Source organism: Vidua macroura, chromosome 8 (assembly GCF_024509145.1).
Source record: "Vidua macroura isolate BioBank_ID:100142 chromosome 8, ASM2450914v1, whole genome shotgun sequence".
Classification (NCBI taxonomy): domain Eukaryota; kingdom Metazoa; phylum Chordata; class Aves; order Passeriformes; family Viduidae; genus Vidua; species Vidua macroura.
In genome coordinates this window covers 35,002,868-35,064,058 of record NC_071578.1, presented here as the reverse complement: position 1 = coordinate 35,064,058, position 61,191 = coordinate 35,002,868, and the positions used below count along the sequence as shown (strand labels likewise).

The window sequence follows — 61,191 nt, the reverse complement described above, 5'->3', positions numbered from 1 at the left end:
TTTCACAGTGCAAAGGAAAATATTTCAAATAACTGGATCTTGTCAACATTACAGGAGCTTTTAAATTGATAAGGTATGGCTCTGTGATATTATTTACAAACCTGGCATGAGAGGTGAAGGTGATTTTAAGGTGCTAACTTATCACACCATTATTAAATGCTGTATTACTTTTACATAATGTTTGTATTTCAGCTTCTCCCGTTTTGTGTGCCTGCACGTAGTGCTTCAGGTTGGGAAGATGACATATTTCAGCCTTTATTTTCATATCTGGGAAGAGCAGTGAGGATAAATACGGGGTAAGTCTGGAAAGGGAAGGTGAAGGGACTATCTGGGAAAAGACAGTGATGGACCACTGCTGTTAGGACTAAAAGGATGTAAAGAAGGTGGATTCTGATTGGATCCATGAGCCCTGACCAAGCCAGGGGCCATCCCTGGCTACTGACTCTTCTGAGAGCCTCGCTCTCTAAATTAGGCACCACAATTAATGTGAAGGAGAAATCACTTGAGCATGGTTTAATAGGAAAACAACATCATATTTTGGGACAAGGTTATAGAAATCCATGTCATGACAACATCTTAAGGAACTGTTTCTGCTGGTGAAATTGCAGGCATGAAAATCCCAGAATGCAGAAATTTTTGAGGGCAGGCTGGATTTTTCAGTTTGGATGTGTTAGTGTTTGCCTTTGTTTGTAAACAGGCTTTGGTCCACAGTGCCTTGGGGCTGCTGAGCCGTGGGACTTGGCTGCCCACACAGCCCTGGGGGTCCATCCCAGCCCCAGCCTTTCTGCTCCATCGCCTCTTTCCTGACTTGAAGTGTCTTGGTGGAACAGAAATCAGGAGATCGCAATGTCGAAGAGAATAATCTCTATTCTCCTGATTGGCACTGCCTCAGATCTGCTTTGCTGATTTTTTTTACCTCCTGGGCCTGATGTCTGTTCTGTATTGCAGTTGTTGATGGAAGGGAGGGCTAAACTCGTACCCGTAGCTGGGTGATATTTGGACCTACATGGATATAAATGTTATCAGCACGCTGCCTTCAATGCTGATGGCATCTAAAGAAGTCCTGTAAGAAACACTTGCTCCAGAGAAAAAGATTTGCTTTTCAGGCTTCTTCAGATCTGCTGCCTTGGCATGGTGTGTGGGGATACAGAACCAGGAGCAGGAAATCAGAGTGTTAATGGGGTGAGGGTAAATGATGTCTTCTCTTTCTCATTCAGCTGGGTTTCTGTGTTGAAACTTGTTGTTCTGGACTTCCTGTGGGTTGTCTGGTAGAGAGATGGGGACATAAGTTTAAGTTTGTCTTTTTCTGTTGCTTTTATGCAGGGACACCACCGGAAGGCTAGCTTGAAGCCAGAGCGAAACCTGTAAAAGTGAGAAAAGCAATTAAATGGTGAAATGATCTTTCTAATTGCGCAGAGAATGAACAAACTCGTGACTTGGTTCTACCTGTGAATGACTATGGAGATAAATATTTCTTCTGAAATCAAAGGAATGAGGTGAAAAGCTAAATGCATGAAAGCATGGAGGGAGGTGCACTAGGAGTTTATGATCAGATTTCCTTGTATTTTAAGTTAACATACATGATCAGTGAAATGGCAGGGTGTTCGATGGGCTCAGTAGATGGTGCTGACCATGCTGGTAGCTGCATTTGTGAGACACAGAAAATCTGAGGAAAATACATGCGTTTACCTACTGGGAGCTTTTAAAAAGAATAGTTAAATGAGGAGGCTGTCTGCTTTCTGAGAGAGGAGGGGGAGGACATGTTTGTGTGTTTCATGCTAAATGCAATTTGGGTGAATGGGCTGTAAAACTCTGCCTTTGCCAGCTCACAGGCAGGATGGTGTTTGAAACGCTCCCAGGAGCGAGCCTCGCAGCATCACTCTGGAATTAAACACTCGGCTGCTGCAGACCCAGTGAAACTGCACAGGATCTGTGCTGATAACCAACCTTTGAGACTCACAGCGAGCCTGAAGAGGCGTGGGGGGGGTTATGGATGCAGGATTTGGCACGGGGATCCGCGGGCAGCCAGAGCAGCTCCCTGCGCCCTGCGTCGCGCAGCCCTCCCAGCGCAGAGCAAGAGGGACATCTCTTGGCTGCTCCCTCGTGGTGACACATCCCCATGGCACCTTCACAGTCACCCGTGGGCTGCTCCCGCTTCCCAGGACTGTGCTGGGCTCACTGGACTCACCCCCACTGCTGGGGGGTGGCCTGGGAAGAGCAGGTGGCTGAGCCAGCCCAGCATTAGCTCAGCAGATGCAGTGCAGGGATTACAGATGCCTCCCGTGGAAACAGGATGGTCTGCATGTGGAAATGGGTGCAAATGTGGCTGTGCTGATGCTGTGCCTGCTGCTTGCACTTTGTTCAGAGACAGAAAATACTATGGGCTGAGTTAAAAGCTCAGAGTGTATCCCATCTTGCATTATCAGCACAGTTAAGTTGTCTCATTGGCCTAAGGACTACAGTTGAAAATCACAGCTGTTCTCACCTCCAGAGATTTAAGCTTTTTTCAGTCTGAGATTTGAGTTTTCTCTGTGCACACATGCTCACACTGCCTCACCTCTGGTTCAGGCAGCAGTAGATGATGGGGTTGCACATTGTCGAGCTCATGGCAAGGAGGAAGACTGCGAGATACACCTGCTGAATGTACTTCTGCTGGTAGATGTCTTCCTTGAAGCTCCCCAGGATGAAGTATATGTGATAGGGCAGCCAGCAGACAGCAAAAATGATCACCACTACCACCATCGTCTTCACAAACTAGGAAAACAAAACCAAGGGTTATTCCTGGGCTTGCTGGGGCAGTGGGAAGTGCTGGTGTCACTGTGAGGCTGGTTTGCCCTCCCGAAGTGCAGAGTATGGAATGTAGACCTGGACTGCTGTGGCAAAGAAACCAGCCCTGGTGATGAAAACTGGGAACAGGGAGGGAGTGCCCTGGCCATGGAAACTGGAACAGGGAGGGAGTGCCCTATCATGGGAACAGGGCGGGGGTTAAAGCAAACTTTTCCCAGGGCGCTGAGAGGACTCTGCAGAGGAGCTGCTTGTAGCTGCACCAGGGAGACGTGCAGGGAAAGGAGATCACTGCTGCTACACTGCGACTGCTCCACTCTGTCCAGAGTTTTACCCTGGTTTATCCTGCAACGTGTGGATTCTCTTCACTCTCTAAGGGCTGCTGGCAGCTGGCCTGCTGCTGTGAGCTTTCTTCCTTGAAGGCTGGCTGGTGCACGCAATCACCATTTTTTTCAAACTTGCAGGCTGATGCCTTTTACCCCGGACCCGAAATATTTTGTTAACCTTTCAAGCCATTCCCACAAGATTTTGTGTGGAACACCAGCTCCATTTTGGAACTGGACCCAGCAGGGCTGGTGTGCTTGGGGTAACGATACTTAAGTTTCACTTCTGACCTTTTTTTTGGCATTAACTTGGTGTTCGTAGTGGACTCTGTTGAGGTGGTTGCCTGGAGCCGTGCTGCTCCACAGAGTAACTCCTATAATGCTGTATGCAACAAACATCACCATTAAAGGCAGCAAATAAATCAACACAATCACGGCAATGTGGTACCTGAAAGAGAAGAACAAGCAGTTTTTCACAGTCAGTATGGCTCTTGGAGAGCTCTTCCAGAAACTGGCTTTTGGATATATATGCTGGCTCCTATTAGCAAAACCACAAAGAAGAATTTTTGCCTGTAATTATTGTTACAGGGACTTCTGTAAACAAAAGGGCAAAAATGAGCAAAATCTCATCTCTCTGGTGGTGTGATGAGTGGTCCTTGGGCTGGATTCCCTGGTCTTTCAAGACAGAGTAACATCACTGATCTTTTAGCAGAGGGTCCAGGGCCACCTGCATTGAGCTTTGCTATCCCTCTGCAGCCAGGAGAGAGGGAGAGAGAGATGGTGGTAAAAGTACAAGCCCTTAAATCACAGGTATGGGAAAGGAATAGTCCAGAAACTGTAGAGTAACTTGATGAATGCAGCAGCGGCAACAGTGGAAAAAAGCCAGATCAGGGCTGGCTGCAAAAGGCATCTGGCTGCTAGCAGGGTGCACAAAGGTGCAGATAGTGAGGAAGGGATGTTGCCTGTGTTTGTGTAGCTGGCTGTTTTCATTTGTATGAGCACACAGAGTCAATATATCACCAACAGGCCACTCAGTTACTGCTCCAGCTGAAAGCACTGGCATCCCCTTAGCTGTATTTTAACCTCAGCCCTTTCTAGTTTTCTGTGTCACCCCACAAACTTCTGCTGGTTCCCTCATGCTGGGGGCTGATTAGTTTAAGCAACTACCATTTATGGGAAGGGAACAACCTGCTCAGTCCCTTACAGCAGCTGTCAAATTAACATAAACAGTGTGAAAAGTAGGATTAGGCAGGAGGGCTCTGGCACACGCTGCTGGCAGTGACCCCAAAAGGCTGGGGGGGTACAAATGGTCTTTCTCAGTCTGACAAGGCTCTGGGGTTACTCCTCACATTAGAGCACTGTTGAAATGGGTGTTGGGGCCTGCAGTGGTGTTTTGGGGTGGCTGCAAATACCAGCCTGGTGGCTGCATAAAGAAAAATTCTATATTTGTGAGATGTGGCACGTTTGTCCCTGCCTGTCTTACACTTTTTCCTATTGTGCTCAGAGCAGTTCCTCTTTTGAAGATCCAGCGCTGTGTGTGGAGTGCAGCGAAGCCCTTTCAGGGTTCCAGTCCTGGGAGGAGGAAGGGAGGATGGGAGCCTGAGTTTGAGCACACGTAAAAAGAAACTTTTAGTCTCGTAGCTTTACTACTTTGCTGCAAAGTTAACCTGTCACCAGAAGAAAAATCCTCTGTGGTTAAGGTTCTTTACTCTGGTTAAACTTCTTATATCCTTTATATCTAATATTTTTCAGGCTCTGGCAGTCAGTAGTGCATTGTTTGGAGGTTTTTAATTTTTTTTTTTTTTTACTTCTTTCTATCATAATTATACACATCTTTCCTGCAAAAAAGGATTTTCCTATGTTCTGAAGTCTAGAAATCTTGAAAGATGGGTTATTCAACTGCAAAGAATTCAGAGGACACACAGGTTAACACAGGAACCCGCCTCTCAATTTTTTTTGTTTTTCCTTGGGTTCCTTAGCGTTTCTTTTCCTTGTTATTTGTACTAGTATATGAATGGCTGCACGTGGCTTTTTCTCCATGGTCTGTGTTGCAGGCATCTGTCCCAACAAGCCCATCACTCAGTATGATTCCTGGGGAGCAATGTTTCCAACTTCCTTTCTAAGAGAGATACCAAAACCTGCAGATCTGAGGCTGTTCAGGGAGAGAGAGCTGGTGAGTGATGGACTGTGGTCAGGAGCTGCTGCTCTTCAGCTGGAGATCCCAGAAAGGATCTGCTCTGCTATTTGCCACGTTCAGAACCAGCCTTTCCAGCCCACAGGGCCTTTATCAGCATGCTGGGGAACTCATTTGAATCCTTTCCATGCCATGGATGTGGGAGAGATAAGCCTCACGCTTTTCATCTGAATGGAATAGTCACCAGTGACTCATGTATTAGTGGTTATCTATTTTCCCTCCTCCTCAGTCCACAGGAGCCTGGCACCCTGTTCCCCAAAAAGTACCAATGGGTACCAAAAAGGAGCCCTCAAGAAGAGGAGCATCACCCAGCATGAGAGGTTTGAGCCTGATTTTACTCTTTTCTCAACTGGGAACAGCTGGCAACCACTGCCTGAATATGCTGCAGCTTGGCCAAAATGACACAAAGGTCGTGGAACTTGGCACATATTAGTGTGGAAATCAGTTTGTTTGGTAATAGCTAAGTTGAGGAGGCATCCAGCTGCCTGCCAGAGATGAAGACTGAGCAGGGAAAATGTCCCACGTGCATGGAGCCGGGCAAAACCCTTCACGGTGGGTTTTGGTTTGAAAAATTGTTTGCACTTTGTTAATTGATTGGTTCCTTTTCCTCGTGTCTTCCATTGCTGCTTTGTAAAAATATGTTTTGTTTGATAAATTTGTCATTGCGTGCTCTGAATGATGAGTAATCCCAGCAGATCCCCTAAATGCAGGGTTTGGCTTGTTTCATCTGTTTGAACAATCTTGCTTTCAAGCAGGAGGAAAGCGCTGTGAGGCTCAGGAACCTCCAGGAGCGCAGATGTGTGCCCAGATAAATATGTCTATAAAACCTTAGGATGTTTGAAACATGCTGCTCTCAGGTTTTATTTTCCTTTTACCCCCACAAAGAGCAGCATCATTTTTAACTAATTACGTGGCTTCTCAGCATTAAAGATACCCAGTTTCCTCCTGCCTGACAGAGGAAGAAAATCCAGAACCTTTGAAACCAGGATTTACTGATTGTTTAGGGACTTTCTGCACTGGTTTACCTTAGATTCCCCAAGCTCTATGTGTAGGGTTTCTGGACATTATAACCAGTTTTCAAAGTGGCAGGTTCAGGATTACCCTGAACCACGATCCCCTGGCATCTTTTGCCACAGCTGGCTTAAATTGAGTTTAGATGGGCACATTCTCCTGCTCTCTCTCCCAGCACTCTCCATAGCCTGCGGTTTGGAGATGAAATTATTTTCCTGGTTAACTTTAGCCTGAATTGGGAGTTTGGTCGTGTCTCTTACGCCAGCTGGTGCTTGGATCCAACGTCATCAGGCCAGACCACGATGCATTTCATGGTGCCATTGTCCACGGTGATCTCGGCGTAGAAGCACTGCGGGAAGGCAAGCCCGAATGCCACCAGCCAGATGATCCCAATGATGACTCTGGTGCTTCCAGCAGAGAGCCTGGGCTTGAAGGGGTGAATGATGGCCACATACCTGCAAGAAACAGGTGTGGTGCTTTTACAGTGAGACTGGCAAGCTGTACAACAAATGCAGCAAGTGTAAAAACTCACCAGGAGTGAGTGGGATTTATTAATATAGATATTTTGACAGGTTCCAGGCTGTAAATAATAAGGAACTAAATCCTTTCTGAAAAGAATTATTGCAAGTCTTAGGAAAGGATTCATTAAACCCACGTGGATGGATGCTTCTAGTGTGAAGAGGAAGCAGTCCTTTATGTGTTCTGCATACAGGTTTTGCAAGCATTCCCCTTATGGAATTTTTCATAGAATCCCAGAATGGTTTGGGTTGGAAGGCACCCTAAAGATTACCTAGTTCCAATCCCCAGCCATGGGCAGGACACCTTCCACTGTCTCAGGTTGTTCCAAGCCCTGTCCAGCCTGGCCTTGAACACTTCCAGGGATGGGGCAGCCACAGGTCCTCTGGGCAACCTGTGCCAGGGCTCACCTCCCTCACAGGGGAAGAATTTCCTCCCAACATCCCATCTAACCCTTCATCAGCGTGAAGCCATTCCCCCCATCCTGTCACTCCAGGTCCTTGTAAAAAGTATTCTTGCTCTTTTACTTATTTTTGCAAGTGCCTTTCCAAAAAAAGCCCAGCCAAGCTTTTCTAATGCATAATTCTTAATTCATAATTCTTCCTAATTATGTCAATCTCTGATGCTTCATATTAGCACAAGAGCAGACTGAGGTCTTGAGTATCATTTACCCCAATTTGCTCCCCACTGATTTTGAGCTGTGGAAAACTCGTGCTGTCTGCACTGCTGCTTGCAGAGGAGGGAAGGGCTGACCCTTTCATCCCACACCTGCTCGGAGCCCTCAGGCACATCTGACTATTGGATTACTCACGAGCCCTCTGGTTTTAAGTTCCCTGTGTGGAAATGCACGGTGTTGTAACGAGTACGTAATCAATTATGCATTTCTTGTCATGCTGCCCCTATTCTTTGTCATGGTTGTAACAAAGTAGAGTGGAAAATGCCCACTGCCTCCTGGTTTTCATAGAAAAAAGTCTGACAAATGGTGCTGTCTCTTGGCCAGGCTGCTGGCAGGGAGCTCTGCCCAGCTGCTGCTGCAGGACAGGCAGCACAGTGAGCAGTGCAGGGCTGCACAGCAGCAGGGCCTTATTTAGCTATAAAATTTTCATGTCACCTCGCTTTTCTTTAGCTCACCATAGGCAGTGTTACACAGTGTTCGAGTCTGCTCAGGGAGGAATCCACTGGTGAATATTCTCCAGAGTGTTTGCCCACACAAGTGCCTGAAACGATGGTCTGTGACCCTCAGTGAATGGCAAGTCCTCATGAAGAAATGATGCCAGCCACTGTGCTGTCACTGCAGCCTGTGCTGCAGACATCAAAGGGGTTACAGGGCTGGGTGCAGGCTTTCCCACAATACCAGGGATGCACCCCTGAGGCAAGCTGTGATTTGAGGTGAGCTCCTGCAAGTTGGGAGATTTATCAAACCTGCTGAGATCTCCTGGCCCCTCTTGCTGTGTGGCAGCACGGCCTTTGCCCCGCTGATGCTCGCGCTCCTTGTGCCCCCTCTCAATGCCCCTGTGACATCCCAGGATGCTGGGACTACAATCTTTCTCTGCTCCTCATACATGTAGACAGAACAAGCTGAATTTTGGACCCTCTTGTGCACTTTCCAAACAGGTCATAGGAGACTTTGCTAAGCGGAGTGTGAAAGTCGAGCTGATCGATAAGGCCGCGTTTCTGCCTCGGGCGCTGGGCTGGGAACAGCTGCTCTGGGAATGGGGAAATGGAGTGATCCTAAACCCAAGGGCGAGCAATATCACCAGGGGCTTTTCCGTGGCAGATAAAAGTGACTTAGATCACTTCTCAGCCTCCTTCCTTAAAATAAACCACTTCAGAAGATATTGTTTGTATAGAAGTTAAACACTGGAGCTGGAGTGGACACAAGTTCTCTTAACAATAAATGGAAGCGTCGAGTTTCCAGGAGACAGCGTCAGGCTAACCAAAGAATACCTAAATATGGTTTGCAGTGAGGTGCTAAGTTCTCTTTCTGATCTGTGCTACGTGGCTAAAGAGATCTTGGCTATATAGGTGCTTTCACCAAAAATCCCCAAGGAGCAAGAGCAGGAAGACATGACAACAGGCTGAAACAGCTTTTTAAAAATATTCTTTGTCAGACCACATGTATAAAATAGCAGCTAACAACAACCCTTGATTTACAGCCAGGAGCAGCAAAGACTATTTGAGGCTAAAACCGAGCTGCCGTTGATTCTAAATAGGGATTTGCTTTCATCTGGAAACTGCGGACTGACAAACACGTCCCTCAGCCCCGTCCTCGCGAGCTGTCCCGTACTGTGCCCTGTCCCCAGCTCCTGCCCAGGTTTCAGCGGGCATTACACGTGAGAAAAGCCCTTTTCCCTCTCCTAGCCTGTTTATCTGGTGCGATTGGTCTGTGATTGCCTCCTGGGGCTGGGTGTGCCGGGCTGATCCGAGTTGCGAGCCCGGTGGCTCCCGAGGGAGGCTGGCTCCCCTCCCGAGGGAGCTGCAAGGGCCCTTGTGGATACGGGAACGCAGGAAACCTGAAGGAAACTGCAAAGTCAACAGCAGGGCTTTGCTAAAGGAGTGCCCGTGTTTCACTCCTTTGCTAGAGGAGTGCTGGTATTTCACCAGCTCAGGCTGCCCCAGGGAAATGCCCCAGGGAGAGGGGAAGTACCGCAGGGAAGACAGGAAGGATGCAAGGAAGGAGGGTAGAGAGCAGAGCCTAAAGGGAAATAACCTCCTCTCCTTCTTGCACACGGCATTGCCTTTAAGGGGGGAGACTCCCACAGGCTTTTGGCCACTTTCTAGTAAAAAGGAAAAACAGCTTCATGCTATTTAACAATGAGCTGTAAACACAGTCAGACTCCAGAAATTAAAGCTTCAAGTAAAAGTGACTTGGCAGTTGGAAGTGAATTTTATGAAAATACCAAGTTGCCCCAGAAGTCAAACAGAATCACTGTAATTACTTCCCTCCCTCTCAGAATAAGTCGTTCCAATGAACCAGGGGAGCAGACTCTGCCATTTCTAGTCTAGTTCCCATTATTTGTGGTGGTTTGCTGGATTCACAGCAGGATTAGGACTGCTGATAGTTTCAGAAATCTGCAGCATATTCTCATTTTTATGGATATATCAGTCTCATGGTTTAAAAAAAAAACAAAAACCAACAAAGCCGCAGTAGAGTTTTCAGGATGATTGGGAAACAATTTATGATCAATAATGTGAGAACAACAAAAATACCAGCCACTTCCACTCGTTCCAGATTCAGGTGTGATTCAGACCAGAGATAAAAAAACAGAAGATCATGCCATAATTAGCATCAAACCCCACAGTCTGGCAGTCCTTCCACTTTGCTGATAAGGCACGTGACAGAGTGGGGGCCAACTGCACAAACTATTGCAACGATTTATTTTTTGACTTACAGGGGTTCTTTTTGGACCTCATCTTCTCCATTCACCTCTTACCTCTCTGCAGCCACGGCTGTCATGGAGTAAATGCTCACAAACACTGCAGTGATGGGGAACCAGTTCTGAAACCTGCAGAATTCCTCACCAAAATACCAGACATTGTGGCTGGCATAGATGAAGTTGAAGATGGTGTTGAAAGCGGACATCAGCAGGTCCGAAAGAGCCAAGTTAACGATGAAGTAATTGGTAGCGGTCCTCATTCTCCTGTGTGCCAGAATAATCCAGATGATGGTGGCGTTGCCAAGGATGGATGTGACGACGATGAAGGAGTAGGTGATGGCCCAGAGAGCAATTCTCCAGCCCGGCTGGCTGAACTGGGTTGCCGCCGTCCAGTTGCCGCCGTCCTCGAGGGAGCCAGCCTGAGAAACGTTGCTCGAGTTAAAAACAGAAAACACACCCATGGCTTTTCACTTCTTGTAAGTGTAAAAGAAAATCTTCTGGCATCTGCTCATTTCCTTGCAGTAGATGCTGGTGTATGAATTTCCATGCATTTAACCAAGTGCTGTTAAAAGGACATCGGGATGAGCTGTCTCATGTGTTCTCGTCCTGTTTTCCAAGTGATGCAAAGCAGTTTCAGGAGGAGATGAGCGATGCCAAGGGCCTCCTCCTTCTTCCCTGGCATTTTAACCTATGCTTGAAGAGCAAAAAAATGAAAGAACAACTCTCTTCTTCAAGTTTCTTTTTCCTCTAAAAAAGGAAGAAAAAAAAAAAAAGGAAGAAAAATATGTTTTCCAGGCCAGCGGCACGTGATGTCTTCCTTTAGATTACTTTTAGGGACAAGAGAACATAAATGGAAGCCAAAAACCACTTCTTTGTCAGGGCAGCAGTTTTCTAAAGCACCAGGTGTCTGAATCCCCTGCAGTGGGACTGAGGACATTTGCTGTTCTTTCCCTGTGCAACTATTAAGCGTGAGGCAGGAGTTGCACTGGGATAAAATCTCAACAGGTTTTAAGGGGGCTTTGAAAGGAGGCGGAGTCTCTTGCAGGGAAAAACTAAACAACCACTTTGACATCAAATGAAATGTGGCAAGGTGGTACGTGAAGCTTCCCCCGCCTTGCTGTGCTCAGTTAGTTTTGAATAACCTCTGCAATGGCCATGCTGCTCTGTCAGGAATTTACAGGCTTACATGCAAGGGTGGTTACTTCACCAAGTTTCCCAGTCCTGAAATCCCCAAGTTTCCAGGACCCTGCCTGTCTTGCTGTGAGTTCTCACAGCAAGAGAGAAACTATATTTGATGTAGTTCAGCAAGATCCTTCCTTTTGGATGGCTGCATCCCCTTTCCCAGTGTGTGCTGTAAGAACTTGGTGACCCCATGCACGCAGAAATTTTGGGTTCTCGTAGGAAAGAGGAACCCCTGAGTCTGCTCGGAGCACAGCGCTCCTGCTCGCTGGCAGCTTAAAGCAAAACAGAAGTGACACGCTGAGGCTGAGATTTCCAAGAGTACTTGGCACTGACTCATGCCTGCTCCACTGGGAGCTGAAGGGGTTTCAGGTATGAAAAGCTGCCTTCCGGATTCAGAGCGCCTGTAGTGCTGGCATGGCAGTAATTTTCCAGCTCCTGGAGCTGCAGTTGTGCCAGGCTGTCCTGTAACAGGGCAGTGTTTATCAGCTCAGGATCCTTTGCACCAGCTCAGCCTGGAATCTTTCCTTGCTTCATTAATTTCTGGAGGCAGCCTTGAGTTAACCCATCACCTAACCAACTCTCTCATGCAGGTTTCCTCTGTTACAAAATTGCCCAAGTGTTGCTTTTAAAGAAATCGATACCTGTAGTCCTGCATGTAATGTCTCCTCCTCTTCCCTGCAGGTAATCCCTCACACTTCCCTGCCCAGAAACTGAAAAGGGACACTTGTACCTATCTTCCAGAGTGCATTGCAAAGCTCTTGCAGGTGCTTCTTCAAAGTCTTACACCTCATTAAACAGCTTAGGGACCTTCCACAGTTCAGGAGGACTGTTCATGACTTGCAATATCAATTCAACAGCTAATAGTGTTATTCAATTTTTTTTTTTTTTAATATGCTGTCTAAAATCCCTGCAAATTTGAAGGAGAATAGGAACAAAAGCCTCCATACATTTCGCTGGGAGTGCACTAAAGTGCTTTATCACTTACAGAAAGTAGAACGGAAGCAAGTGCTCAGAAAAAGGGCTGCGCTTATTGACCCTTCAGTGGGGAAGCTGCAACCTCTCTCGGCTGACTTTGAAGACATTCAAGGTGCTCAGGTTTCTTAGGAACCTTCTTGTGAACCATCTGCCCTGGTCCACGATCTGTTACTCAGGTGATAATCGAAGAGCAGCCACCCTTTGGTCAACATTTCATCGTATGAGTCGGGAGGGATTTGCCTTCCTGTATCCACACCCACTGCTTTTATTCCTTTGCTGGTTGTGCATTGACAAGGTTATCATCCTGGAGCCCAGCCAGCGATTTAGTGTGTGCTACCAGCCTTTTGACTTGAAAACTGGAGCAATTTTTGACACAGGCCGGCTCCAGATTTCTCAGGGAAGTCACATTTGCCTGAGACAGTGGGTAAAACCTGCCTCACCTGTGGTTTTGGAGTTACTCCAGAAGAAGGGACTACCTTGAGAGCAGGGGGTTTGGGTTTGGCTGGTTTCACTGCTGGTTTTATTATGGGCAGGATTGTCAAGGCCAAACGTTACTGTGCTGAGTCACCAAGCCCAGGTCTGAGCAAAGGGTGAGAGATGCAAACAAAAGATGCGGGTCTGCAAGGTCAGGAAGGGTGATTGAGGGTTTTTTTTTGTGTTTTGGAAACATAATACAAGGTAATACAGGCAGTAGAGGCTTTAATTGTGTTGCAAGTTGGACTCTGCTTTTGGAGGAAGAACCTTTGTCCAGGGAGCAGCTCTGAGAGCAGGACATGAGGACCATGAGCATCCACCTTGGGTGGGGCAAAGTGCAGCCAGCCTGCAGCTTCATCAGCCTGATGTGGGCTGGAAGGAAGCAGCAAAAATGCCTCTGGTAGCATTGAAAAGCTTTGGGTCTTTCTGACATGGTTTGGTGCAGGGCTAGCTGTAGTTCACTTCTTTCTGCAGAGCTCCTAAAGTCCTGGCTCTGGTGTCTTTAGGACAACCCCTGGTGATGAGTGAGGAAATGTGGAAGTTACTGATCCTTAATATGAACAAAACCACTGCTAGTTGTGCTGTTGGATGGTCCCAGGAGCAGATGCTGTAATGAACAATCTGCCAGGCTCTTTGCTGGAAAACTGCAGCCCTGTGCTGCACTGGGCTCAGGGGGAGAGAACGCAATCCCCGTGGACCCTTGGGCAGTTCACAACGTCTTACTTTAACCACCATTTGCTGCTAAACTAATTGTGTCCGGAAATCTTGCCATTTGTATAGACAAAGTCTGGGATTCAGGAAAAGAAAGGGATTGCCCAATTATTGTCGTGCAGTTTCAAAACAGGAACTTGTTTTGATACATTGACTCACTTCTGAGGGAAAACAACAGGAAAACGGACACTCCTTTACTCAGCTTCCCCATCCAGCAGGATGTGCCCCGAAATTTTATGTGCAGGAATCAGCACAAAGGACAAGGTAAGGTATTAAAAAAGTAAAACCAGAACAATTTATTTAGTCAAATACTCAAAGAAGATGCCTATGTGACAAGAACATGCTTGGATGTGGATGACACCCATGAGACATGAAGACCATGTGACAGCAACTATGTGTGATGGGATTTCCAGCCTGCATGCCATTGCTAAGTGTCAGGGATATTTGCAAATGTCTCTGAAAATTGAAGTTGTTGATATTTTAGAGGATGACTGCTCTAGGACGTTGTATTACTGTCAGAAACATTAGAGGTGAAGAGCTGTTCTGTTGCTGGGAGTGTCCTGGGGTGGATTGTTTTCCAGAAGCAGAATGTAGTAGCACTGCAGGCGATAGCAATAGTACTTTTTATAATAGAATTATCCAGGGATATTTTTTAGCCTTTAGAAACGAGATTTTGGTGTATTGTATGACCTAAAGAAATGGTGTGTGACCGAACGTTTACACAGTTCTCATGCGCAGCTCAGAGGTTTTCCAGTCTCTTTGGCAGGTAACTTAAGGATAAATGCTGCCCCACTTCATCTCCTCTGACACCAGACACTGATTTTCAATGCCATCTGCCTCTGCTCCGGGCCAGGACGAAACAACCGACTGCCACAACTCTGCGACAGTTGTCCGCCACTTTGAATGAGACATTTTTCCCCCGGGGGAAAATAGCCCTTTGTGGGACAGGAGTGCAGCACTGCGGGCTTGAAAGGGCTCGTTTCATCTCGGAGGCACGAATGGCGTTTGCAGTTCGTGATCGCCGTGTCAGACCCATCACGGACCCGCTGCCGCAGCAGCTCTAGGGACGGGGATGGACGTCGGTGTGGGCGCAAACCGTGGCCGGTGCAATATGCCCAGCAACTGTTGCTATTGGCAGGACGTGACCCTCTTTGCATGTGCAATCGCGTGGGTGAAACAAAGAGAGCTAAATGCCCTGGTAACGCTTCCTCGTGCCTGTGTTAGGGTGTAGGGATTCTGCTTTGCCACGTTTTTGGATGCTCCACCAAAAACCCGAGCGCCTTCCCACGGCCGTATTTTTATCCCGGCGGACTTAATGGCGATGGCAGAGGTCTGGGGATGCGCGTAGCACTGCCGGATTCCTGTTGGAGCAGCCAGATCTATTTCTCCTGCCGCCTCCGGCTGCGGGGCTAATCCCGACCGAGCGGGCGGGCGTTTGTCGAGGGCATTGGAAAAAAAAAAAAAAAAAAAAAAAAAAAGAAGAGAAAGAAGAGAAAGAAGAGAAAGGCGAAGGCGCGGCTCGGCAGTCGCCCCGCCGCTCCCCGCGCTGTCCGTGCTGCCGGAAGCGGCTCCCGGGCCCGCCCGTCGGCGCGGCCGGGCCGGGGAGGGGCGGAGGGCCCGGCGGGGCCGCAGGTGCCGCGGAGGATGGCGGCGGGCGACCCGGAGCAGGCGCGCTACTGCGGGCGGCTCTCCTACCTGTGCCTGAAGCTCAGCCTCATCACCTACTCCACCACGTTCTGGGTGAGCGCTCCGGGGCCGCGGGGGCGCGGCTCGGAGCGGGTCCCGCACGCCGCGGGGAGCGCGGTGCGCCCTGCGCGGGGCTCCGCGCTTGAGCGGTGGATGGATGGATGGATGGTTGGATGGATGTTTCCGCGGCTGAGCTGGCGGCTGGCACACCCGTGGCCGTGGGTGTCACACCCGTGGCCGTGGGTGCAGCGCCCCGTCCTTGCCGAGGGACTGACAAACTGGTTTTGGCGGATGGGGACTTGCAGGGGTTGGAAGTTTGGCGGGTGAAAATCGTTCATGTGCGTATCCAAATGCAGCTTTGCCCTGCAGGGGAGGTGGGCAAATAGAGCCTTTGCCCTGCAGCGTCACTCCTCGGTGTGTTGAGCATGTCCCGTCCTAAGCCTCGGCAGGGTGAGGCTGTCAGGCTTCAGAGTTACAGGTGTGTGGCACTTGCTGTCCTCATCCAGGTGTTTGGTTGAGCCAGAGAGTCCCAGGTGATGGGTCCAGACTATGACTGCTGAGTTCTGAGATGTGCTACATCCACACCAGGCACCCTCCGGGCTGGAAGGAACCCTTGGGGCCCTTTGCAAGTGCTCTTTGTAAGCGTCGTGATTTTAAAAGGTGCTTTTTCAGGCTCTGGGAAGATGCTGGCTTCAGGTGGCGTTGATGTCAGAGGTGCTCAGGCGCCTCTGATGTCAGGGTGTTTTCCATCTGGCTTTTTCTTTTGAAATGCTGCCTAAGTTCTAGTTTGGCTGGTCTGTTTTTGTCTGACACGGTATTTACCGGTTGGGAGCATAAGGCTTTTGCTTTGCTGCGTGGGAAAAGAGGCTTAGATCTGCTAGGTTTGATAGTGAGTGTCAGATTCACCCTGTGATTAATGAACAAAGATCGAAATGCAAAGTGTTCGGGTGTAATTCAGGCTTTTTGGGATCTCGGGTATCTTTTGTCTGTCTTAGCAGACAAACCAACCCTTGGGTTTAGACTCCTGATGTGCTCCCCATGCTCCTCCACAGCTATTCCGCAGCTGTGATTTCAGAAAGGGAAATTCAAATTTGCTGTGTTATTTTTCAGACCCTTTTCTGCAGCGTGTCCTTCGCGGAGGACCGTGCGCGTTGTCTGCTCCGTGTTTTCTGTCGGCAGCAAGGGCCCTCGCTGGTGGGATGTAAACATTCCTCTGGTGGCAGAGAAAGGGCCCTTCTGAAGCCATCCTGGGAGGACAAAGCCTCTTTCAGGCAGCCTGAGGATTTTATTTACTCTTTGTAGCTGCTCGCTCTGGATTTTCAATGCTCTGCCCTCGTTTATAAACAAGAGCTTCCATTTGTTGGCCGGGGGAGATGGTTTGCTCTGGGAGGGGGGAGGATGGGGGCTGCGAGGGGGGGAAGGAAGGACGGGGAATGACAGGGAATTGTTTTGGGAAGGCTGGTGCTGGGCAGCATCCTGCTGGCACTGGGGCCGAGCACGCGCCGCGTTGTGCGAGGCGTGTGGGCTTCGCTCGCGGAATTTCCTTTTGTTGCGGCTTAGCGAAGCAGATCTCATCGGCTGTAAATGTCAGTTCTCTTCTCATCACTGTTCTTCTTGCTGAGTTTGTTGTTCTGTTTTTTTTTTTTTCTTTAATCAGCGTAAATGGAAGCAAAGCTTGGCTGTGGGAGTGCTGGCTTTCTTGAATATTGGGTGCTTTGTGATGTTCTGCTGATGCTCGGGGCTTTGACCCGCTGGATGCTGAGTTCATTCAGTTCCCTCCCTGCTGTTGCAGTTCCTCTGGTACCTTATGAGTGATAAAGTCCCAGATTTGAGTCCCCAGGATGGCTTTAAACCACCAGGAACTAAATACCAGCCTTGTCCAAAGCAGAAAGGAAATTAAAGCATTGCTGGGAGTGTCGGAGGGGATGTTTGCTACAGGCCTTGTGGTCTTCCCCTGTCACCCAGGGCTTTTTTAAAAACTAACCGTCACTGTAACTTTTCCAGAATGGGGCTGTAATGTAATTTTCTTGCCCAGCTGAAACAAAACCCAGCATTTTAAACAGAAGGTGCTGTTGTTGAGCTTTATTTAAGAAAAAGAACTGTAAATACAGGGTTAAAGCTTCTGCTTATAAATAAATGAATGCATGCTTCTCCTTTCTCTTGGGAAAGCAGGCTTCTGTGTGTGCAAAATCCCCAGAGAAATCCCCTGGTGTTTGCTGGTGGATGCTCATTTAATGTGAGTCAGGGCAGTTAATTTTTCCTGTGCACACAGCTGGACTGCCAAGCTGGGAGCTGCTGTGAAGGACGCAGGATGTAAACAGCCCGTGTGCCCTGGGCTCCGAGGCAGGGGCTGTGTTCCCACCCCCAGGCACAGGAAGGGAGAGCACAGGCAGGAGAAGAGCCTCGGGTGGGCTGGCTGCTGGGGGAGCACATCTGCTTGCCACGAGTGAATGCTGCTGTGGGTTCGACCGCGTTAAATGTTGGAAAGATTTTTGTTAGATGCTTAAGAAAATAGAAGATAATGAAAGCATAAGTCTTGGAGGGTGTGGGAGCACAAATGGGGTGAAGATATGTGTATATAAAGATGCTATATGTATTTATGTATCTAAAGTTCTTAAAGTATCTTGTATTTCATTTACAGGCACCTTTTAGTCAAAAAACCCCTGAAATGTAATGCTTTGATGAGAAAACTATGGTTAAGAAAAAGACATTTCAGTAAAAAGTTCTACTCTTGAAACAGCACTCTTCTGAAATTCTGATAATCCCTATCAAGCTTTAATACCTGTGCTTTATGTCCAGTGTTTCTTTTTTTTTTTTTTTTTTTTTTTTACTTTTTAAACAAGGGATCTACCGGGCAAGAGTTATTGTTGTTAATGACACTTCAGTATTTGCAGGAGAATCTGGTTTTGGAGTTACTCTCAATTTGCTCAAATTTTAAGTTGCTTTTTAAATAGCTTCAGTATATTTCCTTTTTATGGGGAATCCCTTCTGAGAATTTTCTCTCTTCAAATGACAAACTGATGGCATTCCCTACATATTGTCCTTTGGTGTCATTATTAATTTCCATAGAAAATCAAGAACTTCCAGTAAGTTGCTATTTATTTTAAGATATCCCATAATTAAAAAAATATTTCAGCTGTTTGGCTCATGGACTCATAACTCACATCGTGCGTCCCTCTGGCCCTTTGTCTGGGATACACTGTGTCATATCCAAAATTAAGAAGTGAAATTAAAAATTAAGAAGTGTAATTAAGAAGCATTGGTGTGCAGAGAGCAGACTCGTGTTTCCTGTGGAAATGTCAGGTCAGGAAAGGGGAGTGTTGTTTATCAGATTGCCAAAATGATTGATTTGTGTCTGGTCTCTTCCTTGATGATGTGTCTGGCTGTTGGGAGTCGGCAGCAAAGTTCTTCCACTGCAATTTTTGTAATTAAGTATTGTGGGCTATTTTTAAAATTTTAATTAATTGATTCAGCATAATTCAAAGTGATTTGCAGCATACTGTAGTTTTAATACCAAATGATTTAGACCTATCTAATTATTTTGATTGAAATATCTTTACCTTGTTAAATGAAAAATGTCCCTTCCTATTTCACTTGCCAGCTTTATCTGGTAGTTGCTCAAGGAAGTGATATAATTTCAAACATGTTTGTTTGTTTGTTTGTTTGTTTTTAAATTAGTTTTTAATCTGGTGCCTTTCTCCTGATGGCAGGAGGAGTGGAGGTATAGGAAATACCTGACTGTATTTACTGAGCCTAAATACAGTAGGAGTTAATATGAAGGGACAGATAGGCTGTTTGCAGACCAGCTGAGAAACTGGGTTATGTTAGAGGCACATATATATTTCTATATATTTATACACACAGAGAGAAGGACAGACAGACACGCAAAGGAGGGTCATTAATGCCATGGCAGTTGCTCATATATGTTATATATGTGATCTCAGATGGGTAATAAATTACATTTCAGGCAGTGATGTATATTTTGATTAGTTTAACTTCCAGAATGTTAAAGCATGATGAAATATATTTTTGAAGTGAACAAGTTTCATTTTTTTTTTCCAACTCAGCTCTTTTTCTTTAGTCTTTGAGGGGTTTTAAATTGTTTTTTTAATCCAAACTCCTGCTTTGGGTGTTTCATTGTTTATAATGAATCCTGAAGTGAGCAGTGACAGGTTCCTGTGTACTCACAGCCTGTCATCTCTATGTTTACGGGCAGAAAAAAATAACATCCCTGCTCTCCTCTGTTTCTCTTCCAGGTGATCGGGGCCCTCGTCCTTGCAGTTGGGATTTATGCAGAAATTGAAAGACAGAAGTACAAAACTCTAGAAAGTGCCTTTCTAGCCCCTGCAATTATTTTAATACTTTTGGGCATTGTAATGTTCCTGGTATCCTTTGTGGGTGTACTGGCTTCTCTGAGAGACAATTTATGCCTTCTGCAAGCAGTAAGTGTTGGAATTTTTATTCCTAGTTTCTAAGGCTTGTTGCTTTTGCTTTCCACTGGCCTCTGAATTCACATCCAGAACTGTGGCTGCACTGAAAAATATTTTAACGAGGTTGCTTTGTTGAAAGTTTTCATTAAACCTGAGTTTAGTGGCTGTGGTCCCTCCCTCAGGGAGCAGCAGCATTGGGTCTTGCCAGCGACAGGACCGGCGAGGGTCTGAGCCCAGCGCTGGGAAAAGGAGCTTCCCAGCAGCTAAGGTGCTGTGGAAAATAACCAGGAATGTGGGTTATTATCAGCCAGTGTGTATCTTGTGCAAACTCTGCTGCTCAGGTGCCAGTTGGTGCTGGCTGCTCCTTTCAGCCCAGGGGAAGCAGCTCAAGGGAGAAGCCCTGGCTCGGGCTGACGTCCGGCAGGCCGGCGTGGCCGTGTGGGAAATGCATTCGTAGAGAATTCTTAAAGTTTCACAGAAGGTTCACATGGTGTGTATTTGTATGTAAGCTTTGAGATAAGAAATGTTGACTTAGAAATGTTATAGAATAAAGACAGCTGTTGTTGAGAGAGAAATAGAAATAAGTTTCAAAAGATGACTTTGTAAATAAGACTAGGTATTTCTGAGAAATAGAACTAGGAAGGATACATTGTAGTAAGACTTAGGAGGGGTAATTTTAAATTATTAAAGCATTTACAGTATAGTGTAGCAAAAGCTGACAAGCCAAAAATCACTTATAATCCAACATGGCCAGAGTCTGTCTGTCCTCCCCTGGGCAGTGCAGTGCAGAGGGAAGATGGAAAATGTGTGTCCAACGTTAGACGTGGAGCTCAGGCCTTTGAGAGAAGGGCCCTGAGGGTGAAATGAAAGGCACAAGGTTTTTCTCCCCAGTTCCTCTCAAAAGCTGAATTTTAGGGAAATTCCTGAGGTAGCAGATGGAAGGTGCACGTGTGACTAATTAAAATTAAAGTGTGCAAACTTCGTTCCCACCTCCACCGAGTCTGGGTTGGAAGGGCCCTTTTAAAGGCCACCTAGTCCGACCCCCTTGCAATGAGCAGGGTCACCTTCCACTAGACCAGAATGCTCAAAACCCAACCCAGCCTGGCCTTGTCATGTCAGTTCAGTCTAACAAAATGCTAAATTTGTGGCTTGTTATGGAGGGCAAAGCCAGAAATAACCATGGATTTGGAATTTTACTGAGAGCCCCTCCTTGGGCTTCTTCCCACTGAGCGTGGTGGTGTGTCAGATGCCAGGAACATTTTCTGTTCCCATCCTGGTGGCAAACCCAGCTGGGTATTGAACAAAGCAAGTCCCTGATGCCAGCTTCCCAGGCTGATTCCAGATTTAGCAGGAGAAAAGATTCACCTGTCTGGTGAATTCCTGACACAGAGCACACAGGAGTTAAAGCAGCTTTCAGGGGAGAGCATTAGGGATTATTTTCAGACAAGGGATCTTAAAACTTCACTCCTGATGAAATTCATTGTTACACAGCAGACCTAAATTTGCCTAACACCTGTTTTTTATGCCTGAAGGGTTGGAAAAGCATTTCAAGTACTGGCATGCTGCAGCTCTCTCACAGTGCAATGGATTTTTTTGTATTTTTCACGTTTTGCACACGCTTTGATGGGCAGTCATGGATGCACACGTGGTTGTGTGTGAGTGCATTTTGAGCACATGTATGTGCACAGGCAAATGAATGTGGGAAGCAACACATTAAAAGCTACTAAGCCTGGAATTTTGCTTTGATTTAGCACTGGCAGTGTAGAAGAAGGTGGTTTGGATTATCTTAAGGTGTGCTGCTTTATCCACTAATTGAAAGCTAACAGGTAAGAGCTGGTTTTGTAGGAAGCATAAAAACGTGAAGTGTGGTGTGGTTTGTAGCAGCCCATCAATATGCTTCTCTGGGATGCTGGTGTGGAAAGCACTATCTTGGCAGCAAAATTTCATCTAATGGTTTTGAGTCCCTTCAGAGCAGAAAAATAATATGCTTGCCAATTGGGCAAAACCCAGAATAATTTAAGTGAGGAAAAAAGGCTTTCTCATTACACTGACGGTTTCATAAGAACAAACCCATAATTTCATATTTTCCTTTAAAATGCCATGCTGAAAGCCAAGTCTGCTGGCAATTGAATGATAGACTTAAAGAAACTAATTGAGAGAGTAATTGGAGTTGTGTCTAATGACTCACTTGCACTTGTTTTCCTGCAGTTCATGTACATCCTTGGTATCTGCCTGCTGATCGAGCTGACAGGCGGAGTGGTGGCCCTGATCTTCAGGAACCAGGTGAGCTGCTTGCTTCAGGTTTTGATGTGATTGAGCTCTGCTGAATAACAGCTGCTCAAGCTGTCACCTGAGCACTCATTGATAGAGCTCTGGAGACAGGTCCAGGCTTTTCAGGGTTCAGCAGTGGGGTTTGCCACCGTTCTGGAGATGAATTCCAGGTTAAGGAACTTGGAGAAAATCTGGCGGCTACAAATGTGCAGTGCAGGCAAAATGAGTTTCCAGCTCTTCGTGGATGACAAAATGCTTTCTTCTCTTTTGCCAACTGGGTCTGACTGCTAATTTGGGGCATTTCCAGATGGATTTGGAGGCTGTTGTTTTTTAATGGCCCAAATGTTTTGCCTCAGTTAAAGGACAGTTCTTCCTTGCCCACATCCATGAGCAACATAACAAATTTATGTAGGAGACTCCATCCCTGACAAGTATGCTATAACTGTATTCAACCCTTGATTTTTCTGCACAGAAAGCAGCAGACTATTTTTTCAGTTAGAAATGCTTTAAAACATAAATGTATTCACTATGGCAAGTACTAGATGTCTATGCTTCGATTTATAGCAGGACAGCTACACTTAGGGACAGCTTTGTTCCCTTGTTTTTCAGGGTTAGTGGAGAAGTGTGGCTTAGTATGGGGAGAGCAAGAAAGTATTTATGGAAGTTTAGTGTAGTAGCCTCTATGTATGTCCTGCTTGTTTTGCATGTCATGTGCATTTTCCCCATTTCTTTCTCTACTTCCTTTTCAAATCTGTAGAGTCTAAATGAGGTTTTTGACCAGCTAGGAGGGTTCTGTGTTATTTCTCATCACTGATGTGATAGTCCTTTTTGTTCTGGTTAGTTTGTGGGTGTTGCAGTTTGTAATACTGAGAAGATGAGTGGGTGCATTTCAGGTTTTCTGACCTGTAAGGTTTTAGCTTTGTCCATTTCAGCAGCTGTATTGAGAGGAAAGCTGTTACATTCTGGTAGTGATGAGTTTCTGGTTTTGCTGTGCAGAGATTGTGTTGGATCTCAAAAACTAAATAGTCTTTTGTTTTTTCTCTTTTCTCTCGCCTTCTGAACTTTAAAAACACTTTGTTGATTTAATTTCTAATATGCCATGCTGAGGAGACACCATTTTGTATCTGCCATGGCCACACTGCCATATTTCTCAAAACAACCACTGTAAAACATACAAACACACCTTTTTCCCCACTCCATGTGGAATAAAGCTCTCTATCTAGCAATTATGGACTCTTTAGAAAATCAAATTAATGGAAAGTTCATGGAAGATAAAAAATTCATGGACGGTGGTGACACAGTCAAGTCTTCTTGCTCGGGGCGTGGTGCAGACCACGGTGCCAAGATCCACCACCCAACCCCACTGCTCTGTCATCCAAAAGATGATGAGGGTCCCCAGTGACAGGGATCCTGGGATATCCATGTCCCAGGGATAATGGGACCATCTCTGGGAGCTGCTTGGAGAGTCTCAGCAGTGAGAGGTGTCGCACTGCTGGAGCTTGCCAGCCCAAACCCAGCAGTGAGGCTGCTTCCATAGAGGAGAACAGATGGTTGGTCCCTGCAGGGCTGTGCTAAAATTTGGTTTTAGTGAGTGTTTTGGTTTTTTTCTCTAAAAAAAAAAAGAAGAATAAAAGCCTTTTCTTTTGTGCTCATCAGTTACAGTAGTCACTTTAACGATTGTGCAACCCATGAATCTTGTTCTCCTTTTGCTTTCTAGACAATCAAATTTTTAAATGATAACATTAGAAGAGGAATTGAGAATTACTATGATGATTTAGACTTCAAGAACATCATGGATTCTGTTCAAAAGCAGGTTTGTTGTTTGGTTTTGTTTTTTTTTTTTTCTCCTTGGACTAACTCAGCAACAGCTTTGAGTTTTTCCAGTGGTGTGACAATCAAGTTGTTACTGATGAGAGGGATGAGATCTTGTGTGTCATCTCTTATGGTGTTGCTGCTGAGGTCAGGGCTCATCCAGCATTCCAGCTGGCATTTAAAACTCTCTTACATCGCTGCAAAAAGAGAGGGCCAAAATGCAGCTTTTGCCTTGGCAGGTCAATTCAATGCTCAAGGTCAGATCCTACAAACCTGTAGGTTTATAGTGGCCCCTCAGCTGGATTGAGATGAATTCAGCCTGAATTCCAGCCATGGCCTTGCACTCAACGCTTCTGCTGGCTGGTCCAGGAGATTGGGAAGCATCTTGTTAGCAGGAGGCATTGGATAAAGAGAAATGAGGAGGCATTTAGGCTGCCACAGCTGGGCTGTTGTGTGGCTGCTCGAGGGCATGTACAGAGCTCTTTAACAAGGTGCTTATTGTAAGGAAATACCAGTGGAAGAGCATCTACCTGTCATTAAAATTCAGAAACTGTGGTAAGCCCAGCTGGGCATTACTTAATGGCATGTGGCATTGACTCACAGCCTCACAGCCTTTTTTTTTTTTTTTTTTTTTAATAAGGCTGATCTGTTGAAATGTTTATTGGGTTATTGAAGAGTTCTGCCATGCAGTTCAGAGGCTGTGGAAGGAGCAGAAAGTGTTCAGCAATGTGATGTCAGGGCCCATGTGATGTCCGTGACCATGCCAAGTAATAGTTATTAAAAAAATTAACTTAGGAAGTGATACATATATACTAGGACATCGTTATGGAGATGGCAGCCTGCTTTGAAAAACAAAGTTAGCATGGAAAGTCTGTCAGAAGCAGACCATCCTGAGGAAATTTTGTCATTAGACTTCATAATGCTTTAAATTTTCCATGCACTGCCCAAAATGATGGGTACGTACAGCGAGCGTACACGTTAGTGATTAAATGAGCTCCTCCTTTTCCCTTAGTTTGAATTATAAAGTGAATATTTATATGAAGTCAGTGTAAACTTACAGTATTTGTTTGCCAGCTTTCAGTTCTTCTAAATTACTGCCACAATGTTTTGGTGAGATTAATTGATGCCTTAAAGCAATGCTTTTGTCTTTTAGATCCAGTTGGAAATGTAGTTGTAATTCTTAAAACAACTGCAGAGGTAGATTACAGGTCAAGATAGAATTAATGTAAAAACACTGCTTAATGATGTCCAGAGCTGGAAAGATAATTTTTCAACTCAGGAAAGATGGGAGGTGGAACTTAGCACTGAGTACTTTGCTCTGGCACCCTGGGTTATAGTTCAGCGGGTGACAGAGGAGTATTACCTGTATCTTTAATTCTTTTTAATTGTATTTATCATACACATTTTCATACGTGCTGTGCTGATAAAATGACAGAATTTTTTGGTAGCTCAGGGCTTTTAAAATAGTTTTATTCTTTCTTTGTTTTCTACTTGTTCAAAGAGTTTAAGGTACAATTTGTTTTTCCCTTTTCCTTTTGGAATCAAAGAACCGTTTAGGTTGGAGAAAACCTTTAAGATCATTGAGTTTTGTGTCCTTTTTTTTTTTTTTTTTTTTTTTTTTCTCTACAGTTCAAGTGCTGTGGTGGGGAAGATTATAGAGATTGGTCCCAAAACGTGTATCACAACTGTGCAGCTCCAGGACCACTGGCTTGTGGGGTGCCCTACACTTGCTGCATCAGAAATAAGGTAAGTCCTGGCACCTCAGCATCACTGGTGTTCGCTCAAAAAGTACCTGACTCTAGGAAGTCTGGAGTAAGAAGTGAAGGAAAATGGGTCCTTTCCTCCCCTAATGGATCTGTGGGTCTTGACAGCTTGAAAGGGAGAAAAGAATGGATTAGATATGTTGGCTGTGGTCTGTTTTACTGACCCACTTCTCAGCCCCAGAAGGGATGTTGGGAGCTCCACTAATCTCATGGCTCGCCCAAACCAGAGCTGTTTAAAATTCAGTTTTGCTGGTGTTTTCCCCAGGGTTTGCTGCTCCAGCTTTGCCAGGAAGCCTGGGACCTGGTGGTTTCTGTGGGTGGGGGGGGGTCGGAGTGATGTGTTCCAGCTGCTGTGTGAATTAAAAACCACACAGAGTGACCTTGTCATCTCCAGAATAATCCAAAAATGTGGGCAGCTGACCTCAGGGTGAGGGCATGCTTGTGGGCACAGGTCTGTCCCAACCTATCCTTGAAAACTTCCTTTCTCTAAAGTGCTGGAAGGACTGGAGTCTGAACCAGTTTCTCAGTCTGTGATGAACTGGTCCTCACTGGTGCTGACAGCACTAGGAGCAGGCGTTGATTTTCATACAAATGAGTTCTAATTAATTCTGTAATTCACTGCTCTTCATTTGAGGGATGCGCCTAATGCTGAATTTGATAAAGAGCTGTTCCTCAACTACTCCAGTACAGGCAGTCCCTGCCTCACTGGGGTTTGATCTCCAGTCTGAACACGAGATAGAGAGATTGGGTGTGTGTAAGATGGATATCCTGCTGCTGCCTGGTTTGGGCTGCCCTTTCAACATCTGCCTTGAGCATGGCTGTTTAATTAAAAAAAAAAAGGAAAAATAGATGCAATGGTTGTGTCAGTAATCCTCCTAGGTGTCGCTGAGAAATGTGTATCACAGGAAGGTGTTTATTACATGTGCACACACATTTTTGGTGTGTGGGAATGGGTCTGTTTAAATCTGTAATGAGCTTTGATTTATTCTCAGAAACCAAAGCTGAACAGTCATGCTTTGAGTCTTAGCTGTTCGAGAGAAAGAACCTGGAGCTGGATGGAGCAGAGCAACTCAGGATTTTGCCTTCAGGAAAGGGAAGGCACTGAAATAAAAACAACTGCAGAGAAAGACGGGGAGTATATTCTCTGTACGCTTCACTGACAGCTGGGAGGGGAGGATTAGGCTGCCTGTATCCCATGAAGTGTTAAGCCCAGGGAAGTTAAAGAAAGGCAGGGAGAAGCCCCAGGTGGAAGTGTGGCCCGTGCAGGTGCTGCAGGAGGTGAAGGCTAGTGGCTCTGCAGCAGGAGGTGCTGGAGCTGTGCCGTGCCAGCACCAGGGCTGTGCATGGCTGCCTCAGGAGAAAATAACCAGAAGATGCATCAGTCTCGTGTGTTTGACAAATCCTTCCAAATACAGGCTGGTTTCTGTCCTGGAGAGCTACAGATATGGTTTGTGATTACTCATTGGCTTTGTAGTCATGGAAAACTCCCGCTAATGTCGGTGCCTGGATTCTGATCCTCTGTAAAAGCCTTCTGCTAGCACGAGCCAGCTCGTACTGGGGGGGGCTCTAAAGGAACTATGTTTATGTCAGATTATTTATTAAAGACTTACACTAGTGGAGCAGATAGAAATTAGTCCCAAATGCCTATAATCCTCTGTTTCCAATGCATTTATCTCCTCTATGTACATTTGCTTATGCCACGATGTCCTGTTAGCAAATTCTGTGTTTCAAGTTAAAGGACGGGACCGCCTTCCTTGTGGTCACATATTTTGGGAGTGACCACGTGTCAGTCAGTCAGGCTTCAGCCATTTTGGGAACATGAAATCACCCACAGCCAACACAACACGCTGGTGCCTAATGTTGATATTGACTTCCAAGTGGATTTATTACCTGTGGTTGGCAGGTGGGTACCCCACACAGTTTCCCAACAGCCCTGTGGAATACTCCGAGCTTCTTCTTCTAGGAATGTTCTGAACCTTGTTTGTCAGACAGTTGTGTGTTCAAGGTGAGAGCCCAGCTTTCTGGGGGGCTTAAAAACTTCTCGTTTTCCTCCATTTCTTTGGCTTTGTTGGCTGCTTCCTTTGATGCCAGTGGGTTTTTACATTGGATGATTTTCGTTTTCATGATTTTCAGGTCAGTATTTTCAGGTTGGCTTTTCCAGGCTTTCAAGGTAGAACCTTGGAACCCACAGAAGGCATTACGTGGCTACAGAAAATATGTTAGTAATCTGTGGTGAATGCAAGCACTCAGTCTCTTTTAAGTATATGAGTTTTATATTCATGTATATAATGGTATTGTGTGAACATTGTAATGAATTTAGTGTTGTAAAAAGCATTCATAGTATTGGAAGTTATTTGAAACAGAAGATATTTCTGAGCTTAAATTTGTCATCGTCTTGGCATGAAGGCCGTGTTAACCCCTGGTTTTAGTAATAAGGTGTGTTAAGTTATTAAGGCTTTAAAAGGAAGTCCAGCTGTTCATTCTGTGGAAACAGCTGTGTCACACAGCTCTGTCACAGCTTGATTTGGTTGCTGGTGCCACCTTGCTTTTGTTGGATAGAAATTGTTCAAATTGTCAGTGACACACTGACAATACTCATTCCTCTAAAATCATGTGGAGCTCCAGCTAAATCTGACACTGGGGCTGCTGGGATAAACTGGTGTTGGACTGGGAAATAACCCTGTCATTTCTTTTATCTGAGCTGGGTGAACACAGAGTAAAAATAATATTTCTGTGATTTTAGTTTCCTGCTGCAGTTCATGTTTGTTGTTTTCTTTTCAGACAGACATTATCAACACTATGTGTGGATACAAAACCATTGACCAAGAGGTAACGTAGCCAGTGCCCACCCTGGCATGGCAGAGGCTGCTGCTTCTCTGCATTTTTTTTTGGTCTGTTATAAAAGTGTTTTCTGTGTGCTTTAATCTGCCAGGCAGTTAAATCAGCAATTAAAATGGTTCTTTTTTACTGGAATAATTTCCATATATGAGAAAAAAAATTCATCTTGTATGATTTTTGTGTCTTCCCTTATTTTCATTTTCCTCGATTCCTTGTTTGTTGACAACTTCCTCAAGCTAGTTGCACAATTAATGCACAAAAAGCTGCTTTCAAAATTTGAAGCTTTTAGTACTTAAAAGCCAAAGTTTCTCACTGAGTAAAATTGGCATTGATAAAAGCCAACTTAGCTGCTTTTAAGTATTTTGTATCCCAGGAGTGGGAGTTTTATTTTTAAGCCCGTGACAGTACACCCGGAGGAGCAGTGGGACTTCCCTGGTTGCATTGGCTGCCTTCTCCTCCCTCCAGGAGTGGGATGGGGCCTCCTCCTTCAGCCTTCCCTTTCGGGAACAGCCCCAGTGACTCCAGAGGAGAGACTGCCAGCTCAAGGCAGTAATTACAGGGTGATTAAGAAGGGAAATCGGTAATTGGATCTGCCCTGGGTTCTCCACTCCTGGCTTTGGAGTGCTGGGATGAGGCAGGGCGGGGGGCTGGTCTGGAAAAGCTCCTCTCCCCAGCTCATTTGAGGCACTTGGAGCACAATGCCAGCCTGGGTTGTTGGTTTTTGGGATTACGGGTTATCTTTAAATACAACTTCTCTTCATTCAGATTCATTGATTTGTGGCTTAATCACCTGAACGCTGCAGCCAGGCTCTAACACGGAGCACTTCAGCTTATGCTTAACTTTACCCCATTCATCTGCTTAGGACCCTCTGCAGCCTCAAGTGCTTTTATATTATGGGCTGGGGTCACGGAGCAGCACAGCTTGCAGGACTGAATCCGAAATCCTCTTGTTCCTGTCCTTTTTAGGGTCTTTTTGCAAAGCATTTGGTCCACAATTTATGTTTTTCCACTGCTGTATTTTCAACTCGGAAGCAGAGATGAAAGCTAAAGAGAGACTTTTCTACTTTCCAAGTGGTCTTAAATGAGAGTTGGGTGCATTTCTTGTTGAAAAATAGCTGCAACAAACAGGTTTAAGACAATGAAATGACTACTCGGGTGTAGAATAACTTTTAAAAATAGAGTAATCTGTTGAGGTGTGGAGCAGCTTAACAACAGATGGAAGAGTTACTGATGAGGTCTTTGTTAAACTCGGTGGGTTTAAGGAGGTGGGAAGGCAAACCACATCTGCCTGCCTGAGTTTTGAGTTGACACGTGTGTCTCACACCCGTGGAGCTGCCTGTTGAACCCTTACTCCGATATTTTTCAGCGCTTGAGTGTTCAGCACGTTATCTACGTCCGAGGGTGCACGAATGCTGTGCTCATTTGGTTTTTGGACAACTACAGCATCATGGCTGGCGTGCTGCTGGGCATACTGCTGCCCCAGGTAAGAGAGGGGGAACATGTGATTTGTCAGTATGTCAAATCTCATTTGACCATAACCATAGTTTTCTTTTTTAATTTAATGTAACTGATAAGCTGAGGTGGCATTCTGGCATTTGAATCAAGCATGTCGTTTGTCAGTATGCGAAATCCCATTTGACCATAATCATAGTTTTCTTTTTGAATTTAATGTAACTGATAAGCTGAGGTAATTTAGCGTTCTGGTAATTTAGTAGCATCGCTGTTGCAGGGTTTGGTGAGGCAATTCGCTTTTGCTTGGGGGATTTTTTTTTTTTTTTTTCTGAGTCCTCCCCTATCTGTGGGACAAGCGTGACTTCCCAAAGCTCCAGTGAGGCGAGCTGCCTGCGCTGCCTGACTGGGGCTGCCCTTGCCTTGGTTGCCCTGGCAGTTCCTGGGCGTGCTGCTGACCTTGCTGTACGTGACCCGAGTGGAGGACATCATCACGGAGCACAAGCTGAGCGAGAGCCTGTTCGGGGACGCGCGCCGCGGGGCTGCCCCCGACCTGGCCGGAGCCGGCTGCTGCATGTGTTACCCGGGCTGACCCGGGGAGCCCAGAATCCTGCAAATCCCCCAAACCCAGCTGCTCTGGGGAGTGCTGGCTGTGCCAGAGTGTGGGGGCGGTGGACCAGCCAGCAGCTGGCAGCGGGTGCGAGCCAGGACGCGGCGGAGGGGCCCCGCGCGGGTCTGTGGGTCATTAAATTCCTTCTGAGTGATTGCTGAGTGGTGACACAGCCAGAAAAAAACTGGAGAAGATTTGAACCTCGATTTCTAGGAAGTGTCTTTGCGCCTCGGGATGTCCTATTTAAGTGTTTGTCCTTTTCCAGCTTTATTTTCTTACTCCTTCCAGTTCTTCTCCTTCCAGATTTCTTACTGATCCACATGGTGAATATCAAACGTGTGTTTAATAATGGGGTTTCATGCTAATCATGATGGATTTACTGACAATAATGGATGTGATGCTGATCGCTTTCATTGCTCAGTCTTCTGTGCCTTTTAATAATGGGGCAAATGCCAATGTCAAATCAGTCAGGTAATGCTTGATCTATTTTTTAATGCAGTTTATTACTGTGTGGCTTTTGTACAAACTCACAGGATGTTTGAGTCTTGGATGTACTGTATTTTTTCCCTTTAGTAAATTAACTAGGTGATTTATGACTTTATATTTTTTTTGAATTCTGTATGTCAAGATGTTTCTAAAATTTACTGTCTAAATAAAAACAATGAGTGGGGTTTTTTTTAAAAAAAAAAGCACATGGATTTTGTTTACAATTATTTTTATTTTCTTATGTAAGTTAAGCCTGTCCCTCAAATGCTGAATCAAAAGGTAGAAGTAGCAGGAGCTGTGATTCTGGATTGGGTGCTGCCTGCCCAAGCAGTTTTTGGAGAGTTGCTGAACATCTGTGCCTCCCTGGCTTCTCTTAGTCCCCCCAGAGCTCTGGGGTTTTTGTTGGTGTTCCTTTGTCCTGAGCGTTTCTGTGCAGTCTCTCCAGCCCCAGACAGGCCTGCAGGCAAAATGCAAAACCTAATTATCGTAATATTTCAATTAAACCTAAGTCAGGATGAGAATAAAGGAGGTTTATATCCTGAATATAAATCTCTTATTTTCTGAACACTCCAGTAAGAAAAACAGGGCAGCATCTGACATTATTCTCTCCTGGCTTGTTTGTTGCTGTTTTTAAAAAAAAAAAAAAAATTCGTGTCCTGGACATTTTTTTTCTGCTTTCTTCAAAACTCAGCGTTTGCTGCTTAACTCTCTGCCTTCACCGAGAGTTTCTGAGCAAACTTCATGTGTTTCCAGGAGCCAAAAAAGGACTCACCCGGTTCTTTGCTAGGGACAGAGATCCCAGTCCCAGCAGGGGCACTGGGAGGTCCACAGCACGCTCTAGCGTTGGGCCCTGCACATGGCTACTACTTAAATATTTAATTGCTCCTCTGCACCCAAATTCTCCTGGTCTCTTGTCTTGAATAATGTGTTCTGGTAAGTTAAGAAGCAAGGTGTGTTTTAAGGGTGGGCTTGTGTACAAGGAGAGGGAGGAGGAGCAGCTTGGGAGGACGGAGCTGGCTGCTGGGGGAGGATGGGAAAATTGAAGCTGGAGTTGGTTTGTAGCAGGGACTGGGCTGGGAAGGTGGGAATGACAAAGGCAGTTCTCCTTTGGTGACAAAAGTAAGGTGTTTGTTTTTTTTTTTAATAAATGTAAATATGAGGGTGGTGTGAAATATGAGATAGCCCAGAAACCAGGAGGTGGCAGAAGTGTGGTTAAACTTTAGGTGGTTTAAATGAAATGGGGAGAGTATTTTGGGATACAAGAGAGCAGTTATCCCTTACGAAGAAAATTTGTGAGCTGTTCTGAATTTTCAGCCATCCCCAGTGTCATTCACAGTATTTGGGTGGGAGAGATGTCAACCTGACAATCACAAAGTAAACCCTGTGTGATTTTGTTTAATAAATGATTGATTCAGAAACTATTGACCCTTCCCATTCCCTAGGATCTGAGGAAATTAACTCTTGGCTTCACAGACCCTGCTGACTGCAGGGAGGGATGATGCCTATTGGGAGGTGGCTGGAGGAGAGAGATGCAGCAATTCTCTGCTCAGCTGCCTTCTCCAGAAAGTTGATGAGAAAATTGTCTTCAGATGGGTGAAGAATGCTGATCTAATTTAATCCCTGTCCCCCTGGCAGGAGCAGCCACAGCTGGGCTGCTCCTCACAGATGCATCCTTAACCTGATTTAAGAAAATGCTCCTTGGCTGCTCCTTAAAGCCTGAGACGACTCCACAAAATCCCAGAACTATGGATTATTCTGTGTGTGTAATTGTAAAGCGCTCTGACAGCTGTGAGCTGTTCGTGCTCCATGCATTCCTGCTTTCCATCACCATTTTTCCAGAAAAAGAGATTTACCTCTCTATTTCGTGAGGCCACAGAGGCACAGCACCTCGGTGAGCTGGGTGCCCGGCTGGAGTACCGTGCACAGGATGTAAAAACAATAAAACATTAAAAATCTCTAATGAGCACGGATCCGGAGGAGGAATGCCGAGCAGGTCTCCCTCTGGTGGCACGGATACCGCAGGGCACTAACGAAATCCCTGCTCGCTGGGAATTCAATCTCTGCCTCCACACGGCACCAGGGTTTCTTCAGCGGCCCTTTCCCCTGCTCTGCTTCCAGAAGCTCCTTTGTGCAGGCACAGCTTCCAAGGAAATCCCTCGGCAGCGCCGAGCCTCTGCAGATTATCATCTGTTGGTGATGACACTCAGGGTACAGCTACTGGTTGCAACCTCACCTTCATTCCTCGGAGGTGGGATGAGCTAATTTCCCCCGATGGGGAAAAATATCAGTGTTTAAGATGTAAAGACTATTTAGCTAGAAGTTGTTTTGTAGATCTGTGTTCCTAAAGTTCTTTTCTTCACTAGGACTTCCCAGCATTCACGACTTTTCTGCACCAGCTGATTATTCGAAGGTTCTTGTGTGGGTTCAGGAATTGAAATTAATGTGGTGGCTGTTGAACTGCAGAGGGCAGGTGTTCCCACTTGTGGGGATCCTGTGAGCTGTTCTGGGCCAGGGAGATCACCTCCACCTCTGGGTTTGCATCCCCATTTAATGTCTGTGCCCGCTGGGGAGCGGGGAGAGAGGGCAGCACCTTCATCTGTGCTGGGAGAGCAGTGCAGCTGTTTGTCTTGTCAACACTGCATTCAGTGCTGCTTAAAACTGACACAGCTCCACCTGGTTGTGCACTCGGGATGGAAGAACTGCTTGGGTTTGGATTCAGCTCCTGGCCTGAGGTCTCTCTGCAGCTCTAAGGGATAAAGCTTTGCCCCGCAGCAGCGCTCAGAGCCCTCGTCAAAGGCAGCTGTTAAATGCCCTCAGGAAAGTGGGGGTCCCGGGCAATTCCAGCCTCTCCTTTGCAGGAGGTGCTTTTTTTTTTTTTTTTTTTTTTTTTTTCTCCTGTGGAAAGTTTTGTCCTTGATGAAGAGCTGAAAGCTGTCGTGCTGGAAGGGAGAAGAAGGGAGCTGACCTGCCGGGGATGTGCACACCACGACAAAGCCACCTCGTCCTCCTGGGCATTGGGGACTGCTTTTCTGATCCCAACCCCATCACGGTGCTCAGCCCTGCTTGGAGATTCCTGTGGGTCAGCACCAGGGTTGTGGGAGGGGGGGTTTTGCCTGGGCGAGCACAAGGAGCTCCTGGCTCCTGTTGCCAGGATGCTCGGGGACTCTGCAGGGGGACCTGTTCAGGGCAGGTCCCTCGGCTGCACAAAGCACAGCAGCACTGCCTCCTCCAGCGTGTGGCTGCACCTTCCGGCTCAAAATAAACACAGCAGTCTGCCTGAGGGGTTTGGAGGGTGCTGGGGAAAACCTGCTGGCTGGAGGGCAAGAGCCAGGGGCAATGGAGCCCTCTGAGGTCCCTGGAGCTGCACGCAGGCCCTGGCAACGCTGTGCAGCTGCCGTGGAGTATTGGTTCTTGGAGAAGCCTGTGTGCAGGGCTTTGAAGTCTCTGTGGTTTTTACAAACATAACTGGGTTGTGCTGACTGGGGCAGCTGCCTCTCCCCCTCTTTCCCAGCAGGGCTGTTGTGCTCTCTCTGGTCCCATCCACCACACTCCTTTGCTGGCGTGGGGAAGTGCAAATTCTCAGGGCCTCGTGCTGGCTGCTGGGAAAGGTGGACAGAAGTGCAAGCCATGCCTGGAGCTTGGTTCGATGAGCTGGGGAACATGGTCCTCTGGAGAAATGGCCAAATCCGTGGTGGAAGGGGAGAAGATGTAGGTAAGGAACCTCTGTGTGAGTTCTGAAAGCCTTGTCCCTCCTGGTCACAAGGGTACAGAGCCTGCAGGAAGTGTCCCTCAACCCAAGGCCATTGTTCAGGCAGAAGTGGTCCATGCCCTGATGGTCTCCAGCTTCCCATCATTTGGTGTTTCCTAAAACAGTGTTAGTTCTCCAGGAAGGGAGGTGAAATATCCAAGCCCCCGAAAGAGCTCCGTCTCCGGGCTTAGCTCACTTCCCAGCCAGCTGGTAGCTTATTGCCATACCAAATGGATTTGTGCTGCTGAAAGCACCTGATGCAGCCGAGGGGATGAGGCCTCCAGGGATGAGGCCTCCAGGGAATGCTCTCTCTATCTACACGGGTGTGTCATGGGGTCATCCCCCAGCCCCATCCCCGGGACAGGGACAGCACCAGGCTGGCTGGGATGTGCTGTTTGAGCCTCCCAAGACAAGCAGTCCCTTTGCCCAGCAGTGGAAGGAGAGGTTGCCTGCAGCACCCCTGTCACCCCTCATGCTGCTATCCCAACCCTGGCACCTTGTGAAGGGGGCAGGATGTGGCCCTGCCACCCCCAGCCCGGTGACAGCAGCAGCGGCACGCCAGCCCCCCACCCCAATTATAGTTGGGTGTCGCAAAGGACATTGAAAAGCACGGAGGAGAGCTGTGAAGAGGGTCATTTTAGTGGCTCTTTCTCTCTTCTTTTTTTTTTTCTCCCCCCCGAGAAGGAAGTTAGAAAAGCAGAGTCCTCAAAGCCGCATTGAAAGGGTGACAGAGACGGGATAATGCGTAAGACTGAGGGAAGGAATCTCAGAGCACTCACCACGGTGTTTTAATGATCTGTTAACAATTGCCCCTTTCAGGGGAGAACATATGGTAGATGGTTTGCTTAAAAAAAAAAAAATAAAAAAAGGACAAAAAAAGAAAAAAGAAATTACTTCAGAAACTTAAATGATGGTGGAAAATGGTGGGGATTACGGTGAAGAGCTGGGGGAGGGAGATGTAGCCCCCGGACTGAGGGGATGTCAGACGATGTGAGGGTGTCAGAAAATGTATCCCTGAGCACGGGGGCTTTGCTGGAGCCAGAGACCCCGAAAAACGCCGGTGCCCGGGACCTGCTGGGGGTGACTGGGGCTGGTTGCCTTCCAGTGAAGGAAAATGATGAGGGTGCTGATAAAACCCGGGAATCCTGGGACCCTTTAGACATGGGCTGGAGCATCCCTCCCCCCGCGAGCCCAGCTCAAGCCCAGCTGCGCGGGCAGGGCTGGTCCTGCTCCCCTCCCTGCAGCTGGGGCAGATGGTGACAATGCTCTGGCTGCGCGCAGGTGGCGAGTGCCCCGAGCTTTCCCTGCTGTTACCTGCCTTGGGACCATTGCCTTCCTCCCACTCCAGCCTGCTGGCACGAGTTTAAGTTGTGCCTCACCAAAATCGCACGCACTGGTGGTGGTGACTTGTCTTGCAGAGCTGGGCTGCAGCTAAACTACTGGATTGCAACTGCAGTTTTGGGTGAAAATACACGGATTTTTTTTTTTTTTTTTTTTTTTAAGAAGTTGCAAATGCATGATTTTTATTGAGATACAGGAGTCAGGCTGGCTGCTCAGCTTTACAGAGGTCCTGGCATGGGCTGGCAGGAGGGGCTGTGCTGCTTGTGGCCTCCCCAGGTTCATTATACACCTGGGCTTGGGGAAGCAGATGGTCCCATCTGGGCATAAAATCCTCTTCTACTCAGCACTGCAGGACAGGAGGAGGCTCCAATTCAAAGGTTGGGAGTTTGGCAGATGGAGCCCAGTGCTGGGTGGAGGGTTGGGAGTGCAGATGGGCAGGAATGGCTGGGGGATGCTGCAATGGGGCACCGTGCCTGCCTGACAGGGACACCAGGGCAGCATGTACCAGAAGAGGGGCGTAAAGATGTGGGGAAGGGAGCAAGGGAATGGAAAACCAGAGCAGGGCAGGAATGGAAAACCCGAGACTGAAAGGGAGAAGAGGGGAAGGGACCAGGCTGGTCAGGGAGGGGATGGGGTCATGCACCGGGAGTGTGGGTGTGGCTGCGATTGGTGTGAGGGCTACAAGTACCTTAAACCCTGTGGGGCAGTCATCAGAGCACTGCAGGGTGGCAGAGGTGGATGGCACAGCCGGGAATGGCGATGGGAGGAGCATGAACCGGTTACCAGCAAGTGCATGAGGCCAGTGGGAAAATATCCACGCCACAGGTTTGAGTCACATCCCTCTGGCAGCGGGGGTTTGGCTTGAGCAGTGACCCCTGCACCACACTGGGCACATCTCTCTGTGGTGGCAGCGGCCTGGCGCTAAATTCAGTTGCAAAGAAAGGGTTAAAACCCCCCTCTCTCCCCCCATCTTGCGCCATCTCATACTGTGGGCTTTGATGAAGCTCTGTAGAGGGGTGGGTGCTGTGTGAGTCCATCAGGGCACCTCTGCCCCTTTTTTTCAGATGGGACAGGGTATTTCCTTCCAAACTCCTGTTTTTTTAGCAACTTTTTTGCTTCTCAAAAGCCAGCTCTGGTGGATTCTGGTGTGTTCGAAGTCTGACCAGTGGAGCTTCTAAATCAAGAGAGGAAAACACAATTTTTATTATTTTTGGAGGCCATTAAGGACCATCTGGCTGTTTGATGGGCACCTGGGGAGTGAGGAGTTTCAGAGAGAGCCCATATGACCAGTTTGCTGTGCTTCTAACCCCATCATGCATCAAAATGCCAGAAGTGATATTTTTAACCTTATAGGAATGAAGGGCTGGTCAGGAAGGTGGCGGTCTGAGCTCAGCATAGCCATGGTCTGTAATTATTCACTGAAGGCCAAAGGGGAGTTGATGCAGACGAGTATGAAGCCTCAAGTCTGTGTTGCCCAGCTGGTGGCTGGTAAATTGATCAGTGCCAGCTGGTGAAGTCTGAGTGCTGCTGGATCCTGTCAGAGCTCACCAAAACCTGGTGTAAAGCTTAAAGAACTTGGAAAACCTAAGTGAAGATGTGTAACCCACCCTGTCTGCCCAGGCTGGCAACAGGGTGGAGGAGAAACCCTTTTTTTCTGGCAGGTGAGACAGGCTGGGGCAGGGAGCCACTGACCACAAATGGAGAGGGGAACAAGTCTGGCAGAGCTGGGAATGACAGGAGGAGGCTGGCTCCCAGAGAAGTGAGGACCATCCTTCTCTGCCGGGGTAGATGATTGGATGGTTCAATAAATATTTTAAGGTAACAGGTTTCACAGGACCCACCTGTAGGCATCACAGACTGACCCTTGTGTAGTTGGCATTTTTTTCCCTGCCTTTCCTCTCCGTGGTATTTCTTTTCCTTTCCTCTCTCCTATCCAGAGATAATCCAGGTTTTTTCTATGCTAAAGACTGTTGCATTCTGATCCAGAATGTCTCAGAACAGCTGTCTGCTCTTGCAGCCTTATGAAGCCATCTCCTGTCTGGCTGTTTGAGGGCACATAAGCAGAGAGAGGTTTATTGCCGAGTGAAAGTGAAAGCCCAAGTGAAAACTCTTGGGTTTTCTGTCAGGGCTTCTCCTCCTCTGCTGTAGTGACAGCATCCCTTATCCCAGGGCTCGTTTATCCTTGCACAGAATCATAGAGTTATAGAATGATTTGGATGGAAGAAATATTAAAGATCATCTAGCTCCACTCCCTGCAGGGATGCCGTGCACTATCTCAGGTTGCTCCACGCCCTGTCCAACTTGGCTTCGGACACTTCCAGGGATGGAGCAGCCCCAGATTCTCCGTACAGCCTGTGCCAGCTCCTCACCTCCCTCATGGTGAAGAATTCCTTCTCAATATCCCATCTATCCCTGCCCTCTTTCCGTTTGAAGCCAGTGTCCCCCCTTGTCCTGTCACTCCGTGCCGTCATCCCAAGTCCCTCTCCAGTTCTTTCGGAGCCCCTTTAGGCTTTGGAAGGGGCTCTGAGGTCGCCCTAGGGGCTTTCTTTCTCCAGACTGAACACTCACAGCCCTCTCAGGTTGTCTCATAGCAGAGGTTCTCCCAGCCCTTAGAGCATTTTCGTGGCCTCAAGGGACAAATTGATGCGTGATAACAGGTGCTGAGGTCTGGTCACATCGGCTCGTTCTGGAGCTTCCACCCCTCAGCCGCCCATTGAACGGACAGACCGTGCTCTGTGGTGTCCAGGTCAGCGCTCAGGAGGTACTGAACGACTTCCCGAGGCGGCTCCTTCCGTCCCGGCGGGCATTCCTGGCCCCTGCCCGCGGCCGGCCCCCTCCCCGGGGCCGCGCCGCTGCGCCCGCCCGTGCGCTCCTTCGGGCGGCTCCGGGGGACGCGCTCCAGCCGCCTCTTGCCGCGGCTCCCCTTTCCTCTCCAGATTGTTTTTTTTTTATATATATATACACATTTCTTTTTGCACTCCTTCTTCTCCCACTCTTGTAGGAAAAGGGGCGGGGGGAGGAAGGGAGAAATATTGTTTGAAATCACAAAGGGGGGCATCTGGTGCACCTTGCGCCGGGCATCTGTGCTCCTTGTGTCCCGAGCAGCGCGCTCGCACCGGGGCGAGGGGCAGGAGGGGCCGGCGTGCATCTGTTGGGCGCCACAATAAAGTCACAAAACAGCGGCGCGGGCCCGGCCCCGCCGCGCTGCCCTCTCAAAGGGGGACGCGGGGCTGCGGCTCCCAGGTATTATGGGCCGGGTAGGTAGGGCCGGGGCGGCAGCTGCTCCGCCGGCCCGCCCGACATATGGCAGCGCAAATCACGGTACCTCCTGAGCCACCCGGCCGGAGGGAGCGGGGCAAGGATGGGGAGGGCCCCGGGGCAGGTGCCTCTGCCGTGCGCCCGCCGCTGTCGCCGCCGCAGCAGCGGCCCCGCCGGCGCGCACCGGTAGCTCCGGGGTGGGTGGCGGGCGCGGAGCGGCCGGCGGCCCCCGGACCCTGGGGTCACCCCCAGGATCGAGAGGGGGCCCGGCCTTATCTGCCCTCCCCTCTCCCGAGCAAACAGCCCCCGGCGGGCGGGTGGGCGGGCTGCGGCCGAGCCCCGGCTCGCCAAACGTTCCCGACGCCTGGCAGGCGAGAGATGCGCCGGGGCCGCTCTGGTTACCATATGTTTTCAATAAAATAAGACAAATAGGGCCGGGAGATAGGGATTGCAGTAAACCTGTTATAAAGCAGCATAAACCAGGCCAATGTAAACGGCAGCAGGGCCCCTCCTGGAAGGGCCGTTGGGTGCCAGCTCCGCACCGGGCGGCCCGGCCAGGTGTGAGCGGGAGCCCGCAGCGGTGCCCCCGCAGGTTTTTATCACGTTCGTGGTAATATGGTGCTTGTTATGCTAACTATGAGTAAACATCCCCGGCCGGGCTTTGTGGCGACGGGAGGGAGTTATCGGAAAGTAGCAGTGGGAAGGTGATTTAACAATAAAGTTGTCTTGTTTGCCAGCAGGTGATGTCTGCCCCCAGCCCCATGATTAATGCTTCCCAAAGTACTCCACTTTACAATCTCTTGTAATTATTTATTAAACGAAATCTATTTATTATTATTTTAGCAAACAGCGGTACCAGGTGGGGCTTTCTTTTCCTCTTCAGCTTTTGTTTGAAGGACGTTTGAAGTGGGCAGTCTGAGGCTTGGAAACTCGCTCGCCAGATTTTTTTGTCATCCAATTGCACAGGCACAAAAAAAACCCCCAACCCCGCCGGGCCCTTCCTATTCATCCTCCGCTGCCCTCCGAGCCGCCCCTCGAGAAGGGGCGCCCGAGCCGCCGCGGTGGCCGGCCCCCCTCGGCACCCTCCCCCGCCCTCCCAGCGGGGCTGTCCGCCCGCCGCGCCGCGCTCCTGGGCAGGCAGCGCGCACAGCCCCACACCGCCGCGCACCGCGCCGCCCAAGGCCACCCCGTGGGGCCGGGGACCAGGCCGGCCAGGGGGAGCTGTCCCCCGCCCCGCCGCGGCCCAACGGGGCCGCTCCGGCCGCTCCCGGCACAGGGATCCCCGACCGGGATCCGCCGCGCCGCTTTGGTGAAGGAGATGGGGGACTCCCGCCCCGCCGGGGCTGCGCCCTCCCGGCGGCCCTGCCCGCACCCCCGGGGGCGTCGTGCCGTGCAGGGGGAGCCCGGCTCCACTATTCCCGGTCCCTCGCCCTCCACCGGGAAAAGATGCCCCGGGCCCGGGCGGCTCCGCGCCGCCCGCCGCAGCCGGTGCGCAAAAGTGCCCGGCACATTTTGCGCACCGATCTCCCGCGGCAGCGCGGCCGCCCCCGCGCCCAGTGCCGGGCCGACGGGGCGGGGGCGGCCTCGGGCCTTGGGAGGGCCCTTCCCCCGCGGGATCCAGCCTCTGTTTCCCTTGTGGGAGCAAAGTCACGACGCCAGTGGGGGCTGGAGAACGGCGTTCCGTCCCCTCCGGTGCTGGCCCTCGCCGCCCTCAGCGCAGCGCCCACAGCTCCGCCGGTCGAAGCGCGGGGGGCGCGGGGATGTTCCCGGCGCTACAGGGGCGAAGAGAAGGGTGACGGGAGGCGGATGGAACACAGGAGGGGATGTTCCGGGAGTGCCCCGGGGCGCCGGAGCAGCGGGAAGGGGTTGTGGCTGTGCCGAGGGGAGCGGAGCCGGAATGGTGCCAGCTGGACCCTCACGTCTGGGACCGGATGAGACACCGCCTGGCCCGGCGGTGCGTCCCCGGCCACTCCGGGGGGCCGGCGCTTCCCCGCGTTACGAAGACCAGTGCTGGGGAGCCCTCTGTCACCGCTGGGCCCCTGTACTCCGCCCCGACCCTCACGGCACCCCGGCGGAGCCCCGGAGAGTGCGGCCGTGGTGCAGCCCCCCCCCCCCCGCCGCGGGCTCGGCCCGGGGAGGGCTGGCGGGCAGGGCCGGGGGGTCCCGGCACCACGCGGCGTGGAAGCCAGAGAGGTCTCGCGTGGCGTGGCCGGGGCAGCGGGCGGTGCCGGAGCCGGCACGCTCCCGTCGGGCTGATAAGATAAAAGCGTGCCAAGGGGTGGGTGCGGGCGGGGGGGCGCACACGCCGCCCGGCCGGGAAATCCCCATTGTCTGCCGGCCCTATATATAGGGGCTTAACGGCAGTCGTGTGCCGGCGGCACAACCTCTCCTGCCCGCACTCGAGGGACCGCGGGGAGCGCCGCGGAGCGCGCAAGCCAGAGCCGCTCTTCTGCCCCGCAGCCTCGGCCGGGCTCAGCGCACACAGCCGCGGGGGACAGGGCTCTCCCGGGCCGGCCGACGCGGGATTGGCTTCTCAGGATGGCCCCGCAGAGCGACCGCTCGCCGGACGAAGGGCAGCCGTATTTCGGCGGTGCCGAGGACCCCCCCTCGGCGGCCGGCGGGGCCTCCGCGGGCAGCAGGGGCGCCTCGCCCGCCCGCACCGCCCTGGCCCCGCGGGACACGGCGGCCCGCAGGAAGGGGAAGGCGCGGCGGGGCCGCGGCAAGGCGCGGAACGAGGGCTTGCTCAGCAAGCAGAAGAGGAGCCGGCGCATGAAGGCAAACGACCGGGAGAGAAACCGCATGCACCACCTCAACTCCGCCCTGGACGCTCTCCGCAGCGTCCTGCCCACCTTCCCTGACGACGCCAAGCTCACCAAGATCGAGACGCTCCGCTTCGCCCACAACTACATCTGGGCGCTCACACAGAGCCTCCGCCTGGCCGAGCAGAACCTGCCCGAGCCCCCCGCGCCGCCGCCACCCCCCGCGGCCGCCGCTTCCCCCGGGCCCTGGGACTCGCCCTGCCCTGCGGCCCCGCCGCCCGTCGCCCTGCGCCGCGGCCCCGCCGCCTTCCCCGCCTTCCTCTGAGCCCGCCGCCCGGCCAATGTCCCCCCGTTGTGGCCTTCAAAGAGCCGGCGGGGCGGAGCGGGGACTCCCCGCGCTGCGCGCCCGGGGGCGGCGGGACCCCCGCTGCCCCCGCCCCGTCCCGTCCCGCTCGGCTGGAAAGCGCAGCGGGAGCGGGCGGACAAAAACAAATCATGGTTTTGTACTCGTTAACGGTAAATTATATTAATTTGTCGCTATCGGTATTTATTGATGATATTTCGTAACAAATATGTATTTTGTATATAAGAGAATTTTTAGCAACGGTGGTCCCGCTGTCTGTGCCCGCAGCTATATTTTGGGTTTTCTGAAGAAAAAGAAGAGAAAAAATAAAGCGTGTCGCGGCCAGACCTGTGCGACGCCGTGTTTTTATCACCTAGGGCTCTCCGGGAGTTTCAAAATCGCGCGCACCAGCGCCGGGAGGGCAGCGCCGGCCCCGCGGGGGCTTCCTCGGGGCCCCGGGCGCTGTGCCCGGCGCGGGGTCGCTCCCTTGCGGGGGAGGAGCGGCGATGGAGAGCGGCGCAGCGGGGTCCCGCTCCTGCGCGCACGCCGCCGTGTGCCCGTCGAGGCCCACGCTCGGATTTAAAACCGGCCCCTCTCTGCAGGTGCCTTTTCCCGCAGACCTGCGGCCGCTCCCGTACCACCGTCTCCAGGTGAGGCGTGCCCGGCTGCGGGGCTGTTTTAAGGACACAGCGCTCCAGCACCTGGAGCGGCGCTGGGGCCCGGGGCAGCGTCGCCTCAGGCCGACCCCATGTTCCCCGCGGGTGAGTTTAGCCAGGGCGGGTCCGGGGGCAGCGGCCGGAACGTGAAGCCCTGAGCGGGGCCGGGGGGGAGCGCAGGAGATGGGAAAGACGCTACCTCCGCTGCCACGGTGAGAAGAGAACTCACATGAATTCCGTCAGCCCTTCCCGGCCCTCTCCTGCCGGGACTCAATTTGTAGCTGGTAGATTTACGGCCAGGCCGCCTCCCCGCTCCGCGCTGCCCCGGCGGGGCGGCCGCCGCTAGACAAAGCGGCCCGCGAGGCCAAAAGCTTATTGTGATGCTAATTGTTCTCAGCTGAGCCCGTTTGCCCGCGGCAAAGAGACGCTATTGAGGCAATTTGTAGAACAAAAGAAATTTGGTTACTGGAAACAAAGCTGCACGCACAAACAACTCCCCCCCCCACGCAACAACCTCCCCTTCCCGCACCGCAACGAAAGAGGCGAGGGTGGAACCTGACCGGGCGCGGCAGCCCGGGGTCCTCGTCTCGCCGCTTCGCCACCCCCTGTCCCGCCGATGGGGGACCACCACGGGGAGCCCCTTCCTTCCCCCGCGTCCCCTTCCTGCGCGCTGCCCCCGCTGCCCGGGGCCGTGGGGCGGGCTGGAGTGGGGCAGCGCCAGCGGTGGGGAGGGCCGGGCGCTGGTGGGTGCGCGGAGCGGCGCCCGCAGCAGCCCCGGCGCCCCGTCCCGCACCGGCGCCGCGGGCTCTGGCCATGGTGCTGAAGGCGGCCGGGGACACGGCGCGGTTGTCCCCTCGACGGGGCTCAGCCGCCGGGGTCTGCCCGAGCCGTCCCGGGGTGATGCGGAGCCGCCCCGGGTGCGTCTCTCCCGGGAGCTGCTGGGGTGCTGTCCGTTCAGGTGGGCTGTGGGGGACATCGCCCAGTCCTGCGGGGAAGGGAGAGGCCGGCACGGCCCTGGTGCTAACCAGACACTGCAGATCAGGAAACACACGGGGCTGGGTGGATTTTGGAGAAGCAGTGACCTTTTACTCGTGCACTTGATCCAGCCTCGTTCAACAAACTGTCCCACGGAGAGGAGCTGCAGGTGTCCCACGCAGCCGGGAGAAGGGAGCGAGGGCGCCACGGCCCCAGTGTTGACAGGCAAGGTGAGCAGATCTCACTTTCTACTTGAGCTTTTTTGGAGATCTGCACTTTCTGCTGCCTCCTGGGACCCGCCCATCTATGCAGAGCCCCCCTCCTTTGCCTATTCACTGCTTTGAGAAGAAACACCCACATTGCTGGAGAAACGCAGGCCATGGGGCAAGGCCGAGGACTCGGAAAAGGCCGTGTGGGCCTATCTCTGTGTGTACTCTTACAGTCCTGAACGTGATCTATCTGTGTCGTAGATCAGATAGGCAGAATGAAAGACCTAATAGTATTCCTGCCCCTTCCCCCCCTTTCTGGCTGAATTGTGTATTGTTTTCCTACTCTAACTGTCTGCAAAGTGCTCCAAGGCCTCTGTGTGTGGCCACAGGCGAAACACCGTCATTATTTGGGTGATAAAATCATTTAATGTTTTCCCTGCTAGTGCAGCTCCACTCCGATATCTCCCTACAGGAGGTATCATGTTGCCTCACTATCTGCATGTACCGTGGGACTAAGGAGGATCACAACACACTCACTTATCGGCAAAAGTAGCATTTGTGCAGAAAATGGCAAAAGAGAACTCAGGGTGGACATAGGCAAGAAAAGGAGCAAGAAGAGCAGGACAGTCCAGAAGAGCAGGTATTACAAAAGTTCACAAAGATGTCTGTACTGCTGTATTTTCAGAAAGGGGTCACTAGAGTGGGTTTTACTGCATTGCTGATTCTTTTTTTTCTGGAGACTTAGGATGCTTCTGGTCTTCCAGCAGTGGGGCTGTAGGTTGGGGGTGGATGGAAGGGGGGGGGGGCAGATTTACTACCTCTAGAGAACTAGTGACTTCTTTAGGGGCTTGAATGCATTTTTTTTTCTTTGCCTCCACATTATTAGGTTAATCATTGCTTGAACTGGTTGCTATGGTTTTAGCAAACCCATGGAAACTTGATAATGAAGACTGAAAGACTCCTTTTCCATTTATCTTTTCTCTATGTTTAGTGCATGATGGTCTCATTTCTCTTGACGGGGCTGTCCCAGTGCCAGTGCCCGGCTTTTATAATCACGGCTGCTGTAATGGCCTCCGGACTTTTTGATGTGGGAGAAACAGGTGGCTGCTGGGACCGTGGCTGTTTCAGAGGCTCAGGCTTGTGCCCTCACATACTTGCAGGCGACAGGATGAAAACCAACTTACCCCGGGCCCTGCCACGTTTGCTTGCTGAAATCCCACGCCAGGTGAACTCAACTTTTATTTTTGCAGCCACGGAAGAATGCTTCACTACGATCTGGTGTTTTCATGCCCTCAACGTTCAGTCCTTCTGTTTAGACAAGACAGTCTAAAGATCAGTTAGACGTGACGATTTTAAAGGTCTTTTCTAACCTTAACACTTCCACAGTTCTTCGATTTTTTGAATATGTGATATTATACTTTATTACAGAAATAAGGAGATTTTATTCCTGTCTCGCTCAGAATCTTCCCTCTCTTCTGTGGCTTTACAGGTATTCAGCAAACCCTGGCTGTGGAGTCTTCTACAACTGTCTCACCAATGCTCTGCTCTAGTCAAGGTTAAAATGGGGGGGTTGAGGATAACAAACAGCTGAAAACAGAGGCTGTAAATTATTTGCATGGTTCAGAGAGGCCAGGCTCATTGTCAGGGCCAGGAAAGGGGAAACACCCAGGTCCTTTCCTCAGCAACAGACTCATCCCCCCTCCTCCTTGGTCCTGGTCGGCTCCCTCGTGTCTGAAGGCTGGCAAGAAAATGAAGGTGATTCCCATAATCCCAGGGCAATTCCTTTGACCTCAGCCTCCACTCTGCGCTCTAAATAAGGCTCTAAGTGAGTTGCTTCCTGCCCTCTCACATTGTCTGCCTCTGACACTGCAGTCAGGTTCCGAGGAGGAGGAGGCTGCAAAGCGCTGCCCGTCCCCTCCACGCCACTGGGAACCAGCGGGGGCTCCTGCAAGCAAAGCAGACCCTCTCGGCTCTTCCAAAGTGCGCGGGGCACGCCGGTGTCCCCCTAAGTGCTCCTGTGCCGGGCCATGGCAGGATGCTCGGCTGCGGCTGCACTGCCCGCACGTTTCGGTGTAGCCGGGCTTGCCGGCAGAGAAAAGGCGAAGAATCGGGATTCTTTCACATGATCAGCCTTCAAAAGTCTGCCTTCCCCCGCCTCCTCCCGGCTATAATGACAATCCAAAGAGTTCCTGATAGGGTTTTAAAAGATGCTTATTCATTCACCGTCCACCAAGCATGAAAATCCAGCTCATTTGTTCATTTGTAGCCATTCTTCGCCCAAACGACCCCACAGGGGCTGAAGCCTGTTGCCGAAAACTTGTCACTCACACTTTTAACTTCTTTTTGTTGTACTTCTCTTTATTTCATTCTTCTGGGTCCCCACCTCCGCCACCACCCCACCCTCTCCTCCGGTCACAAAGGCAAGTCTGGGAAGCTCTTTAAAGCCGCAGTGCCCCCTTTTAAAAAATCAATACAAAAAAAAAAAAAAAAAAAAAAAGAGCAATGGCTGAAAGGAGATCCCAAGTTTGTGTAAGGAAGGGGGAAACTCCATCCTCTCTGCACAGCATGGATGGGGAGCGTAGGAGGGGGCGTGGTACTGGGTGCCAGTACCCCTAAGCCACCTTAAGCCTTGCCGGGGCTTCATGTGGCACCCTCACCAAAAGAATTGGGCCTTTCTCTGTCAAGGGAAACATAACCTGAGGGTTTAAGGGGCTTTTAAGGAGAGGCCAAAAGCACCCACCAAGCAGTGAGCTTCTTGAGGAGCAGCCACTGACACGGCCTCTGTGCCACAGTGTCCTCTGGGCTGATGTGACAGCACTGCTTTCCAACAGGACTGCTCTGCATTGCCCTTTGGGAGCTGTGGGTTTCACAGTGCACATGAAAAGGGTAGATCAGTGTGCACTTGTATTTTGAACTGGGCCAGACTGTGCTAACTAATCTCTGGGCCGGTGCTCTGTGCTTGTGAATCCAAGCCCTTGGCTGGCTAGTTGGACTCTTCTCAGCTTAGACTGTTTAGTGATGTTCTTCCTTCCCGTCGCAGGAGGGGTGTGATAACACCCCCAGCATCTTTCTCCATTTCTGGACACACAGTGTCCTTTGGTGGGTTTTATGGCAAAAGCTCAGTGTTGCCTTTGCTTGGGTCACTCTGCCTCCCTTGTTATTCTCTTACCTGGAATGTCCCTAGAAAACCTGTGCTGGGACAAGCAGGAGTGTGAGTTTTCCCACTAGGAGCTTCCTGCCCCTCTGAGCTCCGTACACCCCCTCAGTGGTGTTTGCTGGGCCACGGGGGAGAGCAGAATGCTGGGGATGAGACATTTGGCATCTCCTCAGCTGCCCCATCATCGCCGGGGATTCTGCCTGGTCAGAGCATGGGGCTTCTCTCCCTTCTGTGTGAGGGACAAACAAGTTTTGTGCTTAATGGTCCCCACTGATATTTCTGACTGCATTTAACCCTTGAAGCCAGGGGTTGTGCAGCTGCAGCCATGAAGAATCGCTGCCTTTTGTTTTCGTTTCAGCCAGAGCTGTGAGGCTTTGCCTCATTTTCCAGGGGCCTCAGATGTGATTTTGCCTGGATTTTGTGCAGCTCTGCCCGGAGCTGGCCCTGGCATGGGGAATCACATTTCCACCTTCAGCCTAAAGGTTGTGGATGAAATGTGGGCTGCTTGCCCACGTTCAGCTTGTTATTTCAGATCAAAACTGCAGGGAAATTATCTCTCCCCTCCTTCCCACTCCGGGCTCACAAGTGGAGCTCATTTCCTCTCTTCCTCAAGGCACCACATCCCCAGTCCACAGTACACAAATTTCAGTGGAAAAAGTTGCCACCAATATGCCCAGGTATAAAGGGCATATATGCCCTGCCTCTGCATGGGCAGGGGCAGCAGCACAAGCTGAAGGGGAAAAGAGAAACCTCTCCTTGTCATCTTCCCGGTACCAATCCATCATCCCCAGGTGCCGGGCACCAGGGCCCAAGCCCTGCTGCTCCCTCCCTGGCCAGGTTGTTTCAGGCACCGAGACCTCACGCCTGCGGGACAGGGGGAAGATTAATGGGGCAGGTGCTGGTGCCCAGAGCTGGCTTTTGCCCTGATAAGGTGGGAGCCGAGATAGCGCTGGGTCAATACTCAGCGGTGGCCACCTGGAGCTGTGACTGGAGCCACCTGAGGGGCTCCAGGGAGGAGAGAGCACAGGGGGTCTTTCCCCCCTACACAGTCCAGCTGTGTCCCACAGCTTCTTGCCTGTGCTGGTGGAGAGCCCCTGCTCCTGGATGGACCCTGGGCCTCCCCCAGCCATCTGTTCCTCCTGCCCGCTCCCACCCATTGGCTTTCTCCACACAGCCCAGCTCCTGGGGCAAAGCCAAGGTTTCAGCCTCCCCCACCGTTAATAATTCCCGAGGGATCGCAGCGTTCCCATTTATCAACCTTCTTCCAAACCCCAGCTGTTATTTATGTGTGCACCCCCCTTGCCTTCCCCAGTGCTCTGCTATGCCCTCGCTGCATCCCGTGCTGCCCCAACATCCCCACATTTTAGCAGGGGAGGGGTTTGCATGTGTGGGGGGTCCCACCATCAGTCCTCCCCCCCTGAGGCACCAGAGCTTGGAGATAAATGGTACTGCTGGCTGCACACATTCAAACAGTGCAAAAGGCACCTGTTGCTGGAAGAACTGCAACCCGGGTTATCCAAAACCTTCTGTGGTTTGAAAAAACTGCAGTGCTAATAAACCCTGATGTGGTTCATTCTCGCCTGCTCCTGGAACTTGGTTTTGTCGGATGTTTGGTGGTGGGTGGGTGCCATGGGAGGAGCCTGCCAAATTTTGTTATTATTTTCTTTGAGGAGCAGCGTGCTTCTGACTGCAGGTTACTTAGCCCTGCCCTTGGAACCTGTAGCTGGGAGATGTCCCTGCCTTGCCCAGCTCACTTTGGGGCACTTTGTCTCAGTGACGTGGGAGACTGACAGACGGGACCCTGGGGGTGCAAATAGCAACGCTATAAATCCACTTTCTGAGTGCACTTGCCATCCTGCAGTATGGCCTCTGCACTATCACAGGAGGAATCTTTTGGAGCGTTTTCTTGTTTTCCCATGGTCTGTCCCTGCTCGCTTGTGGGATGCTGTGCTGTCCCCGCTGCCCCACGCCGGGCTGCACGGCCGATTAGGGACCCTCTTTGTCACCTAATTGGATTTTTCTCCCCTTGTTAGCCCGCAATGAAAATGTCACGGGCTGCAGGGAGGTGCCCATTCATCTCAAATTAAATTCGGTCCCGTCTCGGGCGAGCCGCGCCGCTATTCACCCCACAGCAGGCAGCTGCCGCGACCCGGGGGATGCAGCCGGGGGTCCTGCGCCCGCAGCCACCCCGGGGCCGGCCGTGGTGCCAGGCAGAGGGAGAGATGCCCATGCTTGGGCGAAAGATTGGGGTCTGGGCAGCCCCAGGTTCTCTCTCCAGCTGGTTCTGTCCCCGGGCTTGCGGGGGGATTTGCGGGCCGTGCATGGCGGTGCCTTACCAGGAGGTGGTGCTGGGATCCTGCGCCCTTGGCCTTGGCCGGACACGGGCCAGGCGCCGGGCTTTGGCCACGCTGCCTTTTTTCAGGGAGTCATCGGTCGTAGGCGGCTGCGAGGGGTCGGGGGAGGCGATGCTGGGTCACGGCAGGAGAGCAAGGAGCCCTCCACAAGGTCCCGATGGAAAAGGAGGGAGTTATGGTTCTGACCGGGAAGGACCCTTCCCCCGGAGCAGCATGCCTCAGAGACGGACAGCCACAATTTCTGCCTGCAGAGCAGTATTTTGGGGACGTTTTCGGTCCCCTGTTGCTCTGACATTGCCTGAGCTCGCTCGTGAGCCCCCAAACCCCGCTGCAATCAGGGGAAGGTGAAGTTTCAGCTCTGCTATCTTTTAGATTCTGTACAAATGCAGCAGACGATGCTGCAGCCAGCATGGGTTAGAGATGGTTTCTGAGCTGAGCACTGAGACGTTTCTTGCACTCCGGGTTGTGGAAGGGTGTTTCATAAACGGCAATTACAGAGCTGTCAGACCCCCAAATGCAGCTGCAGAGGGGCAGCTGGTCCGTAAAACCGGATCTCGGGGCAGGTCGTGTTGGCCACCGGGCGCTGCGGAGCACGAAAGGGATGTGGAGGGGATGGGAACGGGTTCTGCCCGGGCTGAGCTCGAGCCGAGCCCTCGGGGCCGGCCGGGCTGAGCCCAGCCACGTGTGGGCTACGCAACTGCCCCCGGTATGAGATGTTAGATAAGAAAGAGCAGGGCTTTTTTTGAACGCACCGTATGACTAGAGAAGGTGAAATTATTCGTGGCAAACAATGGCGTTGATAACTTTTTCCGTTCCTCGCTTTCCTGCGAATAAACATCTATTCTTACTTTTATAAAAGCCTCCAGCAGCCAGGATTGTTTCTGTCCTGACTGGATGCCTCCCAGCCGGGGAAAGAGCTTTCCTGTTGCCTGCCCAAATTCCTCCTCAGTGATCTGCTAAAGCCCAGAGCGCCTTTGCCTTTCCCTGAACCACACTTGCACCCGAAAACCTCTGTGACCTAAACTTAGCAAAAAGAAGATGAGAGAGCTCTGGGGCTCCCCAGGGAGAATTAATGATCTGCAAACAGACAGATACTCACAAAATGGTTTTCTTTCTTGCTCTCCTCCCCTCTCGGCTGCTGACATATATATTGGGAGAGACACTTGGAAAAATGTACCCCTGGGTGTATGGTCCCCAGGAGAGATTTGGGATTTTGCAGGGGTTCACCAGTGCTCGAAGCAGGCGATGGATGGGGAGGAGAAGGAGGAGGAGAAGGGGTCAGTGGGAGCATTGGGAAGGGAAGACCATTAATTTCCTTATTCAAATGATTTCTGCTGATGCTGCCTGGGAACTGGGATCCTCAAAATCCCCCCTATGGACAAGCAAAGCCAAGCGATGTAGGTGAGCTCCCCGCTGCCTTGGCTCACAGCGTGATTGTGTCACTGGCCAAGCTGTGAAGCCAGGGCTCCTGCTCCAAGATATTTTTATTGCCTGGGAACCAAGCTGAGGAAAGGTGTGGCTTGTTTTTATTTTTTTTTTCCCTTCCCTATCTTTATTTGACCAAATCCAGGAAAACTCAGGGGATGGCTTACATTTTGGAGCAGTGCAATGGGCTCTGCTCTGCAGACAGCTCCAGACAGTTCACAGGGCCACAGAGATGCTGCTCACAGTCCTCTTTCCCCCAGACTGTCATTTTTCACATGCCTCGATGGTGTTAAAAATGAATGCATCAGGTTCCCTGGAGCAGAGGGTGGGGGAGCCCTGGGGAGCCCTGGCTTCCCGGCTCCCGCAGGAAGGAGCCGCTGCTGGCCACCTAAAGCGGGCTGGTGCGTCACAGCCAGGGGTTTCTTGGCACACACTGGGAGCCCCCGAATGTGCTGCAGGACAATACATCAAGAGGGTGAAAAAAAAACGAACAATATCTCAGGAAGCAGCCCAGGACACTGCAGGGAAGAAGCCTGATTTAGACCATTTCCTGGCCTGAGGGTCCATGCCATGGCATGGCTGTTCTGTCCAGACACGTTCCTAGAGTGGCTGAATGAGATAGTTTGCATCTCCCCAAATATTTCTTCATCTACTTATTTGTCGGTTATTTATATTTCATCAAACTGCTCAATTTTTGCATTTGTACTATTCCCCAGCAGGCTGGCCCAGGCAGAAATAAGATCTGCTAATGGTGTGTGGACAAACCTGGGGGAGGGGTCTGAAGGGGGAAAATATGCATTTCTTATAGCACTGGCCAGTTTTGCCTCCTGTGGCCTGTGTCTGTGCCCTGCCAATGCTTGCCACCTCTCCTTCCCCCACTCCTGGCTTTGGTGCGGGGATTCCCATGGGAGGGTGGCTTGTCTGTGTGTCTGTCCCCTCTGCCACTGGCACTGCTCTGTGCTCATCCCACCTCCCGCTGTCACATCCACACTGCTGGCCCTGGTAAGGCCACAGCAATGACCTGGCTTTGCTGCAGAACGGGGGATTTGCAGAAAGCAAATTAAAAATCCAAGCAGCTGGGAGACCAAGGGGCTGTGCTGCCTTTCCCACCGCTCCCCCTGTACTTTTCACCCCGGCAAGGTCAGCCCTGTAAAACACAGACGGGGGAACCCTGTGGCTTCCTGATTACTGTTGCTTTAACCCCTCGCAGGATAATCTCACCAGTGGAAACAGTTTGGAAGAAGCAGAGCTGGGGAGCTGTGTTCTTGCTATAGGGCATTTGAGTAAAGCCCTGCTTTCACCCTCGGAACCCTCCAAGACACCTCTGCCCTGTAGGACACCTTGGAAGGGCATCAGCCAGGTATGGACTGGCCCGGCAATTTCATATTCCTAGAAGCCAGATTGTTTTCCTAGTTATTTCTATATCTTTATGTATACAGACAAGATTTTAAAAGAATTTATTTAAAAAAAAAAAAAAAAAAAAAAAAAAAAAAAAAAGCCTTAGCCATGGGGCTCATCTCCCCAGAGGCAAACTGCACGACCTCTCTCAGAACAACCTGATGGGTGTACTCAACCACTAATGCACAGCAATGTACTCTTGGTTTAATATTTGTATCAAAATAGCAGTTAAAAAGCCCTTTCTCTCTTTATAAGGCTCTAATGACTTCATTAACTCCAGTCAGCATTCCTAAGTATTTTTTTTTCTTACTTTTCAGCTGAAAAACTTTTTTCACCTGGGCTAAGTGGCCATGCTTCTGCTCTTTGTGAGTCTGGGGGTTTACATAGGCTCTGAGAAGCCGGTGAGCTGGGTTTTTGGGGCAAGCAGCCCATGGCAGGCTGTGCCAAGCCTCTGCTAAGGGCTCCCCACCTCACCTCTGCCTTGGGTCTGTGCAGAGGGGCTTCTCCGTGTCCCCAAAAGGCTGAGAAATGCTTATTGGACATCCAGAGCTTTTCCTGCCGGAGTAAGATGGGCTTGAAGCTCCTTTCCCGTGGCAGGGATGCGTCTGGAGCGGCCTTGCACATTCCAGTAATTCCCCCCAATTACTTTAATTCCCCTCCCCTCCTGCTTTCTCTAACTCCGCTCTGCTGTGCGCGATGACGAAAGGTATTTTAACTCCCAAAGCAAAAACAGACCATGGGAATCAAAGTGTCTTTTTAGAGCTTCTCGGAATGGGAGAGGCTGGGGGCTAATAAAAGCCTGGGTTCCGAAGTGCAGCGGAACAGGGACCCATTGATGGCGGAGCCGCGTCCCGTGGAAAGGCCGAGGGGCAGCCCTTTCGGCACCGCTGGAAAGGCGAGGAACAGGCTGGGCTTTGTCAGAGGTGCCGCAGCCCGGGCTGGCTGCAGAGGTGGCTTTGGTGATGCTGCCGTGTGCCGCACCCGGCTGGGGGGGACGGTGCCGGGGCTTCCTGCGGCGGGAAGCGCAGGCAGAGCTTTCCGTGTGCTTCAGGGCTAGGCTTGAGCCTGAGCTGAGCTTTATAGGCCTGGCAGGGCAAATAAAGAAGATTTTTGCCCTGAGGCCCTGCCCAGAGACCACGGCAGGCTCAGCCGGTGAAGGCTCTGCAGGGCAAGGGTGACTTTGGGCTATGCCTCGGGATGGGCAAAGAAACTCTGTGGGCACTAATCCTGCACTGGATCCAGCTGTCCAGATTAACCAGGGCACAGTGAAACAGTGCAAGGGCTATGCACAGCTTAGGGGCAGACAGAGCTGTGAGACCCCCAGGATGAGCCCCAGCAGGGACACGACCCCTGAGACAGTTATTTGTTGTGTCAAGCTTTGAGGGCATTAATTTGCATTAATGATGCCTTGAGAAGGCTGACCTAGAACAGAGATTGGACAGAGCTAAAGAATAAAGTAGGGATTTATTAGGAGGCCTCAACAGATCCACCTTGGGCAGCAAAAGAGCCCAGCCAGGGCTGCACCCAAGATGAGCCAAAATGGTCCCAAAATGCACACCCAGTCACAGGGTCTCTCACTTTGATCAGTTCTGCTCCATTTGCATATTGGAGTTAATTGTCCAATTACAGCTTCAGGTTATGAAGTCTCAACCTGCTTGTTTTTCTCTCTTCAGCCCACATTATTTATGCTCTTGGGCCTGAGATTTGGATCATTTGTCCTTGGTCCCCAGCTGGAGAAGGAATTATTTTGTCTCCCTGCTCTGTGAAGAGAGCTCACCATCCCCTAATGTGAAGCCCAGACCCACACACTAAAGCAGCACAGAATCTGAAAAACATAAAAGCTAAAACCTGAGGCATCATAATGACCCTGAGCAGCCTCACCTGGAGCCTCCCCACACCCATGGTCTGGCTCTATTTAAGTCCAGCCTGGGGTAGTTGCTCTTTTCCTTTCTCCAGGTGGTGTAGGAGGGTGCAAATCTGGGGAGAGAGCTGAGCTCCTGCTCCGTGCAGGTAGGCCAGCTGCTACACGGAAGGTCTATTTCACAGGTCCTTCTGTGTCCTACACCCCGGCAGTTTTGGAGATTAACACCCCTTCCTGGATTGTTGGAACACACCTGATGGAGGAACAACTTCTTGGTAGGAAGAGGCTGGGTGGGGAAAAGTCACCGTGGTGTGGGGAAGGAGAGGGTTTCATCCAGTGAGTGTGTTTTTGGGAAAGGTGAGCTGTGCCCTGTGTGAGGTCAGTGGTGCGGGGCTGTGAGCAGGTGGGACTGTTTGGCTGCATCTTTGTCTTGGTTTCAAAAGACAGGTATCTGCTGAGGAAGGCAGGAGCTTTCCTTGAAATGGAAAATGTAAACCTCCTCTTTCCAAATTATTATAATTTTAAAATTAAGGGGTTCTCAGGTAAAGATATGGGAATAGGAATAACAGTTCTTTAATAGGAAAATTAAAAATACAAATGTAATAGTACCAAAAAAAAAAAAGAAAAACTACTAGCAGAGCCAAAATATGACCTGACACCCTGTTTGTCAGGGTGTTAGTAGCAGTCTAATTAAACAGTGGCTGTAGTCTTCTTAGTGGCAGATGTAGTTCTGTTGAAGTAGTAATTTTGTAGAAGGGTATAGCTGTCCTCTAAAAGTCTGGTAGTAGTGTAGTTAAGTTTAGTCTTCTTCTGGAAATCTAGTAAAGAAGACAGCTGCTCTTCTGGAAATCTAGTAGGAAAGGGCTGTTTTAGTGTTCTAAATCTCAGATTATGTCTAAATAAAAATGCTTAGCTCCTCGCCCTGAGTAGAGCATCTCACAATACGATGATGTCATTTTATCAGTCATGCCGTGATACTCGATAGCCTATTAACTGAAGATATTTCCCAGAAAGAGAATTAGTTTGTAGAAAAGGTAAAGAAAACTGCCCAATTAACACAAAATATGTCCCACTTCTAACAAATAACAAATGGAATACATGCTCCTAATTAAATCTTTCAACTTAAGACAGTCTTCCTCTTCCCACTCCTGGCTGTGACTGTGCAGGCAAACCTTTGTGGTGAGGGCACAAGGCCCAGGCTTGCAGGAGAATGGCTTTGTCTCTGCTGGGCTGGCTCAGGGAGGATGCAGTGTGGTGGGGGGAAGTGGTTCTTTTATCCATTCCCTGCCATCTGCATAAATACCCAGGAGAGACTCCCAACCTTTCCTTCAATTTCTAGTGTGCTCCTGTGGGTCTTGCCTGATGGGTGAGGAGCTCTGCTTTGGAGGAAGAATGTAGAGGTAAACTGAGGTAACATCATGGCAGCTGGGTCAACACGATGATTCTTAAGTTGCTAAATTACCACGGGTTATGATATCCCACTTAATGCAGGAGATTTACAGCACATTGGTTCTTATAACTGCCTTTCCAGAGCCTTCCCCATCCGCCTCTGCTCCCCAAGCAAACCCATTCCCAAATATGTGCGGCCACACCCCAGACAGTGCATATATGGGAATGGATTTGCTTGGGAAAAATGTTTTGTGCAATTGAGAGCCCCATGGGGTGTTTATTTTACTTCATTTTTAAACTTTAGGTCATGATATTTTTCTATATTCTGTTTTTGGTTTTTTGGAAATTTGGCATTGGCCAGGGAACATTGCCTGGCCATGCTCTGCAAGGGTGAGTGTGTCTCTCCTGGCACGGGGCTGCTTTCTACACTGTTGCTGGACAAATCTGTTGAGCAGAAGGTGGTAGAGGAGGAATTAACTTTAAAAACATACAGACAACGCATATGCAAAATATTCCTCTCTAATGCAGCACCTGGGATTTGAGCAAATGGCAATAACAGAGCGGTGGGGCTGCGTGGGATGCACGGCTGGCCTGGGCTGAAGGTAACGAGGGTCCAGCCAAACACAGGCAGGGTTGAGGAGCTTCTGGCAGCCACTGAGGAAATGTTGAGAGTTTTTAAACATTGTTATTTTTGCCACTGTGTCTCTGTTTTCCTGATAATTCTCTACCCCTGGGTCCCCTGGGTCTGTTCTCCCCTATGGTTGAGCTGGATGTAAGGATTTCATGAGAAAAATGTTCGATTTATGGACTTTGAAAAAATTTTCTCTCTACTTATTGAATTAAAAAAATTATTAAAAATTATTGAAAATTTGAAAAATATGTATTAAAATTATTTTTAAAATTATATATATTTGCTAGTAAGAGGGGAATCTTGCCTGGCTGAGCAGGGGCTGCTCTAGGATATGTCCACTACCAGCAAAGCCCATCTGCAGAAGAGCACTGGGGCAAAATTACCTGTTAACACATGGATGTGCAAACAAACCCGCAGCTTGCAGGCAGGCTCGGCCCCTGCCACACTGACAGCACCCACTGGGGACAGTGACTCGAGTGGCATTTGGGTCCAGTGACAAGGACGGGAATCCAGGAGCTGCTCTAGCGAGGGGCAGGTGCAGGGAAGAAGCACCATATGTTAAACAGCCCGGAGGAACCTTTCAAGCCTCCGTTGTAAAAATCCCCCGTCTTTCTCCCTGTATTTAATGCATCTTTGTATGGACACTAATTCCTCAAGTATCCACGCCAGGGTTGACTTTTAGTGTGTTTGTCCAGGCAGGCTGCCAGCGAGCAGTTCCTACAAGGCTCCCGAGCTCTGACATTTGTTAAGGCAGCCGTAAATCACAGCAGCCCTTTGGGCAAGGTTTTTCCTGACAAAACGGCGGAGACGAGCAAAAGAGAGAAAAGAACCACAACAAAATGCAAAGGGTTTATTTACACCGGAGAAGAGTAACTGTCCTGAATGAAGCAGATGGGGGACAATGAGGGAAAACTCCATCTACACTCCCCCATCTCCCCTCTTCATTGTTGGGCAATAGCTGAAAGGGAAACAGCCTGAGGTTGATACTGCTGGCTGAGGAAGGTGATGAGGAAAGCCCAGCTGGCCTGGTCAGTCGGGGAGAAACTTGCTGAGGTGCCCAGGTCTTGGAAGCCTCAGACTGAGTTGGAGCTTTGGTAATAGTGGGATTATAACCCTAAAATCCCTTGTCCCAAGCCCCTTTGGTTACTTTTGTCCACCTGCTCTATATTTTGGGGGCAGGACATGGTGGCACCCCCTTCCCATCCTACATTCTCACTTGGAACCTGGCTGTGGTTTTGAGTGAAAAGATGATTTGGGGAGGAAACAACTCAGTGTTATCAAATGGGGACACCTCACCCCAAAACAGCCACTTCTGTGACAGCACCTCCATCCCAGCATGGGCTGCATCCCGTTCTGCTGCTGCTGGCCTTGCTCCTGTGCCTACCCCCAGCCCTGCTGCAGCATGAGTATTTATTTATCCCTGCCAGCTTTCTGTCTTCCCTCTTTCTCCTGGCTTATTTATGGCTGTTGCCTTTCAGCTCCCGGCCACTGCAGCCTGAACTTGGCCATTATGTGTGGCTCGTTGCAGAGGCCATCAATCTGTGGGGCCAGCACGCAGCCTGATGGACTTCCCTCATCATCATCAATTTTCCCCATCGTGCTGGTGCATCCCTTTGGATCTGGGGCAGCTGTACATGTGCCCCTGGTGGCCTCTGCACTCCCACCCCTGGACACCCGCTTCATCCTCACAGAAGCCTTTTGTCCTGGGATGCTCACAGGCATCAGGTGGGCCTGCAGAGTCCACACATTCAAGCAGGGCTTGAGGTGGCTTCAAAGAGGTGACAGGAATGCATTGCACCAAAAAAAGTACATTATTTAGCTCTAAATAAGTACTCTGAAGTCCTGCTTAGCCAGCCTGGCATTTAAGCTCTTTAAGTTTAAACTCTTAAATTCTCTATATTAATTGGGCAGCAGAGTCTTGCCTGTGCTATATCCTGGGTGCAGGCAGAGGTGGGCTCTGCTGCCTTTGCAGATGACCCCCTCAAAGAGGCTGCTGAGCTGCAGCTGTTGCATTTCTTGGCCCTGAAAGGCTCCCAAGGTGTTTTGTCCATCTTGCTGCGTGTGGGTGCTCTTTGCACCTTGATCTGTCAGGAGCTGGGATGAGAGGGTGGTACTGCTTCAACAGCAAATGGCAAAGCTCCCCCTCGTTTCAGACTGATGTCAGGAGAATTATGCAGGTACCACCAGCTGCAGGGGTCTGTTTTGGAGGGGAGGCAGGAGACACTGCTGAGCTCTGCCTGCTCAGTGCCAGCAATGCGATAGCCCTGGATTGTGCCAGTTTTTCAGAGCTGCAAATCTCCCAGAGGAACGGCTCAGGCTGCAGGGAGATGACGCCCAGCCCGGGTGTCTAATGCCTCCCTGAATTGTCCCAACCATCTCTTCCTGTTAGGGCCATGAAAGCAGCTGAAAAGGAGAAGGTAATTCTTAGTGACTTGCATGGTTTCATCCAGATTTATCCTTAATAAGTCAGAACTGGAAATAAGGCACTGTTCAGTTAAAAAAAAAAAAAAAAAACAAACAAAAAAACCCCAAAAATCAGGAGAGCTGCTCCAGCCAGGCTGTGGTCTACTGGGTGCACATGTCTGGGGCTGTGGAATGCTTTTTGTGGCTGGATGTTGATGCAAACAGAGCAGCTTTGCTCTGTGTGGGTGCCACTACCTCATCTCTACTGAGGAGTGGTTTTTGGGGAAGCCAGCGAGGTGCCTGGCGTCTTTTACCAGAGGGATCAAAATTTTTTGGGTTAAAGCAATGCAGGGCTGGCCACTGGTCAGACAGGAGCGTTGCAGGAGCATAATTTCATTAGAAGCACAGGTCAAAGTCCCTGGCGTGTCCCGAGGATGCCGAGAGCAGCTTCTGGGATGTCGGCTCCCGGCAGTCTGAGTGTGTTACCGTGGCTCTGCTGCTGCCTTGTGGTGGGTGATGCTGGGCTGTCACCGTCTGACCCGTGTGGGGAGGAGCAAAAGCCCAGCCTGGGACTCTCTCAGGCTGCTTCGTGTTGCTGCCTCATTTGAAAAGAACCGTGCGGCTGCAGTGAGTGAGCGGCCGGTGACATCTCTCCTTCCCGTGGGTATTTTTAGGGGTGGCACTTAGACCTGGCACGCGTACAAGCAGCTGGAAAATGCGTGGCATTTCCTCTTCCTGACAGGCAATCCGGGGAGGCTGGATGATGCCTGTAGTCCTGCTGTGCCACAGGTGACGGCTAGGAAGAGCAGGGGCACTGAAATAATGTCACCCCTGGCCCTCCTGCCCAAGGGGTTTGGTGAGGCTGGTGCTCGCAGGTCTGGCTGAAATAGAGGCAGGGTGCAGTGCCTCTGTGCAGCTAAAACACTGCTGGTTCCCAGTGTGGGCTGGTGCTTCAAATCACCAAAACGTTGCTGTGTGCACAAGGAGCTTTTCCAGGGGGCAACTCCAGCTGCTGGCTGCTGTGATGGGGATTTCTGCTGTTGGTCTGGCATGAGCTGAGAGTGCAGAGCCTGGGCTGGCTTTGTGCATGCTGTTGAGCCTGCATCTCCTGCTGCCATCATGGCTTGAGAGAGAATAACAGCCTGGCCACTTGCTGGTCCTTCTGCCCAATGTGCTTGCTGTGAGAAGAAAAGTGTGACCTGTGGTCTTGCCCTTACCCATCTCCCCACCTTTCCTTCCCTCCTCCTGTCTCCCTTCACCTGGAAAAAAAATTCCACCATTGGAGACCCATCTGGAGAAGTCTTTTAGGAGGGGAAGCCCATAAATTTCCCTGTGGCTCCCCTGACCTTTGGTTTCCCAGGGGAGGAGTGTGGAGGGAGAGGAAGCATTTTCCCCATGGCAGTGACACAGAGGATGGGGGTCTCCCCTTGCTGAGCCAGATGTTATATAGATCTACAAACCCAGGCTGTTGGGGTGGAAAGGTGCCCTGAACTTTGCCTTGAAGTCAAGGAGAAGGATGCTGGTAGGTGGGCTATGAAAGCTTTGCTCTGTCCTGCTGGGGATGGCACTGGGGGAAATGGAACCCCTCAGCTCTGTCCAGCAACAGATACCCCCACCACACGTGCAGGGGGGGAGTGGAGGAGGTGAACCTGATCTTGGTATTTCCATTTCGTACTAAGTGCATGGTTGTTCTGAAGCCATGCAAGGCTCGGAAGCACAATTCCCTGGAGCCTGGCTGGGAGGAAAGCTGCAGCCCTTTGTCAGGGTCGGCTGTCACAGCAGCCTGGCCCACGGCACACGCGTTTGGGTTTCGGCGCAGACGCTCCCCGCGGCGTACGTGGGCCCGGCTGAACAATACCTGCTTTCTTCCCTGCACCCTGAGTGGGGCTGCCCTGCTTCCACAGGGGAGATTTATGAGGTGCTTGGCTGCAGGGGACTCTGACATTGATCTCCCCTGCTTGGGAAGAAAGGGAAGGAAAAGGGCTCATTTTCAGTATAGCAGTTGTCACAGTGGCACCTGGATTTATCCTGCTCTGGAGTAATACAGTATGGTGCAGCACTGGGTAATGTCTCTACTCATAAAAGCTGGCTTTCAAAGCGAAACTCAGCTTTGATTTCCAGCGGTGAAGTATTAATGCTAAATCGATTAGTCCAAGGCTTCCTGTGTCCTTCCTGTGAAAACCAGGCAAGTTGAATCCAGGTGCTTCCACTGAATTCTGCTGCCCAGCTCACTACTGCCCCAGGCCAGGCAGGCTCGAGGCACTGGTGTTACACTGGTAATCCTAATTCCACCCTTCATCCCTGTTCAGGAAAAGTGAGTGTTGGCTAGCCAGCTGTGAACCTGAAGGTATCACCTGGCTCTCTCCCTTGATGTGTTTTTGGCTGGACAGGT

At 50.2% G+C, this 61,191-nt stretch overlaps 3 protein-coding genes across 3 annotated transcripts; 2 read left to right on the top strand and 1 right to left on the bottom strand.

Moving 5' to 3' along the window:
- Window positions 1-1,087: 1,087 nt before the first annotated feature.
- TACR2 (tachykinin receptor 2) lies at window positions 1,088-10,681 on the bottom strand. Its single transcript, XM_053983956.1, has 5 exons — window positions 10,263-10,681; window positions 6,573-6,767; window positions 3,399-3,555; window positions 2,558-2,754; window positions 1,088-1,362 (listed from the first exon to the last, which is right to left on the bottom strand). The coding sequence occupies exons 1-5, from the start codon at window positions 10,664-10,666 to the stop codon at window positions 1,167-1,169; spliced, it is 1,149 nt and encodes a 382-aa protein (XP_053839931.1). The 5' UTR covers window positions 10,667-10,681; the 3' UTR covers window positions 1,088-1,166.
- A 4,430-nt stretch (window positions 10,682-15,111) lies between these two features.
- Window positions 15,112-31,317, top strand: TSPAN15 (tetraspanin 15). Its single transcript, XM_053983766.1, has 8 exons — window positions 15,112-15,287; window positions 19,490-19,675; window positions 21,872-21,946; window positions 23,652-23,747; window positions 25,376-25,492; window positions 28,291-28,338; window positions 29,714-29,830; window positions 30,236-31,317. The coding sequence occupies exons 1-8, from the start codon at window positions 15,192-15,194 to the stop codon at window positions 30,386-30,388; spliced, it is 888 nt and encodes a 295-aa protein (XP_053839741.1). The 5' UTR covers window positions 15,112-15,191; the 3' UTR covers window positions 30,389-31,317.
- Window positions 31,318-41,777: 10,460 nt separating this feature from the next.
- Window positions 41,778-42,323, top strand: NEUROG3 (neurogenin 3). The gene has a single exon (XM_053983236.1). The coding sequence runs from the start codon at window positions 41,778-41,780 to the stop codon at window positions 42,321-42,323; it is 546 nt and encodes a 181-aa protein (XP_053839211.1).
- Window positions 42,324-61,191: the final 18,868 nt, after the last annotated feature.

Coding starts and splice junctions, on each gene's coding strand:
- NEUROG3 (XM_053983236.1), top strand. CDS start 41,778: ATGGCCCCGCAGAGCGACCGCTCGCCGGACGAAGGGCAGCCGTATTTC.
- TACR2 (XM_053983956.1), bottom strand. CDS start 10,666: ATGGGTGTGTTTTCTGTTTTTAACTCGAGCAACGTTTCTCAGGCTGGC. Junction 3,556..6,572: donor GGATCCAAGCACCAGCTGGC/GTAAGAGACACG, acceptor CTTCTCTTTCAG/GTACCACATTGCCGTGATTG. Junction 2,755..3,398: donor AAGTTAATGCCAAAAAAAAG/GTCAGAAGTGAA, acceptor TTGTTTTCCTAG/TTTGTGAAGACGATGGTGGT.
- TSPAN15 (XM_053983766.1), top strand. CDS start 15,192: ATGGCGGCGGGCGACCCGGAGCAGGCGCGCTACTGCGGGCGGCTCTCC. Junction 21,947..23,651: donor CCCTGATCTTCAGGAACCAG/GTGAGCTGCTTG, acceptor TTTGCTTTCTAG/ACAATCAAATTTTTAAATGA. Junction 28,339..29,713: donor ACAAAACCATTGACCAAGAG/GTAACGTAGCCA, acceptor GATATTTTTCAG/CGCTTGAGTGTTCAGCACGT.